This window comes from Budorcas taxicolor, chromosome X (assembly GCF_023091745.1).
Source record: "Budorcas taxicolor isolate Tak-1 chromosome X, Takin1.1, whole genome shotgun sequence".
NCBI lineage: Eukaryota > Metazoa > Chordata > Mammalia > Artiodactyla > Bovidae > Budorcas > Budorcas taxicolor.
Genome location: NC_068935.1, coordinates 89,891,750 through 89,963,838, shown reverse-complemented (window position 1 = coordinate 89,963,838; position 72,089 = coordinate 89,891,750). Strand labels below are relative to the sequence as shown.

At 41.8% G+C, this 72,089-nt stretch overlaps 1 protein-coding gene and 1 non-coding gene across 3 annotated transcripts; both read right to left on the bottom strand.

Annotated features, from left to right (window-relative positions):
• Positions 1-44,412: 44,412 nt before the first annotated feature.
• LOC128070023 (melanoma-associated antigen D4) lies at positions 44,413-51,967 on the bottom strand. 2 transcript variants are annotated; one of them, XM_052663322.1, is made up of 13 exons: positions 51,897-51,967; positions 50,708-50,918; positions 49,503-50,336; positions 48,940-49,146; positions 48,767-48,830; positions 48,447-48,526; positions 47,955-48,046; positions 47,224-47,303; positions 47,093-47,135; positions 46,620-46,682; positions 45,551-45,665; positions 44,796-45,238; positions 44,413-44,623 (listed from the first exon to the last, which is right to left on the bottom strand). In XM_052663322.1, the coding sequence occupies exons 2-12, from the start codon at positions 50,915-50,917 to the stop codon at positions 44,804-44,806; spliced, it is 2,223 nt and encodes a 740-aa protein (XP_052519282.1). In that variant the 5' UTR covers position 50,918; positions 51,897-51,967; the 3' UTR covers positions 44,413-44,623; positions 44,796-44,803. The 2 variants fall into 2 exon arrangements, 1 of the variants encoding a protein (XP_052519282.1); XR_008201596.1 differs by lacking the exon at positions 44,413-44,623 and having other exon boundaries at positions 45,108-45,238; positions 45,314-45,665.
• On the bottom strand, positions 45,915-46,041 carry LOC128070688 (small nucleolar RNA SNORA11). The gene has a single exon (XR_008201661.1). It is a non-coding gene; the product is annotated as a small nucleolar RNA SNORA11 (small nucleolar RNA).
• Positions 51,968-72,089: the final 20,122 nt, after the last annotated feature.

The following is a 72,089-nucleotide window of genomic DNA, read 5'->3' as shown; positions in this document are numbered from 1 at the left end:
TATCATCACCATCTTTCTAAATTCCATATATATGCATTAGTAAACTGTACTGGTGTTTCTCTTTCTGACTTACTTCACTCTGTATAATAGGCTCCAGTTTCATCCACCTTATTGGAACTGACTCAAATGTGTTCCTTTTTATAGCTGAGTAATATTCCATTGTGTATATTGTATATGTAACACAACTTCCTTATCCATTCATCTGCTGATGGACATCTAAGTTGCTTCCATGTCCTAGGATACTGTAAACAGTGCTGCAATGAACATTGGGGTACACGTGTCTCTTTCAATTCTGGTTTCCTTGGTGTGCATGTCCAGTAGTGGGATTGCTGGTTCATAAGGCAGTTCTATTTCCAGTTTTTAAAAGGAATCTCCACACTGTTCTCCACAGTGGCTGTTTGCATTCCCACCAACAGTGTAAGGGGGTTCCCTTTTCTCCACACCCTCTCCAGCATTTATTGTTTATATATAGACTTTTTTGATGCTGACTATCTGACTGCTGTAGTTTTGATTTGCATTTCTTTAATAATTAGTGATGTTGGACATCTTTTCATGTTTTTGTTGGCCATCTGTGTGTCTTCTTTGCAGAAATGTCTAATTAGGTCTTCTGCTCATTTTTTCATTGTTTTGTTTCTTTTGTAATATTGAGCTGTATGAGCTGTTTGTATATTTTGAAGATCAACCCTTTGTCAATTGCCTTGTTTGCAAATATTTTCTCTTGTTCTGAGGGTTGTCTTTTCATCTTGTTTATGATTGCCTGTGCTGTGCAAAAGCTTTTAAGTTTCATTAGGTCCCATTTGTTTATTTTTGTTTTTATTTTCATTACTCAAGGAGGTGAGTCAAAGAGGATCTTGCTGCTTTTTATGTCAAAGGGTGTTCTGCCTACGTTTTCTTCTAGGAGTTTAATAATGTCTGGCCTTACATTTAGGTCTTATTCTATATTGAGTTTATTTTTGTGTATGGTATTAGGGAGTGTTCTAATTTCAATTTTAATATGCAGCTGTCCTGTTTTCACAGTATCTGTTATTGAAGACACTGTCATTTCTCCATTGTATATTCTTGCCTCCTATGTCATAGATTAGGTGACCATATGTGCATAGATTTATCCTGGGGCTTTCTATCCTGTTCCATTGATCTATATTTCTGTTTTTGTTTCAGTACCATATTGTGTTAATGATTGTAGCTTTGTAGTATAGTCTGAAGCCAGGGAGCCTGATTCCTCCAGCTCCATTTTTCTTTCTTAAGATGGCTTTGGCTATTTGAGATCATTTGTGTTTCCATATATTATAAAATTTTATGCTCTAATTCGGTGAAAAATACCATTGGTAAATTGATAGGGATTGCATTGAAGTTTTACATTGCTTTGGGTAATATAGTCATTTTCACAATATTAATTCTTCCAATTTAAGAACATGGTATATCTTTCCATCTGTTTGTGCCATCTTTGAGTTCTTCATCAGTATCTTATAGTTTTCTGTGTACAGGTCTTTTGCCTCATTTTGTAGGTTTATTCCTAGGTGTTTCTTTCTTCTTCTTGCAGTGGTAAATGTGATTGTTTCCTTAGTTTTTCTTTCTTGTCTTCCATTATTAGTGTATAGCAATGTAAGAGATTTCTTCTGTGTATTATTTTTCATTATTAAATTCATTAATGAGCTCTAGTAGTTTTCTGATGACATCTTTAGGATTTTCTGTGTATAGTATCATGTCATCAGCAAACAGGACAGTCATACTTCTTCTTTTCCAATTTGGATTCCTTTTATTTCTTTTTCTTCTCTGATTGCCATGGCTAGGACTTCCAAAACTATATTGAATAATAGTAGTGAGAGTGAACATACTTGTCTTGTTCCTGATCTTAGAGGAAATGTTTTCAGTTTTTCACCATTGAGAATGATGTTTGTGGTGGGTTATCATATATGCCCTTTATTATCCTGAGGTAAGTTCCCTCTGTTCCTACTTTCTGGAGAGATTTTTTTTTAATCATAAATGGGTGCTGAATTTTATCAAAAGATTTTTCTGCATCTATTGAGATGACCATATGATTTTCATTGGTCAATTTATTATTATGGTGTACAACATTGATTTGCATATATCAAAGAATCTTTGTATCTCTTGGATAAATCCCACTTGACCATAGTGTATGATCTGATCCTTTTTTTTTTTAAATTTTTATTTTTACTTTATTTTACTTTACAATACTGTATTGGTTTTGCCATATACTGACATGAATCCACCACGGGTGTACATGCGTTCCCAAACATGAACCCCCCTCCCACCTCCCTCCCCATAACTGATCTTATCCTTTTAATGTGTTGTTTCATTCTGTTTGTTAGGATATTGTTGGGGATTTTTGCATTCATGTTCATCAATAATATTGGCCTATAATTTTCTTTTTTGTGTAATATCTTTGTCTATTTTTGGTATCAGAGTGATAGTAATATCATAAAATGAGCTTGGGAGTGTTCTTCCCACTGCAAGTTTTTGGAACATTTTCAGGATAGGTGTTAGCTCTTCTCTAAATGATAGAATTTGCCTGTGAAGCCATCTGATCCTGGACCTTTATTTGTTGGAAGATTTTTAATCATATTTTCAATTTCATTATTTTTGATTGGTTTGTTCATATATTCTATTTCTTCCTCGTTGAGACTGAAAGAAAGTTGTACTTTTCTAATCATCTGTCCATTTCTTTTAGGTTGTCCACTTTATTCATATATAGTTGCTTGAATAGTCTCTTATAATCTTTCATATTTCTGCATTTTCAGTTGTAACTTCTACATTTTCATTTCTAATTTTATTGATTTGTGTCCCCTCCTTTGTATCTTGATGAGTTAAAAGTTATCAATTTTGTTTATCGTCTCAAAGAACCAACTTTTAGTTTCATTGATCTTTGCTATTGCTTTCTTCTTTTTGATTCATTTCTGCTCTGATCTTTATGATTTATTTTCTTATACTAACACTGGGTTTTGTTTTGTGTTGTTTTTCTCTCTCTAGTTCTCTTGTTTCTTGAGGTAGGATTTTATTACTATAAATTTCCCTTTTAGAATTACTCTTGCTTCATCCCATATGTTTTGGGTCATTGTGTTTTCATTGTCATTTTTTTATGGTATGTTTTGATTTTTCCCTTTGATCTTTTGGTTATTTAGTAACATATTATTTAGCTTCTAGATGTTTGTATTTTTAATAGTTTTTTTTCCTGGTATTGATTTCTAATCTTATAGTGATGCTTGATATAATTTCAATTTTCTTAAACTTACTAAGGCTTGATTTGTCACCAAAGATGTGATCTATCCTGGCAAATGTTCCATGAGCACTTGAGTTGAAAGTATATTTTGTATACTGAAAGTATTTGGTATCTGAAAGTATATCCCATGCTTTTAGATGGGATAGCCTATAAATATAAATTAAGTCTTTTTGGACTAATGTGTCATTTGCAGTTTTTGTTTTCTTATTAATTTTCTGTCTGAATGATCTATCCATTGATATAAGTGGAGTGTTACTGTTCTCCACTATCATTGTGTTACTGTTGATTTTCCCTTTTATGACGGTTAACATTTGCCTTATGTATTGAGGTACTCCTATATTGTGATTAGTCGCACAGTCGTGTCTGACTGTTTGAGACCCCATGGACTGTAGCCTGCCAGGCTCCTCTGTCCATGGGATTTTCCAGGCAATAGTACTGGAGTGGATTGCCATTTCCTTCTCCAGGGGATCTTCCCGACCCAGGGATCAAACCAGGGTCTCCCACATTGTAGACAGATGCTTTACCGTCTGAGCCACCAGGGAGGTCTAGGTTCATAAGTATTTTTAATTGTTATATCTTCTTGGATTGATTGCTTGTTCATTATGTAGTGTCCTTCATTGTCTATTGTAATAGTCTTTATTTTAAAGTCTCTTGTCTGATATGAGTATTGCCACTCCAGCTTTCTTTCAATTTCCATTTGCATGGATTATCGTTTTCCATCTCCTCACTTTCATGCTGTGTGTGTCCCTGGGTCTGAAATGGGTCAGTTGTAAGAAGCATATATACAGGTCTCATTTTCATATCCATTCAACCAGTCTGAGTCTTTTGGTTGGAGCATTTAATCCATTTACACTTAAGGTAATTATCAATATATATGTTCCTATTACTGTTTTCTTAATTGTTTTAAGTTTATTTTTATAGTTCTTTTTCTTCTCTTCTGTTTCCCACTAGAGAAGTTCCTTTAGCACTTGTAAAGCTGGTTAGGTGGTGCTGAATTGTCTAACACTTGATTTCTCTGTTGAATTTGAATGAGATCCTTGCTTGATAGAGTAATCTTGGTTGTAGTTTTTGTTCCCCCGCCCCCGCCCCCTTTCATCACTTTAAATATATCCTGCCACTCACTTCTGGCCTGCAGAGTTTCTGCTGAAAAATCCGCTGACAACCTTATGGTGATTACCTTGTATGTTATCTGTTGCTTTTCCCTTACTGCTTTTAATATTTTTCATTGTATTTAACATTTATTAATTTGATTATTATGTGTCTCAGCATGTTTCTCCCTGGGTTTATCCTATATGTACTCTCTGCACTTCCTGGACTTGGGTGACTATTTCCTTTCCCATGTTAGTGAGGTTTTTTGATAATAATCTCTTCAAATATTTTCTCAGACCCTTTTTGTTTGTCTTCTTTTGGGGTTGGTATAATTTGAATGGTGATGCATTTAATTTTGTCCCAGAAGTCTCTGAGACTCTTCTTATTTCTTTTCATTCTTTTATCTTTATTATGTTCAACAGCACTTATTTCCATCATTCTGTCTTTCAGCTCACTTATCCTATTTTCTTCCTCAGTTATTATGCTATTGGTTTCTTCTAGTGTATTTTTCACTTCAGTTACCATGTTGTTCAATACTGTTTATTTGTTCTTTACTTCTAGGTCTTTGTTAAAATTTTCTTGTATCTTCTCAATTTGTACCTCCATTCTATTTCTGAGATTTTGAGTCATCTTTACTATCATAACTCTGAATATTTTTTCATGTTGATTGCCCATTTCCTCTTCATTTATTTGATTTTGTGGGTTTTGACCTTGCTAGTTTGTCTGCAACATACTTCTTTTTTCGTCTCATTTTATCTTACTTTATATTTATGGTTTCCTTTTCACAGGCTGCAGGGTCATAGTTCCTCTTGCTTTTGTTGTCTGCCCCTCGATAACTGAGGTTGATCTAGGCGTTTGTGTAGCCTCCTATTGGGAGGGACTGGTACCTGCACTCTGGTGGGTGGAGCTGAATCTTTTCCCTCTGATAGGCAGAGCCACATCATATGGTGTGTTTTGGGGTGTCCATCAGCTTAGCACAACCTTACACAGTCTATTTACTGACAGGTAGGGCTTTGTTCCTGTCTTGCTAGGTGTTTGGTGTGAGGTGTCCAGCACTGGGGCCTGCAGGAAGTTGTGTGGAACTGGATCTTTGTGTTGAGATGGATACTTACGGGAGAGTGCACGCTGATTAACATTCTCTAGTCCCAGGAATTCTCTGGTGGTCCAGTTTCTTGGACTTGGCACTACCACCCTGGAGGCCCAGGCCTGACCTGTGGTTGGGGAATTAAAATCCTGCGAGATGCAGGTGTGGGCAGAGTAAAAGCAAAGAAAAAAAAGGAAAAGAAAAGAAACAAACTAACCCCAAGACAAGTAACAAAAACAAAACAAATAGGAACAACAACAGACAACACTCCACATAAAAAAAGAAGAAACAAAATGGACAAACCAAACCCAAGACAAATGATTAAAAACAAAACCAAACAAACAGAAACAAAGAATCTGACAGGAAAAAAAAAAGAAAACCAAAGCAAAGCAAAAGAACAAACAAAGAAAAGAACTCAAAAATGAAAAGAATCAATAAGGACTAAGCTAGGAAAAACAAAAAATGAAAAACAAAACAAAAGCAGAAGGCAAACTAAAAAAAGCAAACATAAAACAAACACATAAAAATGATTTTTAAAATCCCAAAGAACAAAAACAAGAAAAAAAATCACAAAATGGGAAAAACTAAAGTAAAATAGAAACATAAAAAATATATTAACAAAAATAAGAGTCACAAATAACAAATAATAAAACAACAATACCAACAACTGAACAAAATGAAGCAAACAAAAAATAATAAAGGTAATAAGAATATTTTCCTGGGGCCTCCTCTGTCAGTATACTTGCTCCCACCTCTGTCAGTATCCTTGCTCCCAACTCTGTCAGTGTCCTTGCTCCCACAGTGAGCCACAGCCTACCCCTGCTTCCCCAGGAGGCACTCAGTACCTCTAGGTAGGACTCTGGATCTGCTGTGGGTACTGTAGTACCAGCTCAAACTCTGACTTGGCCAAACTCCCATGTGTACTTGCTCCCAAAGTTGATTGCTGCTAAAGCTAGACTGGTCTTAGTTGTGGGAACACCTGTTGTCTCTTCAGTTATTCCACAGACAAAGAATATACCAAGCTGATTGCAAAGACTTAATCCACAGCTTGTTCAGCTGCATGGAGAGATTTCCATTCTTCTTACTTAGTTGCACTGCCCTTGGGGCTCAACTTTCATTTTGGCCTCAGCTCTACATGTGGGCCACCCTCCCCACTGAGGTGAGAGGGGTCAAAAGCATCAGCTTATTGGGATATCTTACTCAGGCCAGTGAGGGATGTGGTGGCCAGAGATGGGGTGTTCACCAAGTGCCTGTGGTGGCAGTGACTTGCAGGGAGTTACAACAGACTGGGACTTCACTCTGGTGGGAGTCCTTCCCAGTGTCTGCAGAGGCAGGAGCTGGCATGTGGAGACAGTGGTGGCCCTGTCCCTTGTGAACCACTCAACAATGGCATCTCATTTCCTAGGCGGAGCATGCTTCCTCCAGGGGAATTCCTGGCCTTGGAGTCCCCTCACTCCCATACCTTCTGTTGTCTGTACAGGTGACAGCAGTCCTCTCCCTGAATCTGTTTTCTTAATCCCACACTTTACCACTCAGCACCCACCTGGATTGGCAGATTCTCATCTCAGGCAGGGATGCCCAGAGCTGATTCATGAGGAGGATGTGGGATGGGTGGTGCTCAGGACCCTGGAGCTGCTATGGGAAGAGGAGGCTTTGGCTTGAGAGACAGGCAAGGCTGCTCAGATGGGCACCCCTCCCAGTGCCCACAGAGGTCAAAGCCAGTGGAAGGGGATGGGAGTTACATTTGCAGACCTACCCCCTGTGCACCGCTCATCAGTGAAGCTTTGCTTCTGTGATGTCCTGGGCTTTTTCTGCAAACTTTCCTGGTAGTGGAGCTCTTTACTTTTATTCCCTCAGGCTATCTTTTCACAGCTAACAGCTGTCCCCTCTCTGGGTCTGCACTGCTAACCCCACTTCTCAGCACCAGCCCTCACTCGGCAACAAGAGACATACAACTCAAGCTAGGGTTTGCAGCGCTGCAGCGTGGGCCATGCACACAGTTCTTACTTTGCCCTGCCTTCCACAGACTATCTGCTGCATTCTCCTTTAATCCCATGAAGATCTCTTTCTGTCCCAGCTGATTTCCCCACTGTGAGGGGATTTTTCTGAGTGTGGGAAACTCTTCTCACCTTCAGCTTCCTATTAGGGTTGCTGATCCTTTTTGATTCCCCCTTCCTTTCTTTTGTCCTACCTTGTTGTGAGGGTAGTTTTCTTGTTTTTTTAGGTGCCCAAAGTCTTCCACTAATGTTCAGCAGGTGCTCTGTGAGAACTGTTTCTTTTGTAGATGTATTCTTGATGCACTTATGAGGAGAGATAAATTCCATGTCCTTCTATTCTTCCACCTTGACTTCTCCCCCAACATTTTCTATGTACAAGACCATATCATCTGTGAATAGTCATGCTTCTTCCTTTCCAATCTGGATACATTTAATTGTATTGCTTGTTTGCCCTGGCTAGAACTTCTATAATTTTGAACAGAAGTGGCAAGAATGGGCATGCTTGTCTTGTTCCTGATCTTAAGAGAAAAGAATTCACTCTTTCCTCTTTAAGTTTGATGTTTGCTGATGGTTTTTTCATATAATTTTAATCAAATTTATATTCTAATCCACTTTTAATGAAATTTGACCATGTTACTTGCATAAACCCTCCTCAGATTTTTGCATGCCTTTGGCTCATTTCTAGAGTTTTGGGGAAGTTGATTGTGGCAATTTTTGGCTCAAAGACTGTTTTTTTATAGAGGAGTAGATTTTTGAAGATCCACAGTCCACTCTTATGTAAGTGTTTCTCCTAGTCATGATTTTAGTGCTGAAAAATTATTTACTGGTTTTTGTGCTTTGCCCATTTTACTCCCTTCTCTTATTGGAGGATAAATTGAGGCTATTTGAAAATGATAGACTTGGCTGGGAAGCCTGTCTGAATTTTGCCTCTGGGTTGATGCTTATTGTCTTACGGAGATGATGTTATAGGTGGTACTTGAGAAAATTTTAGGGCCACAGACTTGTCTCTTGCTAAGGCTGCCACCTTATTACAATAGCCACTTTTTAAGAGTTAATTTTTCTTGCAGGACTTTGCTAAATGCAGCAAGAAGCAGACAGCTGACATTAAAATTTTGTTTTTCCAACCAGCTTTGCAGAAGGGGATTTACTATGACAATTAGAAGTTATCAAAATTATTGGAAAAGCTGGAGGAATGTACTGTAGCATGAATTTCTAGAAATTGCTCCCAGATTCTGTCCCCTTGCAGTGAAACTATCAATAACTTCTTGACATCACAAAACTAGAGATTGGACACTAACATATTCATATTACTTTTGAGCAGATGACAACAAAAAGATACAGTAAAATGGCCTCCAACAACTTCTTCCTTCTAAATATTGTGTGAATGTATTTAATTGGAAAAATAGCTTTCATTGAGAAATATGGTTGCAAGAGAATTTGTAAGAAGATATACTAGAAAGTGGATGCAATGGAGATTGAGTGAGCCAAATGACCTTGTCTACTATTAAATGAATAACATAAATCTTGACATGAAAACCCTTTAGAAGTGACAAATATGGCTAACATAAATTGTGCTCTAAATAGAAGCAACTATTTACAAATACAAATCTAACTCATAAAAATAAATGCTCTATACAGTATTGAACTTGCAGGATGAATAGTGTGGAAAAGATACATGTATTGTTTCTTTTTATTGAAGTTGCTGAGAGCACGGGTTACACAGAAATTACATTAATTTATGTGTAGGTATGAAAGAAAATTTTGACATAAATCAACAAGTCTGCTCCTAATATTCGTAGGGTATAGGACATCAGGAAAATTAGAGATCCCTGAACTATGCCTTTTACCTCCCCATTTCAAACTCTTTCTCAGCACAAGTTTTCTTATGTGCATACATGTAGACACCATAGACACTCTAGACCTCCAGGTCCAAGATATACACACAGTCACCTCTTCTAACATAAATACTCGCCCTGCACTATCTCCCAGGCCTGGGGGCATACACAGTTACATCATGGTTTATCTTCAGGAAGACAGACTTGGAGAAAGGCCCTGAAGGCTGGCTTAGAATAATCATTTGGGCAAGAAATTTCAAGGTTTCAGATACCTGAAACATGGCATAGAAGGGGAGCATGGACTCTGTGTGGGCAATCCCCTTTCACCCCAGATTCCTCATTCCATGGTGAGTGACAAGGCAAATGCAGAGCCAGATTATGGCTCCTGGTGCCTGAGTCTAAGGAAAGTACTGCTATTCAGAATTCATAGATGTGGTGTATATCAAAGTTATGAAATCAGGAAAACAGTTTTCTTTTTTAGGGCTGTAGTGAATTTTTAAATTAAAAATATAATTGATGTAAAATACTATGTTAGTTTTAGGTGCACTACACAGTGATTTGACATTTGCACACATTATGAAATGATCACCATGAAAGTCAAGTAACTATCTGTCTCCAAAAAAACTTATTTTGATATTGTTAACAATATTCCATATGTGATATATTACACTCTCATGACCTACTTATTTTCTAACTGGAGGTGTGTACTTCTTAATCCCCTTCACATACTCCTTGTGACCCCTCAATCCCCTCCCATCTGGCAACCATCTTTTTTCCTCTTTATCTATGAGCTTGTTTTGTCTCTTTTGTTTTTCAGATCATGAATGATCTGCAATATTTGTTTTTCTATATCTGACTTATTGTACTTAGTAATATCCTCTAGATTCATTCATGTTGTTGCAACATGTTTTTTGTTAGATCCATCCATGTTGTTGCAAATGGCAAGATGTAATTATTATTATTATACCTGAATAATGTGTATTTTCTTTAACCACATCTTCTTTAACCATTCATCTATTAATGGAGACTTGGGTTTCCCCCCTATCTTGCTGTTGTTGTTGTTCAGTCACCAAGTCATCTCTGACTCTTTGTGACCCCATGGACTGCAGCATTACCAGGCTTCCCTGTCCCTCACCATCTCCCACAGTTTGCCCAGGTTCATGTCCATTGAATCTGTGATGCCATCCAACCATCCAATCCTCTGTTGCATTCCCCTCCTTCTGCCTTCAACCTTTCCCAGCATCAGGGTCTTTTCCAATGAATCGGCTCTCTGCATCAGGTGGCCAAAGTATTGGAGCTTCAGCTTCAGCATCAGTACTTTCAACGAATATTCAGGGTTTATTTCCTTTAAGATTGACTGGTTTGATCTCTTTGAAGTCTAAGGGACCCACAAGAGTCTTCTCTAGCACCACAGTTCGAAAGCATCAATTCTTCAGTGCTCAACCTTCTTTATGGTCCAACTCTCACATCTCTACATGACTACTGGAAAGACCATAGCCTTGAATATACAGACCTTTGTTGACAAAATGATGTCTTTGCTTTTTGGGCTTCCCATATCTTAGCTACTGTAAATAATGCTACAGTGAACATTGATGTGCATATATCTTTTCTAATGAGTGATTTTTTTTCTTTAAGATAAGTGCCCAGAAAAAAATTGATAGATCATATGGCAATTCTACTTTTAATATTTTGAGGAACCTCTGAAATATTTTCTAGTGGCTGTATCAATTTACATTCCCGCCAATGGTGCAGGAGACATCCCTTTTCTCCACATCCTTGCCAACACTCGTTATTTGTTGTCTTTTTGATAATAGCCATTCTAATAGGTGTGAGGTGATATCTCATTGTGGTCTTATGTTTTCATTTCCGCAATGATTAGTGATGTTCAGCCTTTTTTGTGTGTTTGTTGGGCATCTTTATGTCTTTTTGGGGAAAATGTCTATTCAGATCCTCTGCCCATGTTTAAATTGAGTTGTTTTTTATATTGAGTTGTTTGAGTTCTGTATATATTTTGGATATTAACCCCTTATCAGATATGTGGTTTGCAAATATCTTCTCCCATTCAGTTGACTGCCTTATCTATTTGTTGATAATTTCCTTCACTGTGCAAAAGCTTTTTAGTTTGTTGTAGTCCCATTTGTTTATTTTTATTTCCCTTACGTGAAAAGACAGATCCAAAAAATATTGCTGGGATGAATGTCAAAAAATGAACTGCCCATGTTTTCTTCTAGAAGTTTTATGGTTTCAGGTCTTACATGTAACTTCTTAGTCAATTTTGAGTTATTTTTGTAAATGATATGAGAAAGTAGTGCAGTTTGATTTTTTGGCATGTATTTGTCCAGATTTCTCAACACTATTTATTGAAGATGCTGTCCTTTCCTCATTGTTTATACTTGCTTCCTTTGTTGTAGATTAGTTGACCATAAGTGCAAAGATTTATCTCTGGACTCCCTATTCTGTTCCATTGATCCACAAGTTTGTTTTTATGCTAGTATCATACTGTTTTGATTACTGTTACTTTGTAGTATAGTTTGAAATTAGCCAGTAAGATACTTCTAGCTTTGTTCTTCTTTCTCAAGATGGCTTTGACTATTTATGATCTTTTGTGTTTCCATGCAAGTTTTAGAATTATTTGTTCTAGTTCTGTGAAAAATACTATTGTTATTTTGATACAGATTGCACTGAATATATATATTGCCTTGGGGGGGGTTTACGGTCATTTTAACTATTTTAATTCTTCCAATCCATGAGCATGATATGTCTTTCCATTTCCTTGTACCATCTTTAATTTCTTTCATCAATGCCTTATTGTTTTCAGAGTACAGGTATTTTACTCTTTGATTAGATTTATTTCTAGATATTATATTCTTTTTGATGTGCTTGTAATTGGTATTGATTTCTTAATTTTTCTTCTTGTTCATTGTTACCATATAGAAAAATAACAGATTTCTATATTTCAATTTTATATTTTACAATTTTACTGAATTCATTTATTAATCCTAATATTTTTTTGTTAGTGTGTTCAGGAATTTTTACATATAGTTTCATGTCATTTCTTCCTTAACTACTTTGGCTAGGACATTAAATACTATATTGAATAAAAATGGTGAGTAAGCACCTTTGTCTTGTTCCTGATCTTAGAGGACATGCTTTCAGCTTTTCACTGTTGAGTATGATGTTGGCTATAAGTTTGTCCTATACAACTGAAATATGTTCCCTTTATACCCACTTTGTTGAGAGTTTTTATCCTAAATGGATGTTGAGTTTTGTCAATTTTTCTGCATCTATTGAAATGATCGTATGATTTATAATCTTTAGTTTGTTAGTGTGTATATCACATTGCCTGATTTGCAGATATTGAAGCATCCTTGCGTCCCTGGGATAAATCCCATTTGATCATGTGTATGATATGTTTAATATATTGCATTTGGTTTGCTAATATTTTGTTGAAGATGTTTTCATCTATGTTCATATTGGCCTGTAATTGCTTTTTTTTCTGATGATTTTGGTTTTGGTATCAAGATGATGCTAACATCATAAAATGAGTTTGGAAGCATTCCTTACTCTTCAATTTTTTGGAACAGTTTGAGAAGGATCAGTATTAACTGATCTTTATATGTTTTATAGAAACCACCTGTGGAGCTATCTACTCATGGATTTAGTTTGTTGGGAGTTTGTTTATTACTGGCAATTTGATTGCTCATGTTTTCTATTTATTCTTGATTCAGTCTTGGGAGATTGTATTTTTTAAGGAATTTATCCATTTCTTCCAGTTTGTCTATTTTATGGGAATATGACTGCAGTAGTTTCTTAATGATCTTTTGTATTACTGTGGTGTCACTTCTAACTTTCCCTATGTTGTTTCTGATTTTATTGATTTGGGCACTCTCCCTTTTTTCTTGGTGAATCTGGATAAATTTTATAAATTTTGTTTATCTTTTCAAAGAACCTGCTCTTCATTTGTCTTTATAATTTTTTAGTCTCTATTTAATTTATTTCTGATCTGATCATTATTACATCTTTCCCTCTTTGAGTTTTGTTTGTTCTTTTTACTAGTTCCTTTAAATTTACTTTTAGATCATTTATTTGAGATTTTTCTTTCTTTCTGAGGCAGCCTTGCATTGTTCCAAATTTTTCCTTTAGGACTGCTTATGTTGCATCCCATAGGTTTTGAATTGTTTTGTTTCTGTTTTCATTAGTCTTGAAGTATATATTTTTTGTTTATTTTCTTCAGTGGCCCATTTTTTGTTTAGTGGAATATTGTTTTACATCCACACATTTGTGGATTTTGCAGTTTTTTCCCTTGTAGTTGATTTTTAGTCTCACACCATTGTGGTCAGAAAAGGTGCTTGATATGATGTCAATCTTATGAAATTTATTGAAACTTGCTTTGTGCCTAGTATGTTATCTATTCTAGAGAATGTTCTGTATTCACTTGAAAAGAATGTATATTCTGCTATTTTCAGATGAAATATTCTGTATATATCTAGTAATCTATTTGGTATAATGTGTCATTTAAGGGAAGTGTTTCCTTATCACTTTTTAGTCTGGATGATCTGTCCATTGATGTTAGTGTGGTGTTAAAGTCCTCTACCATTATATTACTATTCATTTCTCCCTTTATGTTTTGCTTTTATATTTGCTTTGTGTATATATATCCTCCTATTTGGGGAGCACATGTATTTACAATTATTATATCTTCTTGTAAGATTTATCCCTTTCAATCAGTCAGTCAGTTCAGTCACTCAATCATGTCCAACTCTTTGCGACCCCATGGACTGCAGCAAGCCAGGTCTCCCTGTCCATCACCAACTCCCTGAGTTTACTCAAACTCATGTCCATTGAGTCGGTGATGTCATCCAACCATACTCATGTCCATTGAGTCGGTGATGTCATCCAACCATCTCATCCTCTGTCACCCTATTTCCCTCCAGTGTTCAATCTTTCCCAGAATCAAGATCTTTTCTAATGAGTCAGTTCTTTGCATCAGGTGGCCAAAGGATTGGAGTTTCAGCTTCAGCATCAGTCCTTCCAATGAACATTCAGGAATGATTTCCTTTAGGATGGATGGATCGGTTGGATCTCCTTGCAGTCCAAGGGACTCTCGAGAGTCTTCTCCAATACCACAGTTCAAAAGCATCAATTCTTTGGTGCTCAGCTTTCTTTATAATCCACCTCTCACATCCATACATGACTACTGGAAAAACCATAGCTTTGACTAGATGGACCTTTGTTGGCAAAGTAATGTCTTTGCTTTTCAATATGCTGACTAGGTTGGTCATAACTTTTCTTCCAAGGAGCAAGTGTCTTTTAATTTCATGGCTGAAGTCACCACCTGCAGTGATTTTGGAGCCCCCCCCAAATAAATTCTGTCATTGTTCCCCTCATCTATTTGTCATGAAGTGATAGGACCAGATGCCATGATCTTAGTTTTCTGAATGTTGAGCTTTAAGCCAACTTTTTCACTCTCCTCTTTCACTTTCATCAAGAGGCTCTTTAGTTCTTCTTCACTTTCTGCCATAAGGGTGATGTCATCTGAATATCTGAGGTTATTGATATTTCTCCCAGAAATCTTGATTCCAGCTTGTACTTCATCCAGCTCAGCATTTCTCATGATGTACTCTGCATATAAGCTAAATAAGCAGGGTGACAATGTACAAGCCTTGACATATTCCTTTCCCAGTTTGGAACCAGTCTGTTGTTTCATATCCAGTTCTAACTGTTGCTTTCCTGATCTGTATACAGATTTCCCAAGAGGCAGGTCAGGTGGTCTACTATGCCCATCTCTTTAAAAATTTTCCATAGTTTGTATGATTCACACAGTCAAAGGCCTTGTTGTAGTCAATGAAGCAGAAATAAATGTTTTTCTGGAACTCTCATGGTTTTTCAATGATCCAACAGATTTTGGCAATTTCATCTCTGGTCCATCTGCCTTTTCTAAATCCAGCTTAAACATCTGGAAGTTCATGGTTCACGTATTGTTGAATTCTAGCTTGGAGAATTTTGAGCATTACTTTACTAGCAGGTGAGATGAGTGCAATTGTGCAATAGTTTGAGCATTCTTTGGCATTGCCTTTCTTTGGGATTGGAATGAAAACTGACCTTTTCCAGTCCTGTGGCCACTGCTGAGTTTTCCAAATTTAATGGCATATTGAGTGTAGCACTTTCACAGCATCATCTTTTAGGATTTGAAATAGCTCAACTGGAATTCCATCACCTCCACTAGCTTTGTTTGTAGTGATGCTTCCTAAGGCCCACTTGACTTTGCATTCCAGGATGTCTTGCTCTCTGAGACTGAGTATGAGGCAAACTGCCTTTCCAAAAACAAATGGACATCTGAAAAATATCCTGAGGTCAGGAGCCTGGGCAAGTCTTTGTGTTCTGTACAGTATGGGTCGTTCAATTCGAATGAAAATAAGATGCGTTAGATATATTGGACTGAGCTGTTGCAAAACACAGGAACTGGTGGGCACCTGGGACCCTGGAAAGGATAGTGACACTGTATAAATGGATTTCTAGAGACATCCTACAACACTGTGAGACAAGGGATGGTTAGATGGGGACATACCCCAGATTTTGTGCTGTCTTTCTTCCCAAACTGGTACCCTGAGACATCTCACATCCTTCCTGGGACTCTGGTTGTCCAGTCTCTGAAATGAAGAGAAAATGTGAAAGAGGTAATAGGGTACTTGGGGTAAGTGGGAAGGGAAGAGATGCTTGCTTAGTTCTGCTGCATTCCAAATTCAGGAGGCTGGCAGAGACCTCTGTTCTCCAAGTCTCCCCAAGGGCCTGTTAGAACAGGGCTGGGACAGGATGTGGGATCCCTATCAACTGGCCTCATGGTCTGGTTAGCAGTCTCCCAGAACAAAGAGGAGAGGAGGGAGTCATCTGTCCCGAGTGACTTCACTATCGGGGGTCATGGAACTTTTCTGGGAGTAGTACTTCTGAACTCTGACTAGAACTGAGGTCTGTGCTACAAAATTGAGGCTACTGGAATCCCATACCATGAGATAGAGGCTACAAGCTGAAAAGAGGGGAAGTGTGTTGCATCCCAGGAGTCTTAGAATCCATAGGCATGGTTTGGAGGTAAGAAAAAATTGCTGGTAAGTTGGCTAAAGGCCAAATGTGTCTACATGTTCCAACTGTGTAAGTACCCTGTGGAGAGGTAGAAATTCTACATTCGTATTGGGCTGCTCTACAGTTTCTATCTTCTTCCTCCAGCAAGTGGGCACAGGGCAAGGTAGAATTGAATATCATGTGCTTTTTAAATCCCTAAATAGTAGCTTGTGTACCTCAATGGAAGAGAGAGTGCACACATTTCTCTGCCTTTCTCTTTGTTTCATGCTTAGTCCCTAGACATGACAGGAAACAATGCTTTGGTTACCATGGAAACTGAAGCTGAGTGATGCATTGAACTGTGGGCAGAAAGTAAAGGTTTTCTTGACATGAAGGCTCTTGGGAGTAGAGATTTGAGAAATTCTTTAAATATGAGCAAAGCAATTTCAATTTCCACAGGCATGTTGATCCCTGCAACTATTATTACACAGAAAATGCAAGCTGCATGCCTGCATTCACGCATACAGATGCTCATGCACATGAATACAGATGTCATTCTCCACATCATGCTGGCTGGTCAAGGATTCCTGTGGGTGAATCTGGGCTTGAGCATACATCATCTCCCACTCATCTCTCCTCTCCTGTTTCTCTCTCTCCTACCTGCACTGTTTTTCAGTTTCTCCCTTCTCTGTCTTTCCTGACCTCTTCGCCCCCTCCTTAGCTTTTCATTCTGGTCGTCCACTGTGCCCTGCTATTTGTCCTTCCTCCTTCTCTCTATAGTTTGTTCACCTCCCACCCCTCTCTCCTGCCCCTATGTATGAAGTGACTAATAATTCATTCACTCAATAATGATTGGCCTAATATGGGCCATGTAGTTTGAACTTCCAACCTCATAAGACAGATATCATTGTTCCATTGCAAATTAGGAATAGTGATGTGAAATTAAAGAACAGGGAGCTATAAATGTGAACAATAGGGGACCCAATTTCCCTGGTGGGCTCAGTGAAGTAAATGTCATTAGCATTTGCCACCCACATTGTCTTATTGCCTCTTCAGGTTACTGCCTCCTGTTTCACGTTGGGGGCACTACCCTCCTTTGCAGCATGGTGGGACCCTCACATAAGATGTTCAGCACACTCTTGAAATTCTAAACATTAAATCTAATGGGATGCCTACTTCTTTGAATCTGACTAGTGAACAGACCAAAACAGGTAAGGAGCTGTTTCATCTCATAATTGCATCCTTGTTCCTGCTTCCAAGTTCCCCAGAAGCACCTTTGTTCATGCCCTTCATCCATTCTCTTGCTCATTCTTTCTTCTTCCATCTCTTCCTTGTCCCTCTGGCCTGGCCAGATCTTTCTTCTTTGAATCCTAACCCCACAAGGACACAAAGGATGGGCAAGGAGACAATAATAATTATAAAGTATTAGAAGGTGGAAAGCAGACAGATGAGTACTCTCTGACTTGGCAGATTTAGAGCCCAGCAGTGAGGAAAGCCCCAAGCAACATTCTTTAACCCCCCTCACTAGACCTTCCAACTGTCTGTGAGATTGGCAGTGGGCTATACCCCTACAACTGAACGGTAGTGGTTGGGGTTGTAAATTGCATGATTGCTCTTAGGTTAGGTAAGAAACATTTAGACACCAGAGCCCCTCTCAACAAACTGTAGCCTGGACAAATTGCTTTCTCCAAACACTAGGGAGTTTGCAGAGAGACTTACAATTTTGAGGGAGTGAATCAGCAGATTTATGGATGTGGGACCTCGGGATCAGGTGAAAGCAGGCATCCAACCCCAACACAAGGATTTAAGTAGAAAATGTACTGTACATAAAAGATCAATCCTCAATCCCATGCCCAATTTGCGAGACAGAATGCTGGCACCTTGCCTTTTCCCCATGGATGCAAGAGGTTCTTCCTGGGTAATCTAACCATCCCAAGAGTAGAGATTTCATAGAGTGGGCAATGGTCTCCAATTTTTCCATATGAGTTCAAAATAATCTCTAATTCTGATGCTTCCTTCTTCAAGCCATAGGTTATTTCAGCGGCACATCTTTGTTTACAAACATATCTGTTCCCAATTTATACTTTTAATGGCATTTTATGGTTGATAGTGGTCAGAAAATCACCAAAGAATCTATTCTTTGTGTATTCTCCTGGGAGTCTATTTATATGAATATCTTTATTAACTTTTTCATGGAATACAGCACAAAAAAATGGAATTGCACAAAATATAAATGCTTTGATCTGTAAATTATTGCATCACAAAAAAGTGAGTAACTGTAACTTTGGTCACATGATGTGATATTGCAGGAACCTGAAGCCTCTACTTTCTCACTACCATCTTCCACCTCAGCAAATCTAACCAGTATTTGACTTTTAGCACCTTAATTTTGCCTTTTTGTGAAACATTACACATAATAAATGGGCTTCCTCAGTGGCTCAGCAGTAAGGGATCTGCCTGCAAGGTGGGAGCCACAGGAGATGCAGGTTGGATCCCTGGGTCAGGAAGATCCCCTGGAGGAGGGCATAGTAACCTGCTCCAGTATTCTTTCTTGGAGAATCCCATGGCAGAGGAGCCTGGTGGGCTACACTCCATAGGGTTGCAAAGAGTCAAACACGACTAAAGCAACTATGCATACACAGATGCACACATAAGAAAGACCTATCCTTTAAAAAAATTTTTTTATTGAAGTACAGTTGATTTATAATGTTGTGTTAGTTTCTAGTGTACTCAAAGTAATTCAATTCTACATGTGTATATATATATATACATTGTGCTGTATTCCATGAAAAAGTTAATAAAGATATTCATATAAATAGACTCCCAGGAGAATACACAAAGAATAGATTCTGACCACTAAGAATAGATTCTGACCAGAATAGATTTTCTGACCACTATCAACCATAAAATGCCATTAAAAGTATAAATTGGGAACAGATATATATATATATATTCTTTTCCATCATGGTTTATTATTAAAAGACATTGAATAGAGTTCCCTGTGCTATACATTATGTCCTTGTTGCTATCTATTTTATATGGAGACACTTGTATCTGGAAATCCTGAACTACTACTTTATCCCTCTTGTACTCGCTAAATATATATTCTTATAATCTACCTTTCTTTTGATCTATTTTTATATATTGCTATTCATTTTTGTTGTGGTGTTAGTTGTCATTCATTGATTTCCATTACTGAAAAGTATTTAAATATGTATGACCATACCAAAACTGCATATGCCTTATATTTCTTTTTTTGTTATAATTATATTGATTTATATTTATATGGGTTGGGTCTTCATTACTGTGCAGGCTTTTCTCTAGTTGTGGCAAGTGGAAGTTACTGTCCAGCTGCATTGTATGGCTTCTCGTTGCAGTGGCTTCTCTTGTCATGGAGCATGGGATCTAGGGCACACAGGCTTCAATAGTTGTGGCACCTGGACTCAGTGGCTGCAGCTCCTGGGCTCTGGAGCACAGGCTCAACAGTTGTGGCACATGGGCTTAGTTGCTCTGCAGCATGTGGGATTAATGATTGAACCCAGGTTTCCTGCATTGGCAGTTGGACTCTTTACCACTGAGCCATCAGAGAAGCCCAATACCTTCTATTTCTAATGGACATTTCAGTAGTTTGCAGTCCTGCCGTATTGAAACTGTTACTGTAGTGAACATTCATATCTATGTCCTCTGAATCGTTAAAGGCTGTGCTTGGATAGCCTGGTCTTTTCCTTGATCTCGGAGGGGAAACTTTCAACATTTCATCACTAAGTGAGGTGGATTTTGTAAGCTTTTGAAAGATATTCTGTCTTCTCTGCAATCATCCACTGTTTTTTTCAGTCTAACTTCATTGAGGCTTTAGATGGATAAGTTGAAGATCCCTCTTGATAAATGTCATATTGCACTTGGGAATATATGGGTTATTTTCTTTTTTTTTCTTTTATTAAATTTTTATTTTTACTTTATTTTACTTTACAATACTGTATTGGTTTTGCCATACATTGACATGAATCCACCACGGGTGTACATGCGTTCCCAAACATGAACCCCCCTCCTACCTCCCTCCCCATAACATCTCTCTGGATCATCCCCGTGCACCAGCCCCAAGCATGCTGTATCCTGCATCAGACAGACTGGCGATTCGATTCTTACATGATAGTATACATGTTTCAATGTCATTCTCCCAAATCATCCCACCCTCTCCCTCTCCCTCTGAGTCCAAAAGTCTGCTATACACATCTGTGTCTTTTTTCCTGTCTTGCATACAGGGTCATCATTGCCATCTTTCTAAATTCCATATATATGTGTTAGTATACTGTATTGGTGTTTTTCTTTCTGGCTTATTTCACTCTGTATAATCGGCTCTAGTTTCATCCATCTCATTAGAACTGATTCAAATGTATTCTTTTTAGTGGCTGAGTAATACTCCATTGTGTATATGTACCACAGCTTTCTTATCCATTCATCTGCTGATGGACATCTAGGTTGTTTCCATGTCCTGGCTATTATAAACAGTGCTGCGATGAACATTGGGGTACATGTGTTTCTTTCTATTCTGGTTTCCTCAGTGTGTATGCCCAGCAGTGGGATTGCTGGGTCATAAGGCAGTTCTATTTGCAATTTTTTAAGGAATCTCCACACTGTTCTCCATAGTGGCGGTACTAGTTTGCATTCCCACCAACAGTGTAGGAGGGTTCCCTTTTCTCCACACCCTCTCCAGCATTTATTGCTTGCAGATTTTTGGATCGCAGACATTCTGACTGGTGTGAAGTGGTACCTCATTGTGGTTTTGATTTGCATTTCTCTAATAATGAGTGATGTTGAGCATCTTTTCATGTGTTTGTTAGCCATCCGTATGTCTTCTTTGGAGAAATGTTGGGTTATTTTCAAACACCTTTTGATATTGATTTCTAACATAATCCACAACAGTAAGAGAACAGACTCTGTATGATTTCAAAACCTTAGACCATGAAATGTTTATGTCCCTAGACATGTTCCAGTGTCTCCAACTTTACAGTCTATGTGAACTTGAATAGAATTTGTATCCTACTGTTGTGTGAAAATTTTATAAATATTCATTATATTGAATTGGTTCACAGTGCTTTTCAGATCTATAATATACTTCTACTTCTCTATATATTCATTCTATTAATTTTTGAGAGTTTGATGTTGAAATGCCAACTGAAAATCTTAATTTATCTACTTAAAGTAATTGTAGTATATAGTGAAACTATATGTAACCTTCTTCTGTATTTTCCAAGTCTACTATAAATGTGCTATCATACTTTAATAATTTTAAAAAATTAAAATATAAGGTATTCTGACTGGATTAATTGTGTAAGCTTAAGTGGCACAGCATGATGATTTCATTCATGTATGTACTGTGAAGTGATTACTACCATGAGGTCAGTTAACACCTCCATTTTATCACACAGTTACAATCTGTGTGTGTGTGTGTGTGTGTGTGTGTGTGTGTGTGTGTGTGTGTGGTGAGGTAATTTAAGATTTACTACCCTACAACCACGAGTATGTGATACAGTATTGTTAAATATAATCACAAGGCTGTGTATTAGAACCTGAGAACTTTTTCTTCTTTTAACAAGAAGCCTGTAGCCTTTGACAAGCATCGTCCATTTCCCCCACTCTCTAACCACTGGCAACCACCAATCTACTCTGTTTCTATGAGTTTAGCTTTTTTAGATTCCACATATAAGTGAAAACATGCAGCATTCATCTATCTCTTTTGACTTATATCACTTAGCATACTGCCCTCAGGGTCCACTCATATTGTCAAGATTCCAGGTTTTTATTCTTTTTTATGACTGAATAATATTCCACTACGTATCTCACATTTTCTTTATTCATTTACCTGTAGATATATACTTAGGTTGTTTCCAAGCTTTGGTTAATGTACATAGTGCTGAATGAACATGAAGGTTCAGATACCTCTTCAAGATAGTGACTTCCTTTACTTAGGATGTATACTCAGAAGTAAGATCGTTGGATCATATGGTAGTTTAATTTTTAATATTTTGAGGAACCTCCATATTGCTTTCCATGGTGGCTCTACCAATTTTATTCCCACCAATAGTACACAAGATCTCCCTTTTCTCCACATCCTTAGATGTTTCTTTTTTATACTTTTTCTGCATCTATAGGAAATGTAAGTTTATTTTATACTTAGTATGTTAATTCTATTAAATATATTAATTTTCAAGTGTTGAACCACTTCATTTTTACTGTAGTTTTGACTTGCTTGTGATATATTATCCTTTTAAAATATATAACTGGATTGGTTTTGTTAATATTTTATACATGATTTTTCCTTCTATGTTAATGTGAAATATTACCCTATATATTTCATTTCTCATAATGTGTAGACTTCATAAAATGAGCTGAGAAGTGACTGCTGTTTTTTATACTTTCTGCCTTGTATATAACATTGCTATTTTTTTCTTCTTTCAAGTTTTGTAGAACCGGTTGGTGAGATCATCAGAATATGGAAGTTGTTTCTGCTGTTGTTTTCTTCAGATTCGATTCATTTAGTATTTATGGGACAACTCAGAGTTTTAGTTTGTTTTGGTATCATCTTGTTGTGCTTTCTCAAAACTTGTACATCATATCTAACTCTTCATATTTATTTGCATACAGTTGTTCATGATTTTGACTAATGATCTCTTAATATACTTATTATATCTATAATCATGTCTCTTGATTCATTCCAGACATTGATTTTTAGATAACTTCTCTCTTTTTTGTTCGAGCTTACATGAGGTGATTGTCAATTGTGTTGCCTTTACCAAGAATTAAACTTGGCTAGTATAATCTTTTTATGTAATACTTCTGAATTATTTTATTACATTTCATGCTTCCTTTTGCTTTTGAGCTTATTTAGAACTCCTGTGTGTGTATGGCCCAAATATTACATATCAGTGAGCTGCTGTGCTTCTCCCCTCATCTCTGTCTACAGCAATAACACATGGGTAACTTGAAATCACCATGGTGAGAGTATTTACACTGCAGAAATCAGTAAACACTATAAAACAGGCTTGAGTTATTGTTTTGTGATTGTCTAGAACATAAATCAGCAAACCACTGGCTAATTTATTCTTATTTCATCTCTTCTGCTTTCATTGTGTTGAATCTGCTATCTTTTCACATTGCTGAGATGATGCACATGTCATTGATTGTTTTCTCCTTTCTTTTTCTCTAGTACACATATTGAAGCTGGATCCTACAAATTTTCTTTAGTATTCAGTTCAAAGAACCAGCTTTTGGCTTTGTTGATTTTTGCTATGGTCTCTTTTGTTTCTTTTGCATTTATTTCTGCCCTAATTTTTAAGATTTCTTTCCTTCTACTAACTCTGGGGTTCTCCATTTCTTCCTTTTCTAGTTGCTTTAGGTGTAGAGTTAGGTTATTTATTTGACTTTTTTCTTGTTTCTTGAGGTATGCCTGTATTGCTATGAACTTTCCCCTTAGCACTGCTTTTATAGTGTCCCACAGGTTTTGGATTGTTGTGTTTTCATTTTCATTTGTTTCTATGCATATTTTGATTTCTTCTGTGATTTGTTGGTTATTTAGAAGCGTGTTGTTCAGCCTCCATATGTTGGAATTTTTAATAGTTTTTCTTCTGTAATTGAGATCTAATCTTAATGCATTATAGTCAGAAAAGATGCTTGGAATGATTTCAATTTTTTTGAATTTATCAAGGTTAGATTTATGGCCCAGGATGTGATCTATCCTGGAGAAGGTTCCATGCGCACTTGAGAAAAAGGTGAAATTCATTGTTTTGGGGTGAAATGTCCTATAGATATCAATTAGGTCTAACTGGTCTAATGTATCAATTAAAGTTTGCATTTCTTTGTTAATTTTCTGTTTAGTCGATCTGTCCATAGGTGTGAGTGGGGTATTAAAGTCTCCCAATATTATTGTGTTACTGTTAATTTCCCCTTTCATACTTGTTAGCATTTGTCTTACATATTGCGGTGCTCCTATGTTGGGTGCATATATATTTATAATTGTTATATCTTCTTCTTGGATTGATCCTTTGATCATTATATAGTGTCCTTCTTTGTCTCTTTTCACAGCCTTTGTTTTAAAGTCTATTTTATCGGATATGAGTATTGCTACTCCTGCTTTCTTCTTTGAGCTCTGCATAATTTAGAAGGATATATATAATTTGGCTGAACACCTAGTCTTAGTTGTGGCATATGGGATGTTTAGTTGCAGCATGTAGGATCTCTTTAGTTGCAGCATGCAGATTCTTAGTTGTGGCATATGAAATCTAGTTCCCTGACCAGGGATCACACCCAGGCCCCTGCATTGGGAGCTTGGAGTCTTAGCCACTGTACAACCAGGAAAATCCTCCGAAGGATATTAATTTTAAAACATGCAGGGGATTTTCTAATTATCATCATTAATCAACTTACAGCTGAATAGCATTTTGGTCAGGGAATACACTCCTATTTCATTGTCTTCAAATTTTCGGAAGACTTGCTTTATGGTCAACATGTGGTCTTTTTTGGTAAACATCATTAGCATTGAAAAGACTGTGTATCTTGCAGTTGTGGAGTTGAATGAGATAGAATGCATAAGTATATATTGCTACGTGTGTTCACTGTACTTTTCAAATCTCTCATGTCTTTGCAAATTTTTGTGTATGTGTTGTATCATTCACTGAGAGAAGTGTTCTGAAATCTCCCACTATGATGGTGGAGTAATATATATGTCCCTGCAACTGTGCCAAGGTTTGTGTCATATACTGAAACCACATTATTCAGTGAAAACAGACTCATAATTGTTTTATTTTCCTGGTGAATTTGAGTAATTTATGATTTTTAAGTTAATAATTATAACATTTACATAAGTAAATGTCTTTTTGCCTCAGAGGCCGAAGTTTTGATAGAAATCGAGCTACACCAGCTTGTTTTGATAAATATTTTTCAGGTACATATTTTACCAATTAATAACATTAATTTTCTGTATGCTTGTATTTGAAGTAGCGTATACCATGAAGCATACATTGCCTTCTTTTCCATCTTCTGCCTAATGCTTTCCACTTCCTCCTCCTCCTTCTTCCTTCGGCTTGTTAATCTTTGTTGGTTTTTTTCCTTGACTGGCGTATTTACCTTTAATGAGATTATTGTTATACTTAATTTTATATCTACCATGTTACTATCTTCTATTCTACTATAAACATTTCTCTAGGCTCATTTATCTCTTACATTTTGTCTTCTCTTTGATTAATTTCACTTTCTTTCTGTTTCCCAATTCTATCACCTTGATGGTTATTCAGTATTTATTATTCTTTTAGTGATTACACAGTTCAGTTCAGTTCAGTTCAGTGGCCTACTCGTGTCTGACTCTTTGCAACCCATGGACTGCAGCATGCCAGGCTTCCCTATCCATCACCAACTCCCAGAGCTTGCTCAAACTCATGTCCATCGAGTCAGTGATGGACATGAGGAAATCAGTCCTGAATATTCATTGGAAGGACTGATGCTGAAGTTGAACCTCCAATACTTTGGCCACCTGATGCAAAGAACTGACTCATTTGAAAAGATCCTGATGCTGGATCTGTTGTCCCCTTCTCCTCCTACCTTCAATCTTTCCCAGCATCAGGATCTTTTCAAATGAGTCAGTTCTTCACATCAGGTGGCCAAAGTATTGGAGGTTCAGCTTCAGCATCAGTACTGCCAATGCATATTCAGGACTGATTTCCTTTAGGATTGACTGGTTGGATCTTCTTGCAGTCCAAGGGACTCTCAAGAGTCTTCTCCAACACCAAAGTTCAAAAGCATCGAATCTCTGGTGCTCAGCCTTCCTTATGGGTTCAACTCTCACATCTATACATGACTACTGGAAAAACCACAGATTTGACTAGATGGATCTTTGTGGGCAAACTAATGTCTCTGCTTTATAATATGCTCTCTAGGTTGGTCATAGCTTTTCTTCCATGGAGCAAGTGTCTTTTAACTTCATGGCTACAGTCACCATCTGCAATGATTTTTGGACCCCAAGAAAATAAAGTCTGTCACTGTTTCCATTGTTTCCTCATCTGTTTGCCATGAAGTGATGCTAAAGCTGAAACTTCAGTACTTTGGCCACCTCATGCGAAGAGTTGACTCATTGGAAAAGACTCTGATGCTGGGAGGGATTGGGGGTAGGAGGAGAAGGGGATGACAGAGGATGAGATGGCTGGATGGCATCACTGACTCGATGGATGTGAGTCTGAGTGAACTCCGGGCATTGCTGATGGACAGGGAGGCCTGGTGTGCTGCGATTCATGGGGTCACAAAGAGCTGGACACGACTGAGCGACTGAACTGAACTGATGTGACCAGTTGCCATGATCTTCTTTTTCTGAATGTTGAGTTTTAAGCCAGCAGTCACTCTCCTTTTTCACTTTCATCAAGAGACTCTTTAGTTCCTCTTCACTTTCTGCCATAAAGATGGTATCATATGCATATCTGAGGTTATTGATGTTTCTCTGTGCAGTTTTGACTCCAGCTTGTGCTTCGACCAGCCTGGAATTTTGCAGGATGTACTCTGCATATAAGTTAAATAAGCAGGGTGACAATTTACAGCCTTGACATATTCCTTTCCCAATTTGGAACTAGTCTGTTGTTCCATGTCCGGTTCTAACTATAGCATCTTGACCTGCATATAGGTTTCTCAGGAGGCAGGTAAGGTGGTCTGGTATTCCCATCTCTTTGGGAATTTTCCACTGTTTGTTGTGATCCACACAGTCAAAGGCTTTAGAGTAGTCAATAAAGCAGAAATAAATGTTTTTCTGGGATTGTCTTGCTTTTTCTATGATCCAACAGATGTTGGCAATTTGATCTCTGGTTCTCTGCCTTTTCTAAATCCAGCTTGAACATCTATCTGGAAGTTCATGATTCACGTATTGTTGAAGCCTAGCTTGGAGAATTTTGAGCATTACTTTGCTAGTGTGTGAGATGAGTGCAATTGTGCAATTGTATTTGAGCATTCTTTGGCATTGCCTTTCTTTGGGATTGGAATAAAACTGACCTTTTCCAGTCTTGTGGCCACTGCTGAGTTTTCCAAATTTGCTAGTATATTGACTGCAGCACTTTCACAGCATCATCTTTTAGGATTTGAAACACCTCACCTGGAATTCCATCCCCTCCACTAGCTTTGTTCGTAGTGATGCTTCCTAAGGCCCACTTGACTTCACATTCTAGGATGTCTGGCTCTAGGTGAGTGATCACACCATCATGGTTATCTGGATCATGAAGATCTTTTTTACATAGTTCTTTTGTGTATTCTTGCCACCTCTTCTTAATATCTTCTGCTTCTGTTAGGTCCATACAGTTTCTATCCTTTATTGTGCCTATCTTTGCATGAACTGTTCACTTAGTATCTCAAATTTTCTTGAAGAGATCTCTAGTCTTTCTCATTCTATTTTTTCCTTCTGTTTCTTTGCACTGATCGCTTAGGTAGGCTTTCTTATCTCTCCTTGCTATTCTTTGTAACTCTGCATTTAGAAGGGTATATCTTTCCTTTTCTCCTTTGCCTTTAGCTTCTCTTCTTTGCTCAACTATTTGTAAGCCCTCCTCAGACAGCCATTTTACCCTTTTGTATTTCTTTTTCTTATGGGTGGTTTGATCACTGCCTCCTGTACCATGTCATAAACCTCTGTCCATAGTTCTGGCACTCTGTCTATAAGAACTAATCCCTTGAATCTATATGTCACTTCCACTGTATAATTGTAAGGGATTTGATTTCGGTTATATGTGAATGGTCTAGTATTTTCCCTACTTTCTTCAATTTAAGTTTGAATTTGGCAATAAGGATTTCATGATCTGAGCCACAGTCAGCTCCTGGTCTTGTTTTTGCTAACTGTATAGAGAGTCCCCATCTTTGGCTGCAAGGAATATAATCAATCTGATTTCAGCATTGACTATCTGGTGATGGGATGTATAGAGTCATCTCTTGTGTTGTTGGAAGAGGGTGTTTGTTATGACCAATGCATTCTCTTGGCAGAGCTGTTAGCCTTTGCCCCACTTCATTTTATACTCCAAGGCCAAACTTGCCTGTTAATCCAGGTATCTCTTGAATTTCTACTTTTGCATTCCAATCCCCTATGATGAAAAGGACATCTTTTTTCAGTGTTAGTTCTAGAAGGTCTTGTATGTGTTCATAAAACCGTTCAACCTCAGCTTCTCATCATTAGTAATTGGAGCATAGACTTGGATTACTGTGATATTGAAATGTTTGCCTTAGAAAGGAACAGAGATCATTCTGTTGCCCCCAGGGTCAGGGACACTGAATACAACAGTGCTGGCATAAGCCCTTTAGAAGGAGGCCACCATTACCACCATTAACCCTACCATAGTTGGGCCTCAGGCCAAACAACAGGGTGGGAACACAGCCCCGAACAAGACCCAGATTCCCCCGCAGCCAATCCCTCCCATCAGGAAGCTTCTACAAGCCTCTTAATCCTTATCCATCAGAGGGCAAACAGAATGAAAATCACAGTCACAGAAAACTAACCAAACTGATCAAATGATTCACAGACTTGTCTAACACAGTGAAACTATGAGCCATGCCATGTAGGGCTACCCACGATGGATGGGTCGTCATGGAGAGTTCTGATAACTGTGGCCCACTGGAGAAGGGAATGGCAAACCACTTTAACATTCTTGCCTTGAGAACCCCATGAACAGTATGAAAAGGCAAAAAAAAATGCAACACTAAAAGATGAACTCCCCAGGTCTGTAGGTGCCCAATATGCTACTGGAGAAGAGAGGAGAAATAACTCCAGAAAGAATGAAGAGATAGAGCGAAAGCAAAAACAACACCCAGTTGTGGATGTGACTAGTAATGGAAGTAAAATTCAATGCTGTAAAGAACAAGGAGATCCAACCAGTCCATTCTGAAGGAGATCAGCCCTGGGATTTCTTTGGAAGGAATGATGCTAAGGCTGAAGCTCCAGTACTTTGGCCACCTCATGCGAAGAGTTGACTCATTGGAAAAGACTCTGATGCTGAGAGGGATTGGGGGCAGGAGGAGAAGGGGACGACAGAGGATGAGATGGCTGGATGGCATCACTGACTCGATGGACGTGAATCTGAGTGAACTCCGGGAGTTGGTGATGGACAGGGAGGCCTGGCGTGCTGTGATTCATGGGGTCGCAAAGAGTCGGACACGACTGAGTGACTGAACTGAACTGAAAGAACAATATTGCATAGGAACCTGGAATGTTAGGTCTATGAATCAAGGTATAAATTTGAAGTGATCAAACAGGAGATGGCAATAGTAAACATGGACATTTTAGGAATCAGTGATCTAAAATGAACTGGAATAGGCAAATTTAATTTGGATGACCATTATATCTACTACTGTGGGCAAGAATCCCTTAGAAGGAACGAAGTAGCCCTCATAGTCAACAAAGGAGTCTGAAATGCAGTATTTGGGTGCAATCTCAAAAATGGCAGAATGATCTCTGTTCATTTCCAAAACAAACCATTCAGCATCAACAGTAATCCAAGTCTAGTGGTTACTGGGAGACTACAACTTGAAATCTTAACTCCTCAAAATCTGAAATAAATTGGTCTCTTTTTCTCATCCCCAAAATTGTGCATATGTTAGAACACTTGGTCCATATTTACCCTTTCCTTACTTTAATATTGCTGCTTTCATGATTTTTAATCCCTCACAGATATAAATACACAAACACATATGGTTTTAACCTCAAGAGATAATTATTTTCAGTATAAGTTTATAAAACCAGTATCATTTATACATGCCCACATATTTGTCTTCTACTTCATATTAATTGCTTCCATGTCTTTTGGTTGGCTCAGAGGTCACTCTTTCTCTTCATTCATTGAAAGTGTAGAATCTTTACCACTGGACCACCAGGAAAGTCCCATGACTGTACCTTTGCAGTAATTTACAAAGTTAGCCAATATGAGCATTCCAAATATGTAGTTCTCTTTCTGTGTTATTTGGACTATTCCATTCCTTTGTATGTCAGTAAAAGTTACAGAATTATCTTGTTGCTTTCTAGTCATTTGACATGCTCTGTATCAATAGATCAACTGTGGGATAATTTGCTTCTTAACACTATTGATTCTGAAAATTCAAACACATGCTCCAATTATTTACTTAGTTGTGAATTTCTCTCAGCAATTCTTACTGTGTATCATTTTGTACTCCATTCACATTTTGTTAATTTCACCTGTAAGTGGTTCATGTTTTGCATAAATTATAAATTATAATTTCATTTAAAATTCTAATTGTTTCTCCATTAAATAACTATAATTGATTTCTTTGATTGTGTTAGGACATATTTTAATATTTTACATATAATTTGTTTATTTGTTCTGTGTAATTTCACTTGGAAGCGATTTTAGATATTATTTTACTTATTTATTTTTAATTGAAGGATAATTGCTTAACAGAATTTTGTGGTTTTCTGTCAAACATCAATGAGAATAGGCCATAGGTACATGTTCCCTCCCATAGGTACATGTTCCCTCCCATAGGCCATGTTCCCTCCCACACGAATCTCCTTTCCATCTCCCTTCCCATCCCACTCTTCTAGATGTCAAAGAGCTCCTGTTTGAGTTCCCTAAGTCATCTAGAAAATTCCCATTGGCTGTCTATTTTACATACAGTACGTCTGTATCCATGTTACTCTCTCCATGCATCTCACTGTCTCCCTCCTCCCCTCCCCGCGTATCTATAGGCCTGTTATTTATGTCTGTTTCTCCATTGCTGCTCTGAAAATAAATTCATCAGATAACTGTAACTCATTTTTGTCTGCTGACCTCATATTTTGAAAAGTTGCTTATCTTAGTGGTAGTAATTCTAGACAGATTTTAAAAAGCTAAAGATTTTCCATGCACTGATTATTTCCTCTATGAATAAAAACAGTTTTACTCCTCCCTTTTCACTTTGTATACTTTCAAGTATATTTTTAAAATCTTGCCTTAATGCCCTACTTAGGACTGCCAGTCCAGGGCCAATCAGGAGTGACGAGAGATCTTAAGGGGAAAGTCTTTAGCTTTTTAACTGTGAAGTGTGTTCTTGGTGACATTAATCAGGTTAGGGGCTCTCTCCTGTTTCCAGTTTCCAGAGAATTCTTAATCTGGGTAGATTATTGGAAAAGTGAAAGTGTTAGTCGCTCAGTCATGTCCAACTCTTTGCTGCCACATGGACTGTAGCCCACCAGGCTCCTCTGTCCATGGAATTCTCTAGGCAAGAATACTGGACTGGGTTACCAGGCGATTCTCCAGGGTATCCTCCCCACCCAGGGATTGAACCCAGCTCTCCTGCATTGCAGGTAGATTCTTTACCATCTGAGCCCGAGTGGAATGGTACATTCTGTTAAGTGCTTTTCCTGAATTATATTAGTATTCTCCTGCAGCTATGACAGATTACCGCATGCTTGGCTTAGCACAAGACAGTTTAGTTACCTTACCATTCTGGAGGTCAGAAGTGTGAAATGGGTTTTAACAGGGCCAAAGACAGTGTGTCCACAGTGTTCTGTTCCTCTGAGGCTACTAGGGAAGAATCTGTCCCATGCCTTTCCTATGTCAGAGGCCACCTCTACTCCTTGAATCCTGCCCCTTTCTCCATGTTCGAAGGCAGCAGCCTAGCATCTTCCAGCTTCTCCCCCCTCTGACCTCTGCTTCTGACATCGCATCTCCTACTCTTCAGTCTCATTTTCCTGCCACCCCTTATAAATAGGACCTTTGTGATTACGTTGGTCCACCCAGATCATCCAGGATAATCTCCACACCTCAAGATCCTCAACTCAGTGACATCTGCAGAGTATTTTCTGCCGTGTAAAGTAACATACTCACAGGCTACAGAGCTTAATGCACTTGGGTGCCATTGTTCTGCCTAGGATGTGCATCATTTGAGATGATGGCATGGCTCTCACTTGGAGAGATTACTATGACTGATTTCATATATTGATATCCAAGTATTCAAGAGGACTTTCACTTTGAGAGTTACTCCCTTTGGTCAGAAAATTTTCTCTTATGTCTGCTGTTTTTTATTTACTAACCTTTTGTTACAAATGTCTGTGTCTATCTTCTTGAGGAATATTGGTTTGCAGTTATATTTTCTTGTGATGTCTTGGTCTGGTTTTGGTATAGGGATAGTTTGGTATAAGGATCACAGCTTCAGAGAGAGAATTGCCAAGTGTCACATTCTCTTCATTTTTCTGACAGGATTGTATAAATTGGTGCTATTTCTTCCTGAAATGGTCCATAGACCAGACCAGTGAGGCCAACTGTGCCTGGAGTTTCCTTTGTGGGAAGATTTTAGCCAAAAATTCTATTTCTTTAAGAGATATAAGGATACTCAGGTATTCTCTGTTTTCTTGAGTGTGCTTTGAAAAACTGTGTCTTTCTAACAATTGGTTCTTTTTTTTCTTCTATGTTGTCTTTCTATTAAAGTTTTTCTAATTATTCCCTTACTGTCATTTTAGCATTTTTGCACTCTGAAGTCATGTCCCTGCTGTGGCTCCTTATCCTGTCCACTTGTGTCTTAGTGGCTTTCTTTTCTTGATGAGTCTACATCCAGTTTACACATTGTATACATGTTTTGAATGAATCAGCTCTTGACTCCATCGTATTTTCTCTATGACTTCTTTGTTTTCCATTTCATTGCTATCTTTATTGTTTCCTTCTACTTCCTCTCAGGTTAATTTTGACTTCTTTTGGTGGCATCTCAGTTTTGTAGTTCCTTGATGTTAGCCCTTTCCTCCTTCTAAATATAATCACGCAAAGAGCAAATTTCTCTCTAACCAAGGCTTTAACTTAATCACACCAAAGTTGATATGTTGTGTTTACATTTCCCTTTAGTTGATAATACTTTCAAATTTCCGTAGTGTCTCTTTGATGGTGTGTTATTTTGAAATCTTTGTTAAATTACAAAGTCTGGGGATTCTCTAGAAATCTTCTTGCTATGAATTTCTTGATTTATTCCACTGTGCCCAGAGGACATCCTCTACATGACTTTAATCCTTCTTAATTGATGGCGTATTGTTTTCTAATCCTACGAGAGGCTCTTTCTTGGTGCATGTCCCACATGCCTTTGAAGAGGATGTGTTTTCTGCTGCTATTGAGAGGAATGTGCTATAATTAGGTCTAAGTAGTTGAGAATGTTGTTAAAGTTCTCTTTATAACTGCTGGCCTTCTGCCTACTTGCTATATAAAAATCTCAGAAACAATGTTTGAATGTTCCAAATGTTAAATGCATTTGTCTATCTAGATCTCCTTTAAGTTCAGTCTGTTTTCCCTTTATGTAATTTAAAGTTCAATTGTCCAGTGCAGTGAGGACTGTTGCGTTTTCCTGAGTAATTAGCCCTTTTCCCCCCATTATTAAATGTGCTTGTTTATCACTGACTGATACTCCTGATCCTACAATCGACCTTATCCTTTATCATACCTTCTCATTTTGTCTTACAATTTACCTTCACATATGGCCTATTTTTTCCAACCCTTTTCCATTTAACCTGCCTCTGTCTCTAAACTAACATGAGTTTCTATTTAACAACAAATTATGGAATCTTGCACCTATTCTATCTAGAAATCTCCACCGTTTCCTTGGAAAGTTCAGGGTGTTTACACATAGTTTAAGTAGAAATAGTATTGGCTTTAAATCCGTCATCTTATTTCAAGTCAATTTCTTTCCCTCTTTTCTTTCTTTCCTTCATTCCTCCTTTTCTTTCTTTCTCTTTCTTCTATATTTCCCTTCTTTCTTTCCATAGTTCCTCAAGGTGTTCCTTTTTCCCTTTCACCCGATTCCCTTGCCATCTTCCGTACTGCTGATGTAGTTCTCGGTATTCCATTTTAATGTACATATTTATTACTTATTCCTTTTGTTTTATATGTAAGTGGTTCCTGTAGAGAATATACTATGTGTATTTAAAGTTTGACTTTTCACTTTCAAAGAATAAGATTCTTTACCCCCACCAACACCTTTATTTTTATAATCCTGTCCATTTGCTTTTGTTTCCATACAATTCTTAAAACGTATATTATATCCCAGATAATGCATTGTTATTGCTCTTGGAAACATTCAGTTACCTCAGTCTTTTAGAAACCATTCCCCTCCCAGTCCCCCACATATTTACCATTTGTATAGATGTTCGCTCCTTTGTGTTGATCTGTGCTCATATTTGACGTGGTTTTCATTTATCCTAAATAAATGCATTCAGTATTTTCTATTGTGCAGGCCACTGCTGGAGAATTATGAAAGCTTTCTGTTCGCTTGTTCGTTTGAAGGACTGTTTTATCATTATTTCTTCACCTTTATTTTAAAATTAATGGTTGGTGGCATCATCATCTTCTGGACATCCAATTTTAGGAATTTCAGCACTTCTGAAGCTTCTTGTAACCACCACCACAATCAGTATACAGAACATTTCTGCAACCCCCAAGACGTCCCCAGTGCTATCCTTTTGCAGCCATGCTCTACCCCGACACTGAACCAAGGCACCGCCAATTTGCTGTCTGTGACAATACACATTTGTCTTTTCAAGACCATCCTACGTATCAAGCCATTTAAAAGTAACTTGAGGCTGGCTTCTATCACTCAGCATAATGTTACTGAGTTTCATCCACATTGCTGACTGTATCAATAGTTCTTTCTTTTCTAGGGCTGAATAGTATTCAATAATACGAAAATGAGGACTTCCCTGGTGGCTCAGACGGTAAAGCAGTAAAGCGTCTGTCTACAATGCGGGAGACCTGGGCTCGATCCCTGGGTCGGGAAGATGCCCTGGAGAAGGAAATGGCAATCCACTCCAGTACTATTGCCTGGAAAATCCCATGGACAGAGGAGCCTGGTAGGCTACAGTCTATGGGGTCGCAAAGAGTCAGATACGACTGAGCGACTTCACTTTCCTTTCCGAAATGGAGATGATGCACTTTGCCGAAGGACATTTGTTTGGGTTGTTGCTCTGTTTTGTTGATTATGAACACAGCTATTGCTATAACATTCCTGAACAGGTTTTTGTGTGAACTCACGTTAAACTTCCCTAGGGGAAATACTTTGGGGTGAAGTGGTTGGTCACGTGGCTAAGCGTAAGTTTAACTTCATAAGAAGCAATAAATCTCTTTCCACAGTGCCTATGCCACCCTGCATTCCCACCAGTAACCTGTGGCCAGTCCACTCGCTGCCCATCCTTAGCATCATTTGGTATTATCTGATGTTTTCTTGTTTGCTTGTTTCTTTGTTTGCTTCTTTGTTCACTTTGCTTAGTTTTGTTGTGTGTTGGCAATTTTAAGATAGGAAGACTGGTATTTCACCTTAGTTTTAATTTGCACTTGCCTGAGAGCCTGGGAAGTTGAACATACGTTCGTTCCTGTGCTCAGTTGCCCCTATGTACTCTTTTCACTGAAGTATCTCTTCAACTATTTTTTCCACTGTTTTCTTTCTGTTGACTTTTGACAGTTCTTTATATGTTCTGGATACAAGACCTTTGTTGGCTATGTAATTTTAAAATACATTCTCCCAGCCTGCGATTTGTCTTCTCAAACTCCTGACATTATCTTTCACAGAGCAAGGGGGTATTTTTTGGGAGTCATAGGTAAAACACTGTTGCCAAACTCAAGGCTGAAGATTCTGTGTCATTTTCTTTTAAATGTCTTACGGTTCCATGCTCCTGGTTTATGTCTAAGATGCATTTTTAGTGGGTTTTAGGATAAGCTATGAGACTCTCTTTCAGGGGGACATCCCATTCTTCACACACATATTCTGATAAGACAATACTTTCTTCGTTCAATCGCTTTTGCAACTTTGTCCAGAACGAATTGGCTATATTTGAAGAAGCTAGTTCTGGAGTCTTCCCTCTGATTTCTTCATCTGTGGGTCTGTTGCTTCACCACTGTCACACTGACTTTTGTTTACTGTAGTTTTATAAGGATTACTATTTTTTTTTTTGCTTGGAGCCCCCTTTATAAGACTTTTTATTAATTGTTATTGGAGGATGGTTGTTTTACAATTTTTGTGTTAGGGTTTGCTGTATAGCAAAGGGAATCTGTCATATGTATATACACATCCCCTCTTGTTTTTGGATTTTCTTCACATTTATGCCACCAGAGAGAATTAAGTAGAGTTCCCTGTGTGATATAGTAGGTTCTCATTAGTTATCTGTCTTATGCAGTGTAGAGTACATGTGTTAACCCCAATCTTCCAATCATCCCTTTGGATATCTATATGTTTGTTCTCTGCCTCTGCGTCTCTATTTCTGCTTTGCAAATAAGTTCATCTGGGTCATGTCTCTAGATTCCACATATAAGTGATATTTTAAGATAATCTGTTTTTCTCTTTCTGACTTTCTTCACTCAGTATGACAGCCTCTAGGTCCATCCACGTCTCTGAAAGTGGCCCAGTTATGTTCGTTTTTATGGCTGAGTAATACTTCACTGTATATATGGATCACATCTTCTCTACCCATTCCTCTGTCGATAGACATTTAGGTTGCTATTGTAAATATTGTGGGCAACAAAACACTGGGGTGCATGTATCTTTCTGAATCATGGTTTTCTCGGGCGGTATATGCCTAGGAATGGGATTGCTGGGTCTCATAGTAGTTCTACTTTTAGTTTTTAAGGAACATCCCTATTGTTCTCCATGTGGCTGCACCAATTTACGTTCCCATCAACAGGGTAGGAGAGTGTCCTTTTCGCCCCAGCACTACAACGTTTATCATTGGTAGGTTTTTAGATGTTGGCCATTTTGACCAGTGTGAAGCGATACCTGATTGTTGTTTTGAAGGGCTTTCCTGGTGGCACAGGGGTAAAGAATCTGTCTGCCAATGCATGAGACAGGGGTTTGACCCCTGGGTTGGGAAGCTCCCCTGGAGAAGGAAAAGGCAGTGTACTATGGCATGCTTGCCTGGGAAATCCTGTGGATAGAGGAGCCTGGTGGGCTACAGTCCATGGGGTCACAGTGTTAGACATGATTGAGTGATTGAGCAACAACAGATATTCTGATAATGGTCATTCTGGTATGAGGTAATACACCCACTGTTGTTTTGATTTGCATTTCTCTACTAATTAGTGAAGTTCGGCATCTCTTCCTGTGTTTGTTGACCATCTGTATGTCTTCTTTGGAGAAATGTTTGCTTAGGTATTTGGCCCATTTTTCGGATTGGATTGTTTGTTTCTCTTTTTTTATATTGAGCTGCACGAGCTGTTTGTATATTTTAAAGATGACTCCCTCGTCGGTTGCTACGTTTACACATATTTTCTCCCGTTCTGTGGGTTGTCTCTGTCTTGTTTATGGTTGCCTTTGCCTTTTGATTTAATTAGGTCCCATTTGTTCATTTTCGTTTTTGTTTCCATTACTCTAGGTGGTGGGTCATAAAAGATCTTCCTGTGATATGTCAGAGAGTGTTCTGTCTGTGTTTCCTTCTAAGAGTCTTTTTATAATTTACTTGAAAAAATATTTCTTTTGTTTTTTCACTGCCACAGTTGTGGCATGTGGGAACTTAGCTGTGGAATGTGAGATCTAGTTCCCTTACCAGGGTCCACTCCAATGGGAGCATGGAGTCTCAGCCCATGGACCGCTAGGGAAGTCCCTCCTCTAAGAGTTTATAGTGTCTGGGCTTACATTTAAGTCTTTAATCCATTCTGAGTTTATTTTTGTGTATGGTTTTAGGAAGTGTTCTAATTTCTTTTTTTAATTAATTAATCTTTTATTGAAGGATGATTGCTTTACAGAATTTTGCTGTTTTCACATGTAGCTGTCCAGTTATCCGAGCACCACTTATTAAAGAGGCTGTCTTTTCTCCATTGTGTATTTTCACCTCTCTGTCATAGATTAGGTGGCCATAGGTGCGGGGGGTTATCTCTGGGCTTTCTATCCTGTTCCATTGATCTTTATTTCTGTTTAAGTGACAGTACCAGACTTTCTTGATAACTGTCGCTTTGTAGTGTAGTCTGAAGTCAGGAAGGTTGATTCCTCTAGCTCTATTTTTCCTTTCTAAAGATTCTGTTGGCTATTTGGGGTCTTTCATGGTTTTGTGCAAATGTAAAATTTTTTCTTCTAATCTGTGAAAAAATATCATTGGTAATTTGATAGGGATTTCATTGAATCAGTAACTTGCTTTGGGTTATATAGTCATTTTCACAATATTGATTCTTCCAGTCCAAGAACATAGTGTATGTGTGTGTGCGTGTGTGTGTGTGTGTGTGTGTATGAAAAAAAGTGAAGTCGCTCAGTCACGTCTGACTCTTTGCGACCCCGTGGACTGCATCCTACCAGGCTTCTCTGTCCATGGCATTTTCCAGGCAAGAATACTGGAGTGGGTTGCCATTTCCTTCTCCAGGAGATCTTCCCGACCCAGGGATTGAACTCAGGTCTCCCGCATTGTAGGCAGACGCTTTATCGTCTGACTATATCACTCCATCTGATTGTGTCTTCTTTGGCTTCTTTCATCAGTGTCTTATAGTTTTAATGAGCACAGGTCTTTTGACTTTTTAGGCAGGTTTATTCCTAGGTATCTTATTCTTTCTGTTGCAGTGGTAAATGAGATTGTACTCCTGATCTGTATTTCTCATCTTTCATTGTTAATGTGTAGGAATGCAAGCAATTTCTGTGTGGGTTAATACGTTTTACATGAGATAATAATATGACTCCTCCCATTTTATTCTTCCTTTCACAATGCTTGGGTTAGTTGAGTTTCTTTTGCTTTTTTCATAAGCTTTAGAATCAACTTGTCTACACCTGCTAAACTTGCTGCCAGGGTCTTTATTAGACTTGCATTAAATCTATAGATAAGTTGAGGGGAGAACATTCATCTTTTCTGTGGTAAACATGCCAATCCATGATCGTGGCGTATTCTTCTATTTACTTAGGCTACTTTCAATTTCTTTGTTTACTGTTTTGTGGTTTACGGCATGCAGATACTGTTTGTCATTTGTTAGATTCACGACACAGAATCGCCGGTATTTGTGAGTGGTACATGGTAGCACTCTCTTCAGTTTCATTTTCCAACACTTCTTTGCTAGGATATAGAAATGTGGTTGATTTTGTTCTAATCTTGTATCTTGCACTCTAGGTAAGTTCACTGACTAGTTCTGGGAGATTGTGTTATATCTGTGTCATTTCAACAGAGATAATCAGCTTGTGAACTGGAACAATGTTAATTTAGTCTGCTGATTTGTGCCACAGCATGGATGAATTTCCAAAGCGTTGAGGCAGAGGGGAAAGCCGGCAGACCGAGAAGATTACATGTTGCACACTGAAGTGTATTACAGGCTCTAGTGAAGAGCATTCTAACCTATAAGCGAAATAGAAAGGAGATCAGCGGTTGCCTAAGGCTGCACGTGGATGGTAGGGATTCACTGGGAGGGAGCAGAAGGGAACTTTATGAGGTGATGGAAATGTTCTCTTTCTTGATTGAGGTGTTAGTTACATGGTAGACTTATCAAAGGCCTTGGACCTGTACACTTAAATGGACACACATTTTTGCTGGACAGTGAAACCCCAGGACAACTGATGAAGAGAATCTTTGAGTATTAGTTTAATTTGGAGGAATTCGGGCTGCAAATAAGCAACATCCAAACCGTGGACCTCTGATAATGAAAATCTTCAGGGCTTTATCAGTCACGCAATGTTCTCTTTGTGGGCAGCAAGCAGGGGACTCTCGCCAGGCTCTGCAGTCTTCTGAAACCCGCCCACACACAGAAGCGCACAGTGTACTTTGGGCAAGAATGTGAAGCTACAGCTGAGGTGGGACACCATTTCCTGGGAACACCCTTCTGCACTGATTCTTGCCCTTGCTGCCCTCGTCCCTCCTGCAGTCCGAACCTTGGGCCTGGGGTCCATTTCCTCCCCCGTGTAGGGGAAAGAAGGAAGAGGAGATTTGCCAGGGTGGCCTGATTCTAAGACTCTTCCTCTGCCTCCCCACTCTGGGTGCCAGGACACCACAGTGTCTTGAGAGCTTCAGAGAGAAGCTAATTTGTAGATGTTGCCTTCCTGAAAGGTACATGATTGTCAGGATCTCAGCTCGCTCAAATTCCTGGCTAAAAGCGGTGCACGGCTCATAGGGAAGCTTCATCTTCCAATGTCTTCCTTCCTTGCTTTCAGAAGGCTCACTTTCACCTAGAGCTGATCTCTCATGCCTCCTCCATCCAGGTGGCCTCAAGTAGCCTCAAGCTTTCAGTTGAGTTCAGCTCAGGCACTCACTCGTGTCCGACTCTTTGAGACCCCATGGACTGCAGCACACCAGGCCTCCCTGTCCATTATCAACTTCCGGAGTTTACGCAAACTCATGTCCATTGAGTGGACATGATGGTGATGGTGTCCATTCACCCATCTCATCCTCCATCGTCCCCTTCTCCTCCTGCTTTCAATCTTTCCCAGCGTCGGAGTCTTTTCAAATGAGTCAGCTCTTCACGTCAGGTGGCCAAATGATTGGAGTTTCAGCTTCAGCATTAGTCCTTCCAATAAATATTCAGGACTGATTTCCTTTAGGGTGGACTGGTTGGATCTCCTTGCAGCGCAAGGGACTCTCAAGAGTCTTCTCCAAAACCACAGTTCAAAAGCATCATTTCTCTTGAGCTCAGCTTTCTTTATAGTCCAACTCTCACATCCAAACATGACTACTGGAAAAACCATAGCCTTGACTACACGGACCTTTGTTGGCAAAGTAATATCTCTGCTTTTTAACACACTGTCTGGGTTGGTCATAACTTCTCTTCCAAGGAGTAAGCATCTTTTGAATTCACGGCTGCAGGAGGAGGAGGAGGAGCATCTCATCAGCTCTTAGCATCCATCTGCAGTGGTTTTGGAGCCCCCCCCCCCCCCCCAAAATAAAGTCTGTCACTGTTTCCACTGTTTCCCCATCTATTTCCCTTGAAGTGATGGGACCGGATGCCAGGATCTTCGTTTTCTGAATGTTGAGCTTTAAGCCAACATTTTCACTCTCCTCTTTCACTTTCATCAAGAGGCTCTTTAGTTCTTCTTCGCTTTCTGCCATAAGGGTGGTGTCATCTCCATATCTGAGGTTATTGATATTTCCTCCTGGCAATCTTGATTCCAGCTTGTGCTTCCTCCAGCCCAGCGTTTCCATGATGTACTCTGCATATGAGTTAAATAAGCAGGGTGACAATATACACACCTTGATGTACTCCTTTCCCTATTTGGAAACAGTCTGTTGTTCCATGTCCAGTTCTAACTGTCTCTTCCTGACCTGTATACAGATTTCTCAAGAGGCAGGTCAGGTGGTCTGGTATGCCCACCTCTTTAAGAATTTTCCACAGTTTGTGGTGATCCACACAATCAAAGCCTTTGGCATAGTCAATAAAGCAGAAATAGATGATTTTCTGGAACTCCTCTTGCTTTTTCGATAAACCAACGGATGTATCCCTCCTGTTTTCCAGGGGCCTCGTACAAATGAAGACTTCTCCGGACAGCGTACGGGAGTTCATTTGCTCCACACTCTCATCAGCTCTGAGCATCCACTGATTTTTCCATTTTCAACTTTCACGTGTCCATTGGGAATGTTCACCCCTTTTCACTTCTCGAAATCTGTAATCCCTGGAAAGTCAACGGTCTCAAAATAAATTGAATATGTTTGCCTAACCCCACACTAGGGCAACTGGCCTGGAAAGGGACTGCTGTGTCCCCCTCAGGTGTGAGAGTCCATTTCTGACCAGGATGTTGAAGTGTTGGCCTCTCCAGGCCACAGGAGTGAGGATGTGCCAGGAGGTTGGTGGGCAGTGGCAGGCCTCAAAAGCCTAGGGTGACCCTCAGGGGCAGGGAGGCCATGAGGGGTGGGGTTCTGGCTCAGTGAAGGGATTTGGAAAGCTGTATATGTTTCCTGAGTGATCAGGAGTGGGGGTGTTTGCAGAGAGGAGTGAGAGGTGGGGGTGTCACCTCATGGCACTGTGAATCCCTCCAAGGCAGTGGCAACAGACTGCAGTGGTCAGAGCACACATTTGGGCTCAAAGCATCCTGGGTTCCAGTCCCAGCACTGCCACTTCCTGGCTGTGGGACTCAGGGCAAGTGTCTTCCCTCTCAAGAGCCTCAGGGTCCTCATCCATGGAATGTGCCTGGTCATCTGCTCCCTTGAGGCTATCTGGTGATTGACATCAAGGCCATGCGAGACATTGCATGCGAATCATCAGGAACTGGACACAAGGGAATCAATCGGTGAATGCTTGTCCATCAACAAGCGTCTGAGGAGTCAGAGGGCACAGGCCCGGGCTGGGGAGAGATCTGCGGGAGCTGCCAAGGTGCACGTACACCTCAGCCAAGGCCCTGGTGCATAGTAGGGCCTCAGAAAACACTGGCTGAGACCTCTTGTGGCTTTTGTGGTGGGGGACCCCGTGGAACGGCTGAGGCTGGGGGTGGGAGGGAGGCCTGCCTTGGTCTCATGTCTGCCCTGCGGTTGAAGGTCGGCCACCTCTGCGGTGCCAGGCGTCAGTTTCTGGGGGACTCAGGGTCTGCCCCCGATCCCTGGGACCCGCCTTCCGCTTTGCTCCTGAGGCTGCCTCTCTGCTCACTTCCTCACTCCCCACCCGGCTCTCAGCACACCCGCTGCACGGTGTGGAGGGGCAGGAGCCAGGTGAAGATATCCATGGGGAAGGGGTTGGAAGGAGAGAGAGGTGCAAGCCTGGAGGCCCGGAGAGGTGGTGACTTCCCCAGCATCCTGCCTCTGAGAGCTGCTCTCGCCTCCTTTCCAGATGAGCTGCCTTATCTCAGGTGCCTGCGGTGCACAGTGCTCCAGCTCACACCTGTGGCTTGTGGTGAGTGCCCCGACCTCGTCCATGAGAAGGCAGGTACCTATGGAGTGCACAGTAGGATCCTGGGAGGTCTCAGGTTGAGGGAGCCAGAAATAGTCCAGTGTCACTCATCACACCTGAGCGGGGTTCCCCAAATCCGGACCATCAACCCGGATACCTGCACCTGGGAGGGGACTGAATCTCTGTCAGAATCACAGAGTGTCCACGGGGCGAGGCATCAACCCAGCAGCCAGGGAGGCAGACAGCAAAGCACCAACAAATAAGGCAGAAACCCACATGAAGCCTGTCTTTAAGGGAGGGGTACACACAGAGCCTGCCTCCTGGGGGTACGGCCCAGGCCATCACTCGGAAGGGTGGCACTAGTGGTGGACTCCTGCTGCCTGCTTGGAATTCTTACTCATTTTTGAGCCAAGTGATGGGTGTGTTTGCTTTCCACTGGGTCTGGGTCAGGATCCAGGTCTGGTTGAGGGAGTGGAACCTGTTCTTGGGGCAAAGAGGCAAGCAACGGGTGGCTGGGCAGGGGGGCTGCGGTCTTTACACTACTCTCTCCTTCCTCTTAACCTGGAGCCTTGTCCTCCAAGCTGTGGACATCACTGAGATACCCAGAAAAGCCCCAGATGGCCCCTTCCTGCTACAGAGTCCTTCCCAGAGTTCCAAAGTGTCTCTGCCCTCACTGTCGTCTGCCTGGGGAATGAAAGTTTAGCCTCAGCCCCCTCAGGGATCGCACAGCCCGTGAAGACTCAGGGACCTTGGCTGGCCTTGGCCTCACTGGGAGAGCCCTGCTTCCATGGAGAAGTACCCTGGAGCCTCCCGAAGAGCCTCGCGTCATGGTCATGGGCAATGGGCTGTCCAGGTCTGCCTGCAGCTTTCTCCCATGAAATAGGCTGTCTTGCCTATGATGGTTTCTCCTCTACCTGCTGGAGGTGTGAGGATGCCACTGTGAGGCCTACCTCGCTGTCCTTAGGACTCGGGAAGAGGGATGAGGTCCTAAAATTGTGTGGCTGATGAGGGAGGGAATGCTGGACAGCGACTCCAGAGATGGGGCGGGGCAGGTAGGTCCTGGGGGATGTCTGTGGAGCCTGTCCCTTGGTGGGAGGGACAGTGGCACCAGCTCTCGGCCCTCCACCCCACCCTTGCTCCTGTGAATCGCCACTATGTTTGACTAGGGGCACACAGTGTAGGAGATCATGAAGCTGTGGACCGGAGCCTGTGGAAACTCATGGTCGCCCCCCTTCAGGGGCATCTCTGTCCTTCCCAGCACCGGACCCACCCACACCTGCCTGTCTTTTAGGCAGAGGCGGCCCCCGCCTGTCCCCGAGGGCCTGATCCGTGGGCTGCTCAGAGCCACACCTGCCCAGGAAAAGGAGGAAACATCTGACTGATTTCACAACTTTAATGTAACACAGATACCCAAAACACGACAGCACGAGAAAAGCACACAATGAAAGCAGGAAGGGCACAGAGTGCGTCATCTTGCATGCCATCTTCCATGGACGGGGAGAAGCGGGCCTGGAGTGCTCTGTCGGGGACCGGGCAGCGGAGGCACTCTGGCTCGGCAGGGGACTGCCGCAGCTCCTCAGGGCTGCCTGGAACCAGGAGACACAAAAGCCGGAGTAGAGGTGTCAATGCACGTGAGGGACAGCAAGGACAGACTGAGTGTCTTGTCAGGCTCTCCTCGTTCCCCCAGGCCACCCCAGGCCTGCCCCTGATACCTGCCAGCCCCTCCCCACCCCAGCCTCCAGAGTCCCGTGTAATGACCTCCAATCTTACTGAATCCAGGAGAAGAAGCTGGCACTGGTTCTGGCAGCGTTTCTGGTCCGGATGGTGGAGCTGGTGCTGGGGCCATCGAGCATGCTGGCGCTGGCCGCGCCATTGGTGCCACTGCTGACACCAGCCCTCCAGGTACCTCTCCTGTTGGCACGGTTGCTATTCAGAATGTACTGATGGTATCTGGCCCAGAAAGCAAAGGGGATCCTGGACCAGGCGTCGCCAAAATCTCCGTCCTCATCCCAGGTCAGGAGCTCCACCTGGATATCGTCCCAGCTCCACCGTCCAATCAGAGCTTCCTCCCCGATGTTCATCTGGGCCCTCATCTGGGCCCTGGCATGCTCCTCGGCCATATCCACATCCATCGTCTTGAAAGCATCATCCACAGCCTCCAAGAAATGAGCCCTCCATTCCCGGGGGTCTCGGTTCTGATACTGCGATGGAAGCACAGCAACCGTTTGCACACTTACCCTACCTCGCTCAGCACCCGCTCCCCGCCTTTCACTCACTTAAGTGCTTTGCGAAGTCATGTGAAAGACCCACACGACTGAAATCAGGCTCCCGTCATTCCGTGCCAGTCCTGGGATTTCACCCCGTCCACTCCCTACAGCCTGCGAACTGGTGTCAGTGACTTGGGAACCCTGCTGGGCCTTGGCATCCTCACTGGACAAACGGCGTCAGGAGGCCGGGACCAAGACACAAACCAGGTATGGGGAGATGCAGCCAGAACACGGGCTCTGCCTTACCTGGGCGATGAATCTCAGCACCCTCATCTTGCTGGTCTCATGGCAGGCGCGCAGACCCCAGAGGAACTCATACTCGGGTGGGCTGCTATTGGGGACCTTCTTGTATTCCAAGTACCTGCGTGAGAGAGGACAACAAACCTCTGCTCGCAGACAGGCCACACCTGTGGCTGCTCCAGTGGCTCCCAGGTAGTTCCTTCCCAGCCCTGAGGCTGCAGCTCGGCTGCTGCAGGAGGCCTGCCCTGGCCCTGCACCCCCTGCCCCCACTTCCACACCGGCTCCCAGGGTTTCTGCCTCCTAAATGGAGGGGCTCACACCCCTAGGCCACCGGTCTTGCCCAGTAGACATGGGGGGGGGTGCAGGGGGCACGTGTAGGGTACTTGTTCAGAGGAAGGCCACGAGTTTTGTGCCCCTTGTCACAATAACCCAGATTCCTGCTGGGTCTGGTGTAAGCAGGAGCCATTTCTTCAGGCTCCATGCTCTGAGCACAACCCACCATGGGGCTTGTCCGTGACCTGACTGAACCCTGGGAGAATCCATCCTAGAAAACGACTGTATGGGGAGAAACAGTCAACCAAGAGTAGGGGACTCCACGCATACTCCCAAACACCTGTGAACGTGTGTTTGTGGGGCGGCAGATGGACGAACATGCACACGGGGCCTTTGTGAGGGCACAGGAGATCTCCAAGCACTGATGATGGGGTGAGCCTGGGCTAGAAAATCAGCAGGGCCAGGCTCCAGGCCCAGATGGGCCTTACCCCAGTCAGGGCCATGATCAGGTTTTCACTCTCTGAGTCCCAGGCCCGTGAGATGTAAAGCCGGGACACTGCCTACAGGGCAGGTGCTGAAGGAGGTGGGGGCTGTACTGGCCCACCCGGTGTTTACAGACCGCAAGTGCTCCCTTTCCCCAGGCCTCCCTGGAATTGTCCCCGTGCCCCCGACACTCGCATCCTCCCACCCCACACTCACACCAGACACCCATCCCTCTGGTGTTAAGACACGGGCCGGGGAATGGCATCCTCAGCCAGAGCAGCACCCGAGGAAGGCCTGAGTGGGGGGCAAAGATACTCACTTCTGCTTCACAAAGTCCTCTGTAATGAGTTTCCTCAGATCGCCAAGGAATGGGTGCCTCACCCTGAGTGCAAGGAAAGGAAGGCGTGACTAGAGAGAGTGGCAGTGCCTGGGTTGGGCAGGAGCGCTCCCAGCAGGACTGAGGGCCTCCTAGCCTGTGAGGCGTCCTCACGGACGCCTGGGCTGGCAGCAGAGGCCAGGCCGCCACTTGTCAGCAGGGCCCCAGGGAGGGGCTGGATGGAGCCCCGAGGTCTGCTGGTGTCTCTGAGGTCTCGTGTGGGAACAGAGAGGGCACACGGGGCAGAAGAGGGCTCGGGGTTCAGGACCATTTCCCCACGCACCCTGGTGCAGCCTTGGCGCTCTACCTAGTCCAGGATGCCACGCCCCACAGAGACCGCTAGGCCACTGCAATCCCGGGGCCTCCTGTGCCCAAGGACACACTGAGGAGCGGGAGCCAGGAGACCCCAAACATACCCGGGGCGCAGTCCCATCTTGCGGAGTGCCTCCCAGAGGACAGCTGTGAGAAGAGATGAGGTGCAAGAGTTTAGCAGACGGAGGGAGGTGAGACGACGGGCAACCCCCCAGCTGCCTGTCCAGCCACTCACCCTCGCTGGCGCGGTTGCCATTCATGAAGATGACACCCAGAATCACCAAGAGGAGACTCAGCCTGGGAGTGTCCTTGGTCCTGAAGGCGTAGAAAGAGGGATCCTGTCCAGCAGCCATTTGCCCAGGTGACCACAGCCGGCTCACCCAACTAGCCTCTCCCACACTGCTGGGCTACAGGGCAGTTCCTCCCACTCTGTATGGCTTGCTATACCTGGTCCAGACAATTCCTTCCTTGGCCTGAGACTGAGGCCCTTCATCCATCAAATGTGGATGCTAACACCTCTTCCCAGGGCTCTGTCGAGGATGGGGTTAGGCGGGGAGCAGACGATTGGCAACCCTGAGACCAGAGGCACACCCTGATCTTCCCTGCCCGTTGCCCACTGCATCTGGAGCACGACTCCACTGGAGACCCCCGCCCCCCACTCTCCCCTTTCCCCGCCCCATGCCCGAGGCCCACTCTGCCAAGCCCTGGCTGGGACCTTAGCAGAGAGAGGCAACCAAGAAGCCTGCTTTCCCAGGAAGACAGGGGCACGGAAGGGTGGGCAGGGCAGAAACCCAGAGAGCCGCAAAGCCTCGCCCCAAGCTACTTGCCCCTGCCTGCCCTTAGCTGCTCAGCACTGCTAACTCTGGGTGGGAGCCGTGCTAGGCCCCCCGGCCCTACTTTCCCATTTCTCGAGAGGAGGGGCCAGGCACCACCAAGGAAGACCACCGGCCTCCTGTGCTTTCTCACTTTCCCAGGAGGCGGGCTGACGAATCCCGTGTGCAGACGAGAATGTACAGGTGCTCTTCCTTGTCAATTTCCTTCAGGTGGATCCCGAACTTCTACAGCGGGGAGAAAACGGAATGTGAGATCAAACATCCATGCCGGGTGTCCTGCAGGCGGTCATTCAATTCCCTGTTAGAACTCTTTCTTGGCGGGGAACCCCAAGCCCTGGAGGAGGAGGGAGAGGAGAGGCCATGGAGGAAGTGCCCTGTGGGAGCAGTGACACTGGCTGAGACAACGGGAGCCACCTCAGGAGACCACAGGCGCTCAGAGAGCACGAGCAGGAGGAAGGAGGGGAGGAGGCTTGCAGAGGAAGCTCCCAGGTGCAGAGGCCAGGGAGGGCTTCCCTCCAGAGCATGCAGTCCGGCCCCTGGGCCTTGAGGGGATGCAGAGGGGGGAGGCGGGCAAGGGTTCCCTGCTGCTCCTGCTCCACAGAGCTGCCCCCGGCCCCACACCCACCTTTTCCAGAGTGTACGTTGCTCGTTCAATGATCTCAGGGAAGTGTTCGTCATATTCTCGGATGACGTCCTTCAGCATGTCTGCAGGAGGGGAGGGGTGGGCAAAGCCCCAGGGCTGAGCAGCAGCCACAGAGCTACAGCCTTTCCGTCAGCCCTGCTGAGGGGAGCACGCTCAGGACCCCACAGCGTGCCAATGGAGCCATCGGCCAGGCCCGATCTGTGTGTGTTTGGCGGGGAGAGGGCATCTGGTGGGAGGCCCGCAGGGCAGGGTGGTGGGAGGGGGGAAGGACAGAGTTCAGGGAGGGGGCAGAGGCTGCCCACCTGAGCGCTTGATGGGGATCTTCTTGTAGTCTTTAATCATCAGATATTTCACCAACTTATTTGCCTGGAGAAGGAAGAGCGCACGGGGAGATCAAAGCGTGGGTGACCTCAAAGAACTGGCCCGGAAGGGAGGAGAGGAGGGAGACAGGGGGAAGGGCAGGCTTCCTTCTTACCCTCTCTTGCAGAAGGGTCACATTGCGGGGTGGCAAGCACAGCACGTGCCTTGAGGGTACCTGGGACCTCAGGGCCATGGAGGGCCGAGGGGCCATCTGAGGCCGCGCAGTCGTCAGCAGGGGCTGCGATGCCCTCCAGGTTGGTGGGACCGCAGGAGGCTCTCTCTCCTCCTCGCTGCTCTCATATTCGTCATCCAGGTGCTTGGACTGTACCATTAGACAGAGGAGAGACTCAGGGCGTCCAGGCTCCCTGAGTCGCCTGGCACACATCTTAGCCAGAGCAGGTACTTGGAAATAAGGGTAGTAGATGACACGTGGATGACACGTGCCCAGTGCTTACTAAGTGCCAGGCACTGAGCCAACCGCTTCTCCCTCCAGGCCCAAGGGTAGGGACTACGTGGAGTAAAAACATGCTGGTAAGCTTGGCTTGGAGAAACATGTACAAGCTGAGAGAAGAGGGAGGGGGAAGAAGAGGGAGAGGAAGGGAGGGGAGGAGGCAGAGAGCTGAGAGGGCAGAGAAAGCAGGGGAGCGAGGAGGGTGGGAGAAAGCAGGGAGGTCTCACCTTCTTTGTCCTCTTGCCTCCCATTCTGGCCCAGGGCTCTGCACTCTGCTGCGAAGTGGCAGCTGCACTCTCAGGCTCAGGGATGCTCGTGGCCATCTTGGCCTTGGTGGCAGCTGCCGCCACAACATTCTGAGGCTCCACCCAGCGAGTCTTGGCGAGAGCCTTCCCGGACTTGGTCGTCTTGGGCCGGGTGGCCGCCCCCTCCCCGGCAGAGGCTGCCTGGGTGCCCCTGGAGGCAACACTGGGGCCCTCTGTGGCAGCCTCTTGGGCCGGGGCAGGTCTCTTGGGGCGTGGGAAGGCCATGCCACTGACACCTGCCGGCTGGCTGAAATCAAAGGCGTCGTTCTGACCCAGGAAGGCTGTCTTGGGCCGGGTGGCATCCATCTCACCTGCACGAGAGGCCTGGGGGAAAGCACAGGCCGTACTAGGGCCCTCGGCCGCAGCCTCCTGGGCCTGGGAGGATGTCTGCGGCTGTGGGGACCTTGCTGGAGCCCCAGGGGCAGCCATCTCGCTGTTGACTAGCATCTGGGAGCTGTGCGGAGAAGCGATGCTTGTCTCAGGGGTGGCTGCCGGAGCCTGGGCAGCAGATGTCATGGGCTGGCTATCGCCTCCTGACGCCTGGTGGGTGGCCACCGGGTGGTGGTTAGTGACCACCTGATTGTAGGTGGCACGGGCAGCAGTGGCAGCAGCCCGAGCAGCTTGGTTAGAGGCGGCGGCCCGGGCTACGTTGGCAGCACGGGCAGCCGTCTCATTGGCAAGTGTTTCTGGATCCATCCGAAATGCCTCCAGCAGAGTTCTGGCCAGCACTGGGTTTTCCAGTTCCCAGGGCTCATTCTGCAAGACCAGGGAGGGGAAAGGAGGGCAGGGCAGAGCAGGGGAGGGGAGGGCAGGGGAGGGCAGGGCAGGGCATGGCATGGCAGGGGAGGGGAAGGCAGATAGCTCTACACAGATAGCTCCCCCTGTGTTGACCAGCCTCCGACCAGCCCCCGGGCCCTCCCAGCACTTCCCGCCCCCCCCCCCTCCGTCCCCGCCCCGCTTCCCCCACCCCCACCCCCCGCTGCTCCCAGTAGGAGAGGGAAGGTTTGGGTAAGCTGGGCAGTCCTTCCCCCTTCAACTCCAGCCCTCATCGGCCCCCTCCTCCCATCCTCCCTGACGTCACAAGAGAGAAGGCCCAGGGCTAGCAGGTGGCCGAGGAGGGGCCTCACCGCCAAGATGCGAAAGCCTGGACCCAAGCTCCCAAAGGCTCTGAGGATGCGGATGTCAAAGCTGGTGAGGGCACCGTAGCCTCCGAAAGCACCAAATTCTTCATAGTCGTTGCCTTCAACCATGTCTTCCTCCCCGACTTCATCACTACCCTCGTCCATGTCTTCAACGTTGTACCCTTCGGATTCCTTGCGGTAGCTTCCCTCTGCCATGCTGGGGGTCCCAAGGAGAAGAGGGCTCAGCCTGAGAGGGATGAGGAGGCCTCCTCAGGGGGAGGGGGCGGGATCCAGCAGGAGGCGGGATCTCTCAGGAGGTGGAGGGCTGCAGTCACCGGGTTCCCAGGCAGTGTAAGGTTGGGGCGGGGGTGAGGGCTGCTGGGGTAGATTCCCTCAGAGACAGAGCCCTAGGAGGACAGAGGAGGTCGGCGGAGACCCTGCACTGAAAGGGGAGTTCAGGTCACACAGGCTCCCCAGACCAGCGGCTGGATTGGAACAAGGGGTGGACTGGCGAGCTTCAGTCCAGAGAGTCCCAGAAGAGATGCTTTGAGAGAGGGGAAATAAAGCGCCTCGATTTAATGGCTGGAGCACGGGGCCAGGATGCTGGGGAGGAGAAGGCATGAGAAGGCTCAGACAACGGGGACTGCTGGAAGCTCTGGGAAAATGAATCCCAGCGACCCTCTAAGTCGCAGTGGGGGGGAGGGAGGGATTCAGGTGATTCAGGTCTAGGCTGGACTCATACAGGAGTGCTCACGAGGGATGGAGTGGGGTTCCGGGGGGGGGGGGGTGGTCCTCGGACTAGGCGAGGCTCGAACTGGAAGCGCTAGAGGTCTCAAAGGCCAGGATCGAAACTCGGGGAAGGGGGCAAAGCCGTCAGTTGGGTTGCACCGATCTCAGAATGGTTGGAGTGGGGGTGGGGCCTCCGCGCTAAGGCAGCTCAGCACCGAGCACACGCGTCCGTTAAAGGTGTTCAGATGGTGGGCTCCGGTGTTAAGCAGGGCTCGAATCGGGGAGCCTGGGTCTGGTGGCCGTGGTGGGGGGTGGCTCCTTTGTTGACCACGGGTCTAATGGGGTTCAAGTTCTGCGTGCTTGGGCTTTGTTCACATCCGGGGGCGGGGGTGGGGTGGGGAGGAAGGGCACAGCGTACCCGGTTCCACTTGCCCTCTCCCGGTCCTGTCTGGGGCTGGATCCTTACCTTCCCTGGGGCTCCAATGGCGTCCGTCCTCAGCACCAGGAACCCCGCAGCCGCGCCCTCGCCTACTGCTGCCAGCACAGCAGCTCCCACCACCCCGCCCCTTTTCTCCCCGCACCCCCCCCACCCCCCGCGGCTGGGCAGCCTGCGCATGCGCGGACCCCTCCAGCGGGCCCGCTCTCCCAACAAAAGCCTTTTCCACCAGGTCCCCTGTGCGCATGCGGTTCCGCCAGTGGGTGGGCGGGGTGGGGTGGGGGCGTTTTCTCGCTCCCGCCAGATTCCCCTCACTGTCAACCCCTCCGCCCCCGCGACACCGACCGGGGACGCGGGCACGCGCGCCCTGTATTGCGGTTCCAACCCATCCATCACATACCCTCAGTCCCCCCACTTCTGCACAATGCTTCTCAGCCCTGCCCTCCCCCTTGCCTCTAAGCTCCTCCGGTGTGGTCTGGAATACACTGAGCCCTGCTTCCCCAGCATGAATGACCCCTAGGTCACCAATACAGAGGTCTCTAGGCCGGTCGGTAACTGCAACGGGAGAAATGGAAATGGCGAGAGGACACCAGTTCCCTGTGTGTTCTCCTCCACTATCCCCGTCTAGGGTCCCCAGACACACTGGGAACATCTGCTTCCCCAGCCACTCTTCGGGCAGCTTGTGTGTGCTGGGCATTATCTTCCTCTCACGGCAGCCCTGGGAAGTGGATGTCAGCACCCCCATTTTACAGATCAGGAAGCTGAGGCACAGACGCATTGCCGTGAACTCACTCGACAAGGCCACAGAGCCAGTGAGGTGAAAATGCAGCATTTGGGCTCGGGTCTTCCTGACTCCAAAACCCGTGTTCCATTAGCACTGGCCCCGGGGATCGAGGCACCCTCCCCTCTCCAGTTTGGGCAGCAGATCCACTCCACCTCCCCTGCCCTGTGAACATCTGTCCCAACAAACCGGGTTTCCCCTCTCTGAGACCTAAGCTCATGCTCTGCATCCCAGGGGGAACAGGTAGGGGGCCCCAGGCCCACCCCTTGCCTGCTCTATATGGGCCCATCCAGGTGTGCGAATTGCTCCTCAGGGTCCACTCCCTGCTCTGACTGTCAGGCCCCTTCGCTGTGAGTGGCACAAATAGGCTGTCCCTGAGCCCCTCCTGGTGCCCGCTGGAGCGGCCAGGACAATCAGGCACTTGTGTGTCTGAGTCATGGCAAACCCTGATTCAGAGTAAATGTTTGGCCTGGTTCCTTCCACGGCTGGGGCCTGGGGCAGCTGTGGTCCTGTGGATAGAAGCTCTCAGCTGGACTTCCAAATTCCAGGGACAGAGTGCTGGGTCAGTCTGTCGCTAGCTGTGTGAGCCCACTCCGGTCACTGGACAGCTCTGAGCCTGGTTTCTCAATATGCAAAATGGGAAGCAAAAGGAGAACTTACTGGTGTCCCACCCAAGGGCGCACATGCTCCAGAATCACTGAAAAAAATCCTATGCTCCCATTTCAAATTGCACCTCTTTTTTTTTCTTTTTTTTAAACAAACAAACATAGTGGACTTTTATATTCATTTTTCTATCAGCCTCTCCAGGACCCCTGTGTCTGAATGGAAGCTATTGCTAGGACCAGAGCTTTTACTCTCCAGTGACCAACATCAATTCTGCCTGGCTGGATGGCTTTCCTCAGCTGTTGCATAGCAACCTTCCCTGTCAGCTAGCTGCTTGTGTCTCTCAGCCCTTCTTGTGTAACACGTTTCTGTACGACGTGACCAGACCTTAGAAGTGAAAGTCTCGATGAGCTGCTGTGCGCTAATAGAAAATGCCATGTTCCCTTCTCATTTTTAAACTGTGGTTGTTCTTTTTTTTTTTTTTTTTAAACAAAATCCATAGTGGACTTTTACACTTGTTTTATTTTATTCTTATTTTTTCTCTTTCTTCTTTTTTCTTAATGGAGATGTAATTGACTTTGAACATTATACTACTTGACATCTCCACGTGGGTGTCTCAAGGGCTCCTCACAGTGAGTCTGTCTCATTGTGGTATTGGGATAGCCACCCCTCCCACACACTCACATCCCCCATCTCTCTTGTTTTTAAAACTTCTATCTTCACAATCTCAGCACATGGCACCACGACGCACACAGCTACTCACTTCAGAAAAGGAAAGTCAACTACCACCACTGCCCTTTTGTCATACACTGCACCCACCCGGGTGGGAGACCTCTGTAGCTCTCCAGCACTACCTCTCTGTGCAGCTCTCACCCCTCCTTTACTCCCAGAATATTCTAGTCACATTGGCCTCTTGGAATTCTCAACTCTGTCTCCTTCACTCATTGAGCTCTGTTTGTGTTCAGTCTTTCTGTGCTGCAGCCTGGGAACTCTATCCAGGCAAGAAGCTGGGCTTGGGGGGAATCGGACAACCCAGGGAATCACCTTGTTAATTTCCCTTGTGTTGAAGACCCCTTATCCTGTGTGGCTCATGGTGCCATGATGTAAAGCTTTATAACATTTTTGATTTATAGATGTTTAGGTGGCAGAGCGAATCAGATTCCTGTTAATTCATCGTGGCCAGAAGCATGATCAATTTTTCTTACATTCAGATGTTTTAACTGTGAACTATGCTTTTAAGATGTATCCACTCTGCTATGCATAGTCTAATTCTGTCTACGTGACCCGCAGGAATAACACATAGTGTGCATGCGTGATGCGTTACTTATCTGTTCCCCCAGGGACAGACAATCATATTTCTCATCTAAGGTAATAAATACCCATTCAAGATTTCTCAGCAGGAGTTTGTCATATTGGGTTTCAATGGTTGCTTTTTAAGAAAATTTTTTGAAGAAAAGTGGAGAGACTAGTAGAGGGGCCAGGATAGAAACATCCAGAAACCAGAGTGTTTGTCGTTCCACCATACTGAAGAGAAACAATTATGAGTTGTACAGGGGTTACCAGGGAGATGATGGAGCTTGTTCCCCATTTGTTTTGCGGTGGTCATACAGTATCTGTTCTTTTCTGAGTTTATGTAAGTATGACAGTTCTCTCTGCAATTCTAGGGTTAACAGTGATGCAAATATTGTCTAATGGCATCCAGAATGTCTATTGATAGCAGGGTTGGTTAAGGTCTCCTTAATTCCAGTGGTTCCTCATGTCTGTTTTTTCTTCAGTGGTTCATGCACTAACCTCATATAACATCAAGTGAGTTTGTGATTCTTAAGCTGTTTCTTGTGGTAAACAGATTTTCCTCCTTTTGGCCTCATTTTATCTCTCAGTACTTTGACCTTGGCATTCAGGATGCCCAAATGGGCAAACATCCCTTTGCTAACTCACTGGCTTCTGCTATCCCAGCTTAATCACTAACAGGTAAAATTGGATTTTACAGGTCATCTTCACAACTACTTCCACATATCTAACTCTAGTCTTTCAGTGCACAGAATATTATTTGATGTACTTCACTTTTTACAATTGCTGTGAAATAGTCAGCACATAGCACTTCTGCTATTTTTGGAAAAGCCTTTCAGCTATTATTAAATTGTATATTCACAATGTTATGCACTATTCTTTCTGATTTCTCACCACTCACCACCTTCATCCCTGAAAAAAAAGGATAAAAAAATATTTATCCGATAATAACTTTCTCTTGATGACCAGTCCCTAAATAAGCCTCACAAGTGTGCTGATTTATCAGCCTCTTGCTTAGGCCTGTGTTAACTGTCCTAGGACTGCTGTTAACTATTGGGAAACTGATGTTGCACTGTCATTGACTCATCCTGTTTGCTTCTCTGTCTTCCCTAAGTATTTCATTGAGAGGCCATATCTGTGCTGCATACACCATCACACAAAGGTGCCCACCTCAGCTCACTGTAAACTTTTAGTCATTTTCTCAGGGGAAGGGAGGGAAGATCTTATGGCAGAACTAAGATCAGTGTGTCCAGTGGAATCAGTGTGGCTAGCTTTTCTCTGTTTAAGTCCACACAAGTCCTCAGGATGTTGCCTGTAAGCCTCTATCAGCTTAAGATACAATTCAGGCCCATGGTGAATTATAATAAAACATGAAAGTATTAGTCACTCAGTCATGTCTGACTCTTTGCCAGCCAGGCTTCTCTGCCCGTGGGGTTTTCCAGGCAAGAATACTGGAGTGGGTTGCCATTTCCTCCTCCAGGGGATCTTCCCAACTCAGGGATCAAACCTGGGTCTCCTGAATTGCAGGCAGATTCTTTATTGTCTGAACCACCAAGGAAGTTCATACAGCTTGGGAAATATTGGCATTTAAATGTCAAAATATGGCTGTTTTATTTCCACTGAGTCTCATTACTCTAACATCACATGCAAGAATATCCTTGGGATTGAGTGATCATGGTTACAACCTTTTCATGGCTTGTAATATTAAATTCTCTATTTCATTTTAGATATTTGATATAATAAATTCCCAATACAGCAGCAGGGCAAATCCCATCTGGAATGCTTGTTTTGCTCCTGAGAGGATTCAATTTCTTGCCAGTGCCCCCACGATGGGGAATTTTTCATGGTATATATACAAAGGACTTGATATTTCCATTTTCCTTACTACAAAACCATTACATACATCAGTCTATTACCTTCCCTGGATGTGCTTCCCACACAGACTCCTGAGTGGAGCTTGCTTCAAAATGAGTGTCTACTTGTCCCTGTCCCTTTTCCTGTAGCCTTATCACTGGTAAGACCTCCAGACACTAGGCTTTCACCAGAAGCAATGAATGGAGGAGTCAGATCTTTGTTGCCCTGATTTTTTTTACAAACAGCTCTAATTTTCTATGGCCAATGTTAAGAGCTAGTGGTGCTAGAATGAAAAGGAGGAATGTATGAAATTCATTATTTTGATCACTACCCAGTAAGTTGTGTTATTGGGGAGACATGTTCCTTCACTTTCTGCCTGCTTTCTGCATGTCACCTTATGGTCCCACTTGCTGTCTCTCTTCTCCATCTCTCCTGAGCTCCCCTGCATCCTCCCCTGCTTTCTGCTGCTACCTGTCTGTCTCCCTCTTTCCTATGTCTTTTCAGTTCTCTAACTGGTTTTTCTACTCAGTCCCCCTTCTCCTTCCATCACGTACTCCCATTCCACATCTATGTATCTTCTATTTCCTGGCTCTCCCTGGCACATCCCTGTCGGTTTTCCCATTGCTGGGCCCATGTGCAACAGCATATGGGAAGACCATGGATATATATTTAATACTTTCATACCCAATCCCTCTATGGATTCTTCCATCCTTTTCATTCTGTTTCTCAAGTCACTGATTCCTCTGTTCATTTACTTATTTCTTCCACAAACATATTTGAGACCCCATAAGGGAACAAGCATTGGACTAGATCCTCAAGATATACAGTTCAGTCCAGTTCAGTCGCTCAGTCGTGTCCGACTCTTTGCGACCCCATGAATCACAGCACGCCAGGCCTCCCTGTCCATCACCAACTCCCAGAGTTCACTCAGACTCATGTCCATCGAGTCGGTGATGCCATCCAGCCATCTCATCCTCTGTCGTCCCCTTCTCCTCCTGCCCCCAATCCCTCTCAGCATCAGAGTCTTTTCCAATGAGTCAACTCTTCGCATGAGGTGGCCAAAGTACTGGAGCTTCAGCCTTAGCATCATTCCTTCCAAAGAAATCCCAGGGCTGATCTCCTTCCAGACCAAGGGACTCTCAAGAGTCTTCTCCAACACCACAGTTCAAAAGCATCAATTCTTCAGTGCTCAGCCTTCTTCACAGTACAACTCTCACATCCATACATGACCACAGGAAAAACCATAGCCTTGACTAGACGGACCTTAGTCGGCAAAGTAATGTCTCTGCTTTTGAATATGCTGTCTAGGTTGGTCATAACTTTCCTTCCAAGGAGTAAGCGTCTTTTAATTTCATGGCTGCAGTCACCATCTGCAGTGATTTTGGAGCCCAAAAAAATAAAGTCTGACACGGTTTCTACTGTTTCCCCATCTATTTGCCATGAAGTGATGGGACCGGATGCCATGATCTTAGTTTTCTGAATGTTGAGCTTTAAACCAACTTTTTCACTCTCCTCTTTCACTTTCATCAAGAGGCTTTTTAGTTCCTCTTCACTTTCTGCCATAAGGGTGGTGTCATCTGCATCTCTGAGGTTATTGATATTTCTCCTGGCAATCTTGATTCCAGCTCGTGTTTCTTCCAGTCCAGCGTTTCTCATGATGTACTCTGCATATAAGTTAAATAAGCAGGGTGACAATATACAAGATATACAATATCAAGATATACAGTGGAGAATAAAACAGACAATGGCAAATTTCACCATTGGATTTGCACTGGAATGGGCAGCAGGGGGTTCAAAAAGTGTTTCAAACATATATACACAAATACATTAATTATGACACATACTGATAAGTGCTATGGAGGAAGTTTTCAATGTGCTAAGAAAAAAGAGAAGAGGAAAAGTAATTTATTAATTTTATTTATTCATTTATTTTTAATTGTTATTTTTATTGGATTATAGTTGACATACAATGTTTCAAGTGTACAGAAAAATAATTCAGTCACACACATATATTTTTCATATTATTTTGCATTATAGATTATTACAAGATATTGAATATAGTTCCTTGGGTTATACATTAGGATTTTGTTGTTTATTTTATATATATTAGTGTATCTGGTAATTACAAATTTACCCCTACCCTCCATTTTCCCATTGGCAACCATAAGTTTGTTTTCTATGTCTATAAGTCTAGTTCTGTTTGGTAAATAAATTCATTAATATCATTTTTTAGATTCCACAAATGAATGATATCATATGATATTTGTCTTTCTCTCTCTGATTTGCTTCACTTAGCATGATTATCTCTAGATAATCTACATTTTGCCACAAATGGCAGTATTTTATACTTTTCTATGGCTGAGTAGTATTCCATAATAAATTTATAACACGTCTTCTTTATTCATCTGTTGATGGACATGTTGGTTGATTCCATGTCTTAGTTATTTAAATAGTGCTGCAATGAACATTGGACTGTATGTATCTTTTCTTTCTTTTTTTTTTTTTAACCTTTATTCTGGTTTCTTTACAGGAACATCTTCCAAACTATCATTCTTTTTTTTTTTTAATTTTTCTTTTTACTTTATTTTACTTTACAATACTGTATTGGTTTTGCCATACATTGACATGAATCCACCACGGGTGTACATGCGTTCCCAAACATGAACCCCCCTCCCACCTCCCTCCCCATAACATCTCTCTGGGTCATCACCGTGCACCAGCCCCAAGCATGCTGTATCCTGCGTCAGACATAGACTGGCGATTCGATTCTTACGTGATAGTATACCTGTTACAATGCCATTCTCCCAAATCATCCCACCCTCTCCCTCTCCCTCTGAGTCCAAAAGTCCGTTATACACTTCTGTGTCTTTTTTGCTGTCTTGCATACAGGGTTGTCATTGCCATCTTTCTAAATTCCATATATATGTGTTAGTATACTGTATTGGTGTTTTTCTTTCTGGGTTACTTCACTCTGTATAATCGGCTCCAGTTTCATCCATCTCATCAGAACTGATTCAAATGAATTCTTTTTAATGGCTGAGTAATACTCCATTGTGTATATGTACCACAGCTTTCTTATCCATTCATCTGCTGATGGACATCTAGGTTGTTTCCATGTCCTGGCTATTATAAACAGTGCTGCGATGAACATTGGGGCACATGTGTCTCTTTCAATTCTGGTTTCCTTGGTGTGTATGCCCAGCAGTGGGATTGCTGGGTCATAAGGTAGTTCTATTTGCAATTTTTTAAGGAATCTCCACACTGTTCTCCATAGTGGCTGTACTAGTTTGCATTCCCACCAACAGTGTAGGAGGGTTCCCTTTTCTCCATACCCTCTCCAGCATTTATTGCTTGTAGACTTTTGGATCACAACCATTCTGACTGGTGTGAAGTGGTACCTCATTGTGGTTTTGATTTGCATTTCTCTAATAATGAGTGATGTTGAGCATCTTTTCATGTGTTTGTTAGCCATCCGTATGTCTTCTTTGGAGAAATGTCTATTTAGTTCTTTGGCCCATTTTTTGATTGGGTCGTTTATTTTTCTGGACTTGAGCTGCATAAGTTGCTTGTATATTTTTGAGATAAGTTGTTTGTCAGTTGTTTCATTTGCTATTATTTTCTCCCATTCTGAAGGCTGTCTTTTCACCTTGCTTATATTTTCCTTTGTTGTGCAGAAGCTTTTAATTTTAATTAGATCCCATTTGTTTATTTTTGCTTTTATTTCCAGTATTCTGGGAGGTGGATCATAGAGGATCCTGCTGTGATTTATGTCAGAGTGTGTTTTGCCTACGTTCTCCTCTAGGAGTTTTATAGTTTCTGGTCTTACATTTAGATTTTTAATCCATTTTGAGTTTATTTTTGTGTGCGGTGTTAGAAAGTGATCTAGTTTCATTCTTTTACAAGTGGTTGACCAGTTTTCCCAGCACCACTTGTTAAAGAGATTCTCTTTATTCCATTGTATATTCTTGCCTCCTTTGTCAAAGATAAGGTGGACTGTATGTATCTTTTCAAATTATGGTTTTCTCCAGATATATCCCAGGAGTGGGATTGCAGGGTCACACGATAGTTCTATTTTTAGTTTTTCAAGGAACCTCCATACTGCCTGTACCAATTAACATTCCCACCAACAATATTGAAGGGTTCCCTTTTCTCCACATCATTTCCAGCATTTACTATTTGTAGACATTTTGATGATGGCCTTTCTGACAGGTGTGAGGTGATACTTTATTATAGTTTTGATTTGTATTTCTCTAATAATTAGCAATGTTGAACATCTTTTCATGTGCCTTTTGGCCATCCATATGTCTTCTTTGGAGAAATGTCTATTTAGGTCTTCTGCCCATTTTTTTAATTGGGTTGTTTGTTTTCTGATATTGATTTATATACACTGTTGTATATTTTGGAAATTAGTCCCTTGTCAGTTGCATCATTTGAAAATATTTTTTCTCAGTCCATCAGTTGTCTTTTTGTTTTGTTGATGGTTCCCTCTGTTGTGCAAAACATTTTAAGTTTTATTAGCTCCCATTTGGTCATTTTTGCTTTCATATCTTTTGCCTTGGGAGATTGATCTAAGGAAATATCGCTATGAATTATGTCAAAGAATGTCTTGTCTATATTCTCTCCTAGGAGTATTATGGTGTCAGGTCTTACATTTAGGTCATTAAACCATTTTGAGTATATTTTTGTGTATGGTGTTAGGGATTCTTCTAATTTCATTCTTTTAAATGTAGCTACCCACTTTTTTCCAGCACCACTTATTGAAGAGACTGTTTCTTCTCCTTGTATTTTCTTGTCCCCTGTGTCATAGATTAATGGATCATAAGTGTGTGAGTTTATTTCTGGGCTTTCTATACTGTTTCATTGATCTATGTGTCAGGTTTTTTTGGTCAGTACCATACTGTTTTGATAACTGTAGCTTTGTAGTATAGTCTGAAGTCAGGGAACATGATTGCTCCAGCTCCATTCTTCTATCTCAGTCTTGTTTTGACTATTCAAGGTCCTTTGTGTTTCTGTACAAGTTTTAAAAATTTTTGTTCTAATTCTGTGAAAAACACCATTGGTAATTGATAAAGATTGGATTGAATCTGTAGATTCCTTTGGGTAATGCAGTCATTTACTAATATTGATTCTTCCAATTGGATGAATAATTTAAATTGAGGATGAAATGGTTTCTGGACAGGAAAGACCTTCAGGAAGAAGTGATATTTAAGTTGAGACCTCAGGAATAAGTATGAGGTAGACAGGTGAACAGGAGAAGATGAAGAGTTATCACTTCAGATTTCCCAGGAGCAGCACCATACAGTCTCTAAGGCAGTAAGTAGTATGGCTCCTGAAGGGACTAAGAGAGCGCCATACTAGTTCAAGCAAAGAGAAGATGGGAAGGAATACTTTAGGGTCAGACAGTGGAGAAAACCTTATTCCAGTTCATATCTATGCCTCTCAAGAAGACAAGGTATTCTAGTTTGTTTAATGAAGTGAAAGTGAAACTTGCTCAGTTGTGTCAGACTCTGAGACCTCATGGAATGTAGCCCACCAGGCTCCTCTGTCCATGGAATTTTCCAGGCAAGAACATATAGCAGGCAGATTCTGTACTGTCTGAGCCACCAGGGAAGCCCTACTTTGTTTACTATATATCCTTTTTATATTTTTATTCCAGTTTTTTTCAGATATTATTGGTATACAGCACTGTATAAGTTTTAGATACACAGTATAATAATTTGACTTAGATATAGCATGAAACAATTACCACAATAAATTTAGTGAACATCCATCATATCATAAAGATACAAAGGTAAAGAAATAGGAGAATCTTTTTTCCTTGTGATGATAACGCTGAGGATTTACCCTTTCAAAACTTTCATATATAATGTACAGCAGTGTTAATCATATTTATCATGTTGTACATTACATCACTAGTACTAGTTTATCTTGTCACTGGAAGTTTGTACCTTTTGACTCAATTCAGTTCAGTTCAGGTGCTCAGTCATGTCTGACTCTTTGCAACCCCATGGGTGCCAGGCATTCCTATCCATCACAAACTCCTGGAGCTTGTTCAAACTCATGTCCATTGAGTCAGTAATGCCATCCAACCATCTTATCCTCTGTCATCCCCTTCTCCTCCTGCCTTCAATCTTTCACAGCATCAGGGTCTTTTGAAATGAGTCAGTTTTTGTTTTGTTTTTTTTTTGCATAAGGTGGCCAAAGTATTGGAGCCTCAGCTTCAGCATCAGTCGTTCCAATGAATATTCAGGACTGATTTCCTTTAGGATTGACTGGTTTGAACTCCTTGCTGTCCAAGGACTCTCAAGAGGCCTCTCAAACACCACAGTTCAAAAGCATCAATTCTTCAGAGTTCAGCTTTCTTCATGGTTCAATTCTGACATCCACACATGACTACTGGAAAAACCATAGTTTTGACTAGATGGACCTTTTTCAGTAAAGTAATGTCTCTGCTTTTTAATATGCTATCTAGGTTGGTCATAGCATTTCTCCCAAGAAGCAAGCATCTTTTAATTTCATAGCCACAGTCACCATCTGCAGTGATTTTGGAGCCCAAGAAAATTAAGTCTGTCACTGTTTCCATTGTTTCCTCATCTATTTGCCATGAAGTGATAGGACTGGATGCCATGGTCTTAGTTTTCTGAATGTTGAGTTTTAAGCCAGCTTTTTCACTCTCCTTTTTCACTTTCATCAAGAGGCTCTTTAATTCCTCTTCACTTTCTGTCATAAGGGTGGTGTCATCTACATATCTGAGGTTATTAATATTTCTCCCTGCAATCTTCATTCCAGCTTCTGCTTCAACCAGTCCGGTATTTTGCATGATGTACTCTGCATATAAGTTAAATAAACAAGGTGACAATATACAACCTTGACGTACTCCTTTCGCAATTTGGAACCAGTCCATTGTTCCATGTCCCGTTCTAACTGTTGCTTCTTGACCTGCATACAGATTTCTCAGGAAGTGAAAGGCAAAGGAGAAAAGGAAAGATATATCCATTTGAATGCAGAGTTCCAAAGAATAGCAAGGGGAGATAATGCAGCCTTTCTGTGTGATCAATGCAAAGAAATAGAAGAAAACAATACAATGGGAAAGACTAGAGATCTCTTCAAGAAAATCAGAGATCTTTTCAAGAAAATTAGAGATACCAAGGGAACATTTCATGCAAAGATAGGCACAATAAAGGACAGAAATGGCATGGACCAAACAGAAGCAAAGGATATTAAGAAGAGGTGGCAAGAATACACAGAACTATACTAAAAATATCTGAATGATCTGGATAACCATGATGGTGTGATCACTCACCTAGAGCCAAACATCCTGGAGTGTGAAGTCAAGTGGGCCTTAGGAGGCATTACTATGAACAAAGCTAGTGGAGGTGATGGAATTCCAGTTGAGCTATTTCAAATCCTGGAAGATGATGCTGTGAAAGTGCTGCGCTCAATATGCCATTAAATTTGGAAAACTCAACAGTGGCCACAGGACTGGAAAAGGTCAGTTTTCATTCCAATCCCAAAGAAAGGCAATGCCAAAGAATGTTCAAACTATCACACAATTGCACTCACCTCATTTCAGTTCAGTTCAGTCACTCAGTCATGTCTGACTCTTTGAAACCCCATGGACAGCAGCACGCCAGGCCTCCCTGTCCATCACCAACTCCCAGAATTTGCTCAAACTCATGTCCATTGAATCGGTCATGCCATCCAACGATCTCATCCTCTGTCGTCCCCTTCTCCTCTCCCCTTCAATCTTTCCCAGCATCAGGATCTTTTAAAATGAATCAGCTCTTCGCATCAAGTGGCCAAAGTATTGGAGTTTCACCTTCAACATCAGTCCTTCCAATGAACATTCAGGACTGATTTCCTTTAGGATTGACTGGTTGGATCTCCTTGCAGTCCAAGGGACTCTCAAGAGTGTTCTCCAACACCACAGTTCTAATGGGTGAATTCTTCAGCACTCAGCTTTCTTTATAGTCCACCTCTCACATCCATACATGACTACTGGAAAAACCATAGCCTTGACTAGATGGACCTTTGTTGGCAAAGTAATGTCTTTGCTTTTCAATATGCTGTCTAGGTTGGTCATAACTTTTCTTCCAAGGAGCAAGTGTCTTTTAATTTCATGGCTGCAGTCACCATCTGCAGTGATTTTGGAGCCCCAAAAAATAAAGTCTGACACTGTTTCCACGGTTTCTCCATCTACTTGCCATGAAGTGATGGGACCGGATGCCACGATCTTCGTTTTCTGAATGTTGAGCTTTAAGCCAACTTTTTCACTCTCCTCTTTCACTTTCACCAAGAGGCTCTTTAGTTCCTCTTCACTTTCTGCCATATTAGTGGTGGCATCTGAATATCTGAGGTTATTGATATTTCTCCCAGCAATCTTGATTCCAGCTTGTGCTTCATTCAGCCCAGCGTTTCTCATGGTGTACTCTGCATATAAGTTAAATAAGCAGGGTGACAATATACAAGCTTTGACGTACTCCTTTTTCTATTTGGAACCAGTCTGTTGTTCCATGTCCAGTTCTAACTGTCTCTTCCTGACCTGTATATAGATTTCTCAAGAGGCAGGTCAGGTGGTCTGGTATTCCCATCTCTTTCAGAATTTTCCACAGTTTATTGTGATCCACACAGTCAAAGGCTTTAACATAGTCAATAAAGCAGAAATAGAAGTTTTTCTGGAACTCTTGTGCTTTTTCCATGATCCAGCGGATTTTGGCAATTTGATCTCTAGTTCCTCTGCCTTTTCTAAAACCAGCTTGAACATCTGGGAGTTCACAGTTCATGTATTGCTGAATCCTGGCTTGGAGAATTTTGAGCATTAGTTTACTAGTGTGTGAGATGAGTGCAATTGTGTGGTAGTTTGAGCATTCTTTGGCATTGCCTTTCTTAGGGATTGGAGTGAAAACTGATCTTTTCCAGGCCTGTGCCCACTGGTGAGTTTTCCAAATTTGCTGACATATTGAGTGCAGCACTTTCACAGCATCATCTTTTAGGATTTGACATAGCTCAGCTGGAATTCCATCACCTCCACTAGCTTTGTTCATAGTGATGGTTCGTAAGACCCACTTGACTTCATATTCCGGGATGTCTGGCTCTAGGTGACTGATCACACCATCATGATTATCTGGTTCATGAAGATCTTTTTTGTACAGTTCTTCTGTGTATTTTTGCCACCTCTTTTTAATATCTTCTGCTTCTATTAGGTCCATACCATTTCTGGACATGCCATCTCATCTCGCATGCTAGCAAACTAATGCTGAAAATTCTCCAAGCCAGGCTTCAACAGTACATGTACAGCGAACTCCCAGATGTTCAAGCTGGATTTAGAAAAGTCAGAGGAACTAGAGAAGATCAAGTTGCCAACATCCGTTGGCAATTTTTTAGTGGCTGAATATTCCATTGTAAATATACCACAGGTACTTTATCAGTTCATCTGTTGATGAGCATCTAGGTTGTTACCATATCTTTGCCATTGTAAATAATGCTCCAATGGACATAGGGTTCTTTTCAAATTATTTTTTTTGTTTTCTCTGGAAAAATACCCAGAAATGGGATTACTGGATGATATGATAGTTTTATTTTTAATTTTTTTGAGGAAACTTTGTACTGCATTGGCTGCACCAGTTTACATTTCCGCCAAAGTCCACAAGGAGTCCTTTCTTTTCTCCACATCCTTGCCAACGCTTATTTGTTGTTTTTTGATGGTTATCATTCTGACAAGTATGAGGTCATATCTCATCATCTTTTTGACTTGTATTCCCCTGACAGTTAGTGATATTGAGCATCTTTTCATATGTTCCTTGGCCATCTTTGGAAAAGTATTTATTCAGTTCCTCTGCCTATTTTTAATTGAGTTGTTAGGGTTTTCTTTTTTCTTTCTTTTTTTGATGTTGAGTTGTATCAGTCTTTTATATATTTTTGTATATTTACCCCATATTCAATATATTGTTTGCAAATATCTCCTCCCTCCAATTGAGCAGGCTGCCTTTTCATTTGTTGATAGTTTCCTTCACCATGCAAAACCTTTCTAGTTTCATGTGGTTCCAATTGTTTATTTTTGCTTTTGTTTCCTTTGCCTCAGGTGACGTATCCAAAAAAATACTGCTAAGAATGATATTAAAAACTGTACTGCCAATGTCTTTCTTAAAAGTTTTATGGTTTCAGGTCTTACATTTAAATCTGTAATCCATTTTGAGTTTATTTTTGTATGTGATGTGAGAAAATTAACCAGTTTGATTCTTTCACATGTAGTTCTTCAATGTTCTCAACACCATTTATTGAAAAGGCTGACTTTTCCCCATCATATATTCTTACCTCCTTTGTCATAGTTTAATTGCCCGTATAACTGTGGCTTTATTTCTTGGCTCTCTATTCTGTTCCATTTATCTATATGTCTGCTTTTGTGCCAGTATTGTAGTATTTTGATGAATGTAGCTTTGTAGTATAGTTTGAAATCACAGCCTGTGATACCTTCAGTTTCATTTTTCTTTCTTAAAATTGCTTGGCTATTTGAAAATTTTATTTCCATATAAATGTACAATTATATATTCCATTTATCTAGGTCCTCTTTAATTGTTCTCAGCAATGTCTTAATGTTTCCAAGTAAAGAGTTGCTCAATTTTTGTCACATCTCCCTTATACAATTCTTTTTATGCTTGAATAAGTGGTATTTTTGCTATTGGAAATGGTATTTAAAATTCCATTTTCTTGATTATTTCTGTTGCATAAATGCCCATTGACTAGAATAAAGTTATTGAATATTGACATAAATTTTTAATGTTTGTGATATAATGAACAGTAATTTTCTCTTTCCTAATATTGATAATTCATGCATTCTCTTTTTTATTTCTCTAATTATTTTGGATAGAGGCTTATCAATTGCATTTATATTCTTAAAGATCAGATTTGATCTGTTTAATTTCCTGTCCTTTTTTTGGTTGTTGTTGTCTACTTCAGTGACTTCTACACTTTCCCATATTTACTTTCTCCTGCTATTTCAGTTTTAATTGTATTTGGGTTTGCTCTTGTTAATATATATTAAACTTAATTCTGACTTTAAAAATTATAAGCATTTTGTGCTATAAATTGGCTTTTAAAGACTGCTTTAAATGCATCCTACAAATTTTAATAAGTTGTACTTTACTTTTCATTGTTTTAATTACTTTCTAAACTTTTTTTTCTTTCACCCATATGTTATTGAAGAGTATGCTATGTCATTTGCAAATATTTGGGGAATTTTGCAGATACATTCCTGTTATTTACATCTAATTTAATTTCATTGTCCTTCAGGAAAACCCTTTAGGTGATATGAATCCTTTTATTTGTAAGATGTGTTTATGGCCCAGAATATTGTCTATCATGATAAATTTTCATGTACATATGAAAACAATATTTTGTTGTTGTTGTTGTTGGGGATTGTGTCCTTAAAATAGAGCACAGTATGGAGGTTCCTTAAAAAATAAAATTGAATTACCACATGATCCAGCAATCCAAGTCATAGGCATAAATCCAGAGAAAAACATAATTTGAAAAGATACATGCACCCCAGTGTCCATTGTAGCACTATTTACAATAGCCAGGACATGGAAGCAATCTAAATGTCCATCAACAGAGAAATGGATAAAGAAGATGTGGTACACACATAAAATGGAATATTATTTAGCCTTTAAAAAAGAAAAAAATAATGCCATTTACAGCAACATGGATGAACCTAGAAATGATCATACTGAGTGAAGTAAGAAAAAGACAAATATCATGATACGGCTTATATGTGGAATCTATAACAAGATAAGACAATGAACTTATCTACAAAACTGAATAGAGTTACATATGTATAAAATAAACTTATAGTTACTGGGGGGAGGTAAGGAGAAGAGGGATAAATTGGAAGATTGGGATTGACACATACATACTACTATATATAAAATAGATAGCTAATAAGAACCTATTGTATAGGAAAGTCTACTCAATACTCTATAATGGCCTAATGAGGAAAGAATCTAATAGATACACGTATTTGTATAACAGAGTCACTTTGCTGTACACCTGAAATTAACACAACATTGTAAATAAATTATACTGCAATACAACTTAAAAAATATATTAATTAGATGAATTTGAGTGACAGCATTTTCAAGTATTCTATACACTTACTGATTTTTTTTGTCAACTCGTTCAACTGGGGAGAGAAAAGACTTAAAATCTCTGACCCTAATTGTGGATTTTCCTTTCTTTCATATATTTCTAAATTCCATTCATAGATGTATAAACATCTAGAATTTTTATGCCCTCTTGATGAATTGGCCTTATGGTAAAGAATCCGCCTGCAATGCGGGAGACTTGGGTTCAATACCTGGGTTGGGAAGATCCCCTGGAAGAAGGCATGGAAACCTACTCCAGTATTCTTGCCTGGAGAATTCCCATGGATAGAGGAGCCTGGTAGGCTACAGTCCATGGAGTCGCAGAGTCAGACATGACTGAGCGACTAAGAACGGCACAGGCAATCATAAATATAGATGATCTTCTTATAAATCTTATCCTTGGCAATATATTTTATTATGAAATCTGCTTTATCTGATATTAATATATCCATTACAACCCTGTTTTGATTTTTAGTAGCTTGATATATCTTTTCCCATATTTTTATTTTTAACCTACATGTACCTTTACATTTAAACTGGGATTCATGTAACAGTATATAGCTGGATCTTTTTAAAATCCAATTTTTCATGCTCCATATTGTATGTTATTAGAGAAATACAAATTTAAAAAATGAGATACCACTATACACCCATCAGGATGGCCAAAATCCAGAACACTAGCAATACCAAATGCCTGCAAAGATGTGTATCAACAGGAACTCTCCTTTCATTGTTGGTGGGAATTCAAAACCGTACAACCACTTTGGAAGACAGTTTGAGAGTTTCTTACAAAATTAAACCTATTCTAACCTTGTAACCCAGCAGCCATGCTCCTTGGTATTTACCCAAATGAGCTGAAAATTTGTGTCCACACAAAAACCTGCATATGAATGTTTACAGCACTTTTATTAAAAATTGCCATAACTTCTGAAGCAACCAGGATGTACTTCAGTAGGCAAATGGATGAACAAACTGTGACACATCCAGATAATGGAATATAATTCAGCGCTAAAAAGAAATGAGCTATCAAGCCCTAAAAACACATTCAAGAAGCTTAAATATATATTACCCAGTGAAAGAAACCAATCTGAAAATGGTACATATTGTATGATTCCAACTATATGACATTCTGGAAAAGGCAAACCTATGCAGATAAGTTTTTAAAAAACAGTGGTTGCTAGCATTTAGGAGAGAGTGGGGGATAACTATGTGGAGCACAAAGGATTTGGGAGGCAGTGAAATTAATATGTATGATATTATAGTGGTGGCTACATATTGTTCAAACCCATGGTAAGTATAATAGCGATTCCTAATGTAAACTGTGGACTTTGGGTGATAATGATATGTCAATATAGATTCACTGATTGTAAGAAGTACACCCCTCTGGTGCAGGATGTTGATAGTGGGGAGGCTCTGTCTCTGTTGGGGCAGGAGGTATATGGGATGGCTCTGTAACTTCTGCTCAGTTTTGATATGAACCTAGAACTGCTTTTAAAAATAAAGTCAATTTAAAGAAAAAGGAATCCAATTTCTCAACCTCTAAATTTAATTGGTACGTTTAGACAATTTGTATTTTGTTATTGATATGGCTGGATTTAAAGCTACCATGTGTTTTTCTATTTGGTCATCTGTTGTTTCATTTTATCTCTTTAAAACATTTTAAATTAAATGAGCACTTCATGATTTCATTATCTCCCATATAGGTTCACTAGCCATAATTCTTTCAATAGGTATGTTAGTGTTACATTTGATACTTCTTTAGTATATCACAATCTGCATTCAAATAATATTATACCACTTCACAAGTAGATGTAAAATCTTATGTACACCCCCACCCCCAGTCTTTGTGCTATTATTTCCCAAGAAATAAATTTCACATGACTTATTATAAGAGTCTGACAGCAATGCAGGAGACCTGGGTTTGATCCCTGGGTCGAGAAGATACCCTGGAGAAGGAAATGGTAACCCACTCCAGTATTCTTGCCTGGAGAATCCCATGGACACAGGAGACTGGCAGGCTACAGCCTATGGGGTTGCAAGAGTCAGACACAACTGAGCGACTAAGCACATATATACACAGTAATAATGTATTGTTATGAATTTTTGCTTTACATCATCAATAATAGATTATTCTTAAATGTAAAAATTAATTGATTATATCTACTTTCATATCTACCATTACAGTATTGTTTACTCATTTGTGTAGACCATATTTCCATTTATTTTTCTTGTGCATGAAGGACATCTTGTAATCTATTGGTGATGAATTATTTCAGCTTGAGTATGTATAAAACCTTTTATTTCAACTTCAGTTTTAAACAGATATTCATTGAGTATAAAATTCTGAGTGGATGCTTATTTATTGTTTTAAGAATGGTATGCCACTTTCTTCTGACTTACATTGTTCCTTCTGAAGTGTCCTCTAATTCTTGTCTTTGGTCTTCTTAATGAGCCTATACTTTTCTCATTTTATACTTGTCTAGGAATAAAGGTAAAACCTAGACCTTAGGGTAAGGAGATTGAAAAATATCATGAATGCTCATCGTGTATTAACTGTACATAGTGTTGACTTTAAAAAACTGCACAATGTAAAAATTGTACATTAACGTTTATTTGGGGCAAGTTTTATTTGAGGGCTATAGTGCAGGAGATAGCACCTCAGATAGCTCTGAGAAACTGCTCCAAAGAGATAGGGGGAGAGGGTCAATATACATGATTTTGGTGAAAGGGGACTTCATACAATCAAGTACTTATCTTTACAAAAGTTTTCTGCTCCTCATGAGGAGCTGATGTCAGATAAAGAGATTTAGTGCTTTTCTAGATATGAGAAGATGCAAGGATTGGTCTCATAAAATCTAGGAGTTTCCCCAAAGCACAGAGGGCCTCAGTTCTGATCGCCAACCTGAAATTACTTCGGGAAGTGTTGAAGGTCAACAGCTGCAGAAACACATGATTTAACCCTTGTAGAGGTAGATGGCAAGTGCTCACAGCAAGTGACAATTTACAGTTGATAATAGAAATTTGGATACAATATTAAAAGCATAACAATCACTGAAAGAAGTCAGGATGGATACTTATACTGCCAGATATTACAAAGTTAACAAGAATCTGATTTCCTCTGTCAACTAAATATCTATAAATCAAAAATGTTATAAAGCTTATATCATGGCTTCATGTACCACACAGAATAAGGGGTTCCCAAGATAATGGAAATTATCAAAGTGATACCAAGGAATGAATGGGGAACAAATATTGCCATCTCCCTTGTACAACTCATAATTGTTTCTCTTCAGTATGGTGGAACGACAAACACTCTGGTTTCTGGATGTTTCTATCCTGGCCCCTCTACTAGTCTCTCCACTTTTCTTCAAAAAATTTTCTTAAAAAGCAACCATTGAAACCCAATATGACAAACTCCTGCTGAGAAATCTTGAATGGGTATTTATTACCTTAGATGAGAAATATGATTGTCTGTCCCTGGGGGAACAGATAAGTAACGCATCACGCATGCACACTATGTGTTATTCCTGCGGGTCACGTAGACAGAATTAGACT

Excerpts from the sequence above, each read along its gene's own strand:
- LOC128070023 (XM_052663322.1), bottom strand. The coding sequence starts at position 50,917 with ATGGCAGAGGGAAGCTACCGCAAGGAATCCGAAGGGTACAACGTTGAA. Across the intron at positions 48,831-48,939 it reads TGACCCTTCTGCAAGAGAGG|GCAAATAAGTTGGTGAAATA; the intron begins GTAAGAAGGAAG and ends TTCCTTCTCCAG. Across the intron at positions 47,304-47,954 it reads TCAGCCCGCCTCCTGGGAAA|GACCAAGGACACTCCCAGGC; the intron begins GTGAGAAAGCAC and ends CTACGCCTTCAG.